This window comes from Protopterus annectens, chromosome 4.part0 (genome assembly GCF_019279795.1).
Source record: "Protopterus annectens isolate FY-2018-M chromosome 4.part0, PAN1.0, whole genome shotgun sequence".
In the NCBI taxonomy this organism is placed as follows: domain Eukaryota; kingdom Metazoa; phylum Chordata; order Ceratodontiformes; family Protopteridae; genus Protopterus; species Protopterus annectens.
This window is the reverse complement of record NC_056733.1, coordinates 1,941,580,349-1,941,652,437: the sequence shown is the minus strand read 5'-3', so window position 1 is coordinate 1,941,652,437 and position 72,089 is coordinate 1,941,580,349. Positions and strand designations below refer to the sequence as shown.

The following is a 72,089-nucleotide window of genomic DNA, read 5'->3' as shown; positions in this document are numbered from 1 at the left end:
TACTGGGTCAGCTGTTAGGGTTGTGTTGTCAGTAAAATAGTTACTAGGGGGCAACCAAATTCCTGAAGGATACTATCATGCTTTTCTTAGCATTTAATTTTAGTTCATGGCACTGACACCACTTATCTGTCTGTGTCAGCTCTTCTTGGAGAACATTACTGTTGGTAGGGAATTCTATAACTCCTCTTAATTCACAGTCATCTGCAAATTTGGTCAGGCAGAGGCCTTTGACATTGTCCTCGACTTTAGAGAAGTAGATATCAAAAAGCAGCAGTCCTATGGGCAATCCTTGTGGAACTCCACTGGTTACTGGCCTATTTGTAGAGGTGGACTACCCAGTTCTAACTTCCTAAGTCCAGTCTGTGAGCCAGCTGGGTATGTGCTGGATTATATAAGGGTTTATTCCTAACCTTTTGAGTTAGTCAACAATTTCAAATGTGGCACTGTGTCGGACACCTTGGACAGGTCAAGGTAGGTATCTGCTGTCAGCTACTGCTTTGCTGACCTTCTCAAAGAAGTCCATCAGATTAAGTAGATGTGATCTTCCCTTGACAAAACCAAATTGTATTCGGTCCAATGTTTGGATGTTTCCTATGTCATTATTTGTTTTAGATTTCCTTTGTCATTATTGATCATTTCCAGGATAATTCTTTCCATGGATTTGCATGTGAAACTAGCAAGGCTTATCTGCCTGTAATATCCAGGGTCAGTAGATAGCCCACCTTTTTGCAGAGGAATGATGGATGCTATTTTCTATTTGTGGAGCATGAAGCCTGTTTGGAGGCTACAGTTAAATAGTGGTTCTAAAGGGCTTGATATGTCATGTCTCATGATATTTAGAAAGCAGCCTGGGTTACTGTCAGGACCTACTGATGCAGTGTTCTTGGCCTTTGAAAAACTATTGAAGACTTGTTCCCCTAGTGATAGTTGGAGGAGTTATTTTTGATGGTATTTCCTGAGGGGAAGCCAGGAGAAGTGGGGGGTAAGTTAGAGCTGAATGTGTTTTCCCATGGGTTTGCTATATGTCTTGGCTCAGTGTAGGTGGCTCCATTAACAATGAGTTCAGCACATAATTGCGCATTTCCTTTGTGGTTGAGGATATAAGTAAATAATGCTTTGTGGTTGTCCTTGGCTTAGGAGTCAAGATTTACCACACATTTGCCTTTATTAGACTTTATTTGTCCTCTGAGTTATTTGCATGGCTTGATGAGAGTGTGTTTGTTCTGCTAGGTGCTACATCTTCTAGTTTTTGCCATTGTCTTCTTCTTTTTGTCATACAACCTACTGATGTTGTGATTCTAAAATGGATGGCTTGTTTTTTTTAAGATAGTTCTGAACTCATTCCTGGTGAGTACAGCTGCTTTTATGCAGCTATTAACATGTTTGCATAGAGCTTTTGTGAACAGTTCCATATAGACAGTAGTGTTCTCTGGGTTTAGGGGTGTTTGAAATTTTTACAGGTTATCTCGTAATAGTATGAAATTAGCCTTAGTGTAGTTCCTGAAAATTCCAGGGTCACCTTGGGTTCTGAGTATTATTTGTTTCTTCAAAGGAGACTGTTTTGAGATCTGACCTTACCAGAGAGGGCATCAGCATGTCCCAGATCCAGTATGCTTGCACTCCTGTTTGAAGAACGGACAGTCTGGTCCAAGGAGTTCATGTTTACAAAGTCCAGAAATTTATATGCTTGCACATTCAGTGATGTATGTGATTCCCAATTAATAGTTAGATAGTTAAAGTTGCCAAGGAATATGTTATTGGGTTTGATGGCAAGCGTCTCCAGTAAGCTTAAATACATGTTTATGGGTTTCCTGAGTTATAGAGGGGTACCTACAGCTTGCAAGGAAGTGTTATGGTGATTTGAACATGGAAACCCTCATGATCATTGCCCTTTTTGACCAGCCTTAAGGCATATTTATTTTTGATATAAATTGAGTCACTTCCAGTTATAGTCACTGCCTGTGTAGTAGCCGGTCTAAATGTGTGGAGGACATTATAGCTTTGGACTTCAGGGGTGTTCTCCACAGCTTTAAAACCATATTTCTGTGAGTGCACAGACAGCAGCATTTTCTAGGGTGAGGAGAGCTTGTAGGGAGTGGAGTTTCTTGTTTAGAGTCCAGACATTGAGTTGTAACATCTTTAGATTTTATTGGGTTTGATTTGCTTTGTCAGAATGATTGTCGGTTTAAAATTGTCTAAAAGGCACTATTGGGAAGGGCAATGTTTTAGCCAATATTCAAAAGCCTAGAGTGGAGAGTTGCAGTCTTGTAGACCATCACTGGCAAAGCAGCATGGTCTCATGACTACTTCCTTCCATGCTGACAAACATTGCACCCCTTAGAATGACACCAGAAACTGAGCCAATAATCAAAGTCAGTCATCTTCTGTTCATATTGTGATGCCATCCTTGGAGAAGGTAGAATGCTGATCAATGGTAGCCTCATACCAGCCTGGGATACATATTCCAAGATCTCCATCATGTCTCTCTTCATATAGTCTAGGGAGGTATGTCTCAGATCATTTATACACACATTGGCTGAGTGTATATATATATATATATATATATATATATATATATATATATATATATATATATATATATATATGTACAGACTGAGTCATAATTGTGCCTGTGGCCTAGTGACAGATCCTGGCCACTGATAAGGAACTCATTGTCACTTTCTCCTTACTGAGCCTGGTGAAAGGGATATCAATTTGTCTCACAATAGAGTCTCCAATGACCAGAATGTTGGATTGTGTGGTGGTTTCCTTTATGGGCTTAGAAGTAGAGGATCCATGAGGTGTGGCAGTATTTGTTGATGGCGTGTTGGTCTGAAAGAATGCATTTGGGGCTGCTGGGGGCATTTGTCAAATTTGCTTTGTGTAGTAAATCTTTGAGATTTAGGAGGGTTGCATTTAAGTGCATTAGCATATGTGGATCTGTGTGCCATATGGCATGTGTTTCATGCTAAGTGTGATGGGTGCAGTGCATGCACTAGTGACTGCCTGACTGACATTAAGAGAGATTATATGTGACAGCTATCTCTCTAGTGAGGTTGTGTAAATACATCTTTTGCATATGTTATCAGTTTGTTTAAGAATTAGCTGGTTGCCAGTGAACATGAGGCAATTTCCACATTGCCTCAGGATACCCATATCAATGAATCTGGCAATGGAAATGGTGGGGAAGTTCATATCCGTGGCAGCCGTTCCCTTTTTAGTGACTAAACAGTTGCTTTGGGCATATAGACTAATATCAAAAGAGTATCAGGTTTGCAACTCTTGGGAGCAATTCTTGTTACTGTGCAAACTAGTTGATAAATTTCAAGGGTACTTTTACTGGGAAAGTGACAACTGAAGGTGGTGTGTCTGTACAGGGCACTACCAAACATTTGAGGGAAATTACTGTTGTATACCCTGAAGATTTATGAATGAAGTATTTAAGGAGATAATCTGAAATTATGTTAAACAGTAGTTAATGTGTGTTAAACTTCTGTTTGTAGCATGATTTCAGAGCTTATCAAGTTAAACAAGAGAGCTGGACACTGCCCTTGACAACATGGTTTGATGATGACTGTGCCCTTCAGTGAAATGACCCAGTCTGTCAAGTAGCAATTATTCTCTCCTTCTTTTGGGACCTATCTGACTTTTTGGGATTGCAGATAAATCTAGCTAGAGCAAACATTTTCCATTAAGGAAGGCTACCATTAGGGTCTTACATACTATAACCAATTTCCCTTTAATTATCAGAATGGGGCACCTACATCTGGATGACAACACCACTGGAAAAGTAAGTGGATTTTTTTTTACTAAACTAGTCCTGGTATTGCTAAAAGAAAAAAATTGTACATTTCAATTCTGTAAAGCTTTTCTGCATAAATATAATCAAGGCAGTCATGAAGTACAAATTGGGTGGCTGCGGTGGTACAGTGGTTAGTGTTGGTGCTTCACAGCAAGAAGTTCTCCAGTTCAGTTCTTGGCTGGGGTGCCTTCTGTGTGGAGTCTGCATGTCCTTCATCCCATTGTGTGGATTTCCTCAGGGTGCTTTTGTTTACTCCCACATCCTAAGGACATGCTGTAGGTGGAGTGGACACTCCAAAATGGCCCTAGGTGTGAGTGCGTGTAGGTGTGACTGTCCCTTCTGTGGAAGGTTGGGTGCTGGGCTGGCAACTGCACACTGTAAAACTCCACTGCCAATGGTTCTGTGGACCATTGTTCCATTGTGGCATCCCCTAACATGTTACCTATATTAAGACACGTCTCGCATGCTTTGTTCTCAGATTGTATAAGAAAATGTCATTTGGCTATTGGTAATTTTATCTGGAATGGTAAATCACCACAGATTTGACCCTGATGCTGGATGGTGCCAAAGCATAAAAGTGGTTTTAGTTTACCTGATCTATTCGCATAAGGGGTAAAAGTCATCAGTTAGCATTATTGTCATCCATGATCATTTGCTCCTCATTTCTGGATGCCTGACAAATCTCCAATCTCTATGTTAGACGTCAAATAGGCCATTTGTCATACATACATAATCTGGGTCCCTAGAGAACTGAAATGTTGGTTTGTAGAAGAATTATGAAGATCCTTTAAACTAAAAAAATATATAGGATCACTGTTTTTCCTATATTTGAAACAATGCATCAATTTTACTTAATCATATACCTGTACTGTGGAGGACTGAGTAGTAGCAGGAATTTCATTGGCACAATATCTATGGGATTGTACTACTAACCAATTTGTTACTGCTAATGATTTATAGCTGTGTTTTCCTAGTCTGTAGGTGCATTGGTGGCAAAATATACAGATCAGATGTAATATCAGTTCAGTGGTCCAACAGACACTAGAAAAGTTTTGGCTGTTTGAGATCTGAAAGAAAAAAAACGTAAATGGTAAATTGCGCTTATGCCATAAAATAAAATTGAAAACAATCTATGATTACATTGATGATATGCTGGGTTTCCACTTTTTCTACTCTAAAAAAATGTGAGACATTTTGTAGCAAAATTTTTAGTACAGAACAATGACACACCTGTTTAGTCTCCATCACTGAGTATAGACTTCCTATGTTATCTAGTTTTATCTAGGGCCAAACTGCTACATTGATTCCTGTACAACTGTATCATGGGGGTGTTATTCAAAATTACTAAATGCTATCATTATGCTAAAGATGCTGTTGATCATGCGAATCCTATTTGGTCTTGTTCTCAAATGCAGTGCTTTTGTTAAGACTTCCTAGTGCGGTCAAATCAGCAATATAGGCTTCCCCCAGATATACACAATGCTGCCTTTTGGCTATTCAGGGTAACAGCTAGATGGCACACTTACCCTCTAATGTTTTTTTTTTTTGGAGGGGGTCCATAATGTTGGTCTTACGTTGATCAGTTTTATTTTTCAACAATGGAAATATATCTTTGATAACTGGCTTAAAAAGATTCCTCGGTTCAGCAATAAGCTGAAGAAATGTACTTGTGCATATGTTTATATGAAGTTGTGAAATAGATTCTCATTGTGGGCCACGAATAATGTTATATAACATGCTAGCTGTGTTTGTCCTTTTGTTTTCTTGCTTCTCTCTCCTTTTTTTAAATGTTACATGGTTATTCAAGCAAAATGCAAAATGTAAAATATCAAAAAAGTCCTACATCTGATTAACCTCTCTCTCTCTCTCTCTCTCTCTTTTCTCACTCTATGTAAATTACTACAATCTTTTCAAAAGTTAACTTCTTGAACCTTTTGAGACCTGAAACTCTCCAACTTCTTGAGATGTGACAAGAGAAAGGCATATTCTTCTCCTTTCTGCTCCTTATTACCTTAGCTAACAGGTAATCTACCCTTTGCTCTTAATTACCATAGTTTATATGCAATCTCTTAAAATAGGCAGGGACCCAAATTACCTTGTTAAACCCTAGCACTTATTACTACATGCCAAACACTAACGAATGAGGGACAAAAACCTTATAGACAAAGTGAGAACATAAAAACTCCACACAAGCAGTGACCAGAGGTCTGGATTGAATCTTTGTTGTCTGGGTAACTGTTGCAGCTCTGAGTCTGTTTATTACAGTTTTCTATTTTTGGAAACTGTACATTCCACAGTCATTGCCTTCTGGGTGGTCCAGTAGTTGCATCAGACACTTTAACTGCTTTAAGATCCATCTGTACAGCTTTTTGCATCTATTTTGTGGTAGACTTGTTATACTTGTTTGTTTACTGTTTGGGGACTTTGCAGCATTCTGTAAGCTTTCTTGTGTAATTCTTTGTGTACTGTGAATGCTGTTGTTTTTCTTTTGGCTTTTCCCAGTTAGGGGTCGCCACAGCAAAACTCCAGTCCGCTAATGATTGGTAGTTGATATTTTTTTATGGTGCCAAGGTGCCAGCCCGATGCCCAACCTTCAACGAAGGCATGCCCATTCACGCATGTCTTTCGAACACCACTCGACCATGGGGATGACATGCAGACTCCACACAGAAGGCACTCCAGCCGAGAATTGAACGGGAGAACCTCTTGCTGTGAGGCGACAACACTACCGCTGCACCACCACGGCTCATATGTCCTTTGTTTATTACTACCAGTGTCTGTTGCACAAGTAAAGTGTGAAAACTGAATTATAAACTGTGAAGTATTTAGCAGTCTTTCATGTGGGGATTTGCTGGTTTCATTCATCTTATTTATATTTTTCAGTTTTACACTTTATCATTCTGAGACATTAGTCTTACAGTTTTTTACTGGGAAAATATATTGGTTTTGTTGATAGGCTATAGTACTATAAAGGTTTTTCAAAATATATTTTGGAATGTGGTATTTTAAACAGTACAGATTTAGCATGATTTCAAATTATGTTAACATTATTTCAAAGGATGTTTCTATGTACAGCAAGTATACATACCTTCTCAAATGACGTAAGTGATTACAGTTAATTGAGGTAGTTCTGATAAGAGTATATAGGCAGACCTTAAGACATTCCTCAGACTTTCACACAGGTCATACTAATACTAACCTAAATACTTACATTCCCTTTGACTTCAAACTCAGTATACAGTACGTACCTTGTTGCTCTCAGATTTTTCTAGATTGCCTGTTGTAGTCTAATAGTACCACATTACTGCATGGGAAAGACTATCTGATCGTATTACATACCATACTTTGATTCAATAACATACAAAATGAAAGTGTAAAACAGGGAACAATTTCACAACTTTACCTAATTATAGCAAGGTTGTCTAGCTCCTAACTCCATAAGTAGCAAAAGTAACAAATAAGTATAATACAAAACAGGAGATTCATATCACTTAAATTCCCCTCACTTGTACCGTTATCATTTAATGATTCCAGTGCAAAACAGGAGAGTGTTGTCATTGGAAATTCTGTGATTTTAGGAATTAAAAATATTTCAAGAATCAACACATTTTTTATCTTTCAGTTTCATGCCGGAGTAGTGCATTTTGTGCAGAGTCTAAATGTTCTCCTATATTCACTTGGTTTTCTCCTGGTGCTCTGCTTACTTCCCATACTATAAAGACAAGTGGAAGGCAAACTAATGACTTCTAATTTGTCTTTTGGTGTGTTAGCTTTTGATAGTGATATGAAAGTAAGGTCACTCGATCTAGTTCTGTTTCCTTCCTTACCTTTTAAACTCTATGAATGATAGTGACTGCTCGCCACAGGAGTCGACTATGACTTATTTGCTGCAGGGGGGTGAGGTGGGGGACAGAGAGCTTTGGTCTTGCTCATATTAACTACCTAAAACTACTTTTTACTTAGAACTTTCTCATGTAAAATACCAGGTAGAAGTATTTGGGGCAGGGATATATGATTATGTTACCACATTTTAAGCAAATGCTTTCTGTAATTTATGACATCTGTATACTGTATTTGCCAAAGATATGAATGATAAAGTAGCATTCAGCAATATTGCTTCTTCTGTTTGCTTTGGTGAATTAATAATCAAGAAAAATTCTGCATTTTATAGATTTTTCACAGAACCCCATTGAAATATTGACACTTGAAATGCCGAGTGCTGACAAGCCAAAAAAGAAAAAAAAAGATCAAAAACACAGGAAGGAAGAGGAGGACAGTGAATTTTGACAATTGCTCTTCTCCCCTAAACTTCACTCCCACATACTCTGAAATTTTATATACCAACTCCAAGATTGATTTGTCTTACCTCAGATAAAATGGAATACTCTGGGAAATGGCATCTCGAACTTGGCACATACAAACCCGTTCTTTCAGCCATTCAGTCTCTGCTTTTCAGGTCACATCATTTCAAATGGTCATGCATAACATTTACTATGTAGGATTTTCTGGCATCAACGTTTGGGAGGGCTTGGACTTCAAACCAAATGCTTTCATAGTGATGGACTGCACTTTAGTCATGCTGGAAATAAGCCATTCAGCAAATACACCATGCAATTAGAGAATCATTTTTGGCTTCTTCAAAGCATCACATAGTATTAATATGAGAAGAGAATGTAAGGAAGTTAAGATCTTCCTTTCCAGCTCATGAGTAAGGTTCACTATTATGTGCAGAATATATAATTATTGATGTCATTACTGATATATGCTTTGGACTGAAAAACACAATCCTTTTCTAAACTCTGTATAATATAATTTCAAATACACTGAATTGGTAGTACAATTTCAGTTTTTGCTTTGGATAATATAAATTTGGATTAAAATTCAATTCCACCAGTGCCAAAATCTTAATGGATAAAAGCAAGTACATAAGAAACCTTTTCCATAGTTAATTTCTATCACAGCAGACTTGCTCACGAGGAGAAGAGTATTTTTAATCTTGATCTGTCAACCTGTTTATCACTCAATTTCCCATTCTAGTTGCTGGTGATTTAAAATATCCAGCTATTGACTGAGATTTGTTGACAACTTCTAAGTCTTCATACAGACAATTTCTGGCTACTGTTCCTCAATTATGCTATTCAAAGGCTGATGACTTTAAAGAAGTTCAATCAATAAACCCATTGCTTCCTCTTGGATTCCTTATTATGACATCTGATTCTGCATTTGCCCATGGTACATAGTGTATTCCATCTAAAATATCTCATATATCCAAGTCATATGAAAAGCTATTCAAAGCAAATTATGATGCCATCAACTCATGTATTAGTAGCTCAAACAAGTATTAAAACTTAATTTTATAGAAGGCCTTCTAGAAAGGTCGAAAGTGCTTAACCTTTGGTGATTAAAGCTGTTTTTTTGCATTTCTTCCTGTGGTACTTCTCTTTTTTGGTGATTTTTGAAGTTTGTTTTTTTTTTGTTTCACCCATTGGAGGCTGGTTTTGCAGTAGTTGTGGATTTGCTTTTATAGATGTATTTAAGATTTAGTCACCTTTCATAATATTGCTGCCAATTATATACATGCTGATTGTCAATCACCATGCCCTTCAATCAATATTAATTTAGTATATCAACAATTTTGTAATATTATGTAGAGTTTAGCCCCAGGCTGTGATTTTATTTTTGTGTTATTAATCTTTAAATACACTTTAAGAACACTAGCACCAGTTCTACAAAATCATTTAAACTGTTTTTGGAAGTAGGTATTTTCTCTCTGTACTGGAAATCTTCTATTGTACTGTCTATTCACAAAGGAGATGATATCTCCATAGTAAATAATTACTCATTTACAAGTCTAACTTCTGTATTTACGAAAGCACTTGAATATATTTTTTTAAACTACCCCTGGTTCTACACTTGCATCAGTTGACCTATTCCAGCATGGATTTTATTAATAGTTGCTCTTGTTTTTGTAATCTGCCTAGCTTTTATATAAACATAATTGACTTGCTGAATCACAGCCTAAACGTTTTTGATAGATACTGCATCAGGGCATCATAGATGAGTTCATATAATTGTAAATATATTCTAGTATTATTATCTTCTGAATTTGTCAGTTGTATCATAGGTTGTTTTGTTGATGCCTTCAAAATGATGGATCCGTGCCTTACAGTATTGTTACTAGTGATCTTCAGGAATCTGTTTTATATAGATGCTTTTCAATATTCTTATCATCATCATCATCATCTTCGTAATCAACCCCCCTTTTCCCATTTTTCTTACATAAGCTTGGGGTACCATGTCAACTGTTGTCATCTCTCTCTCTCTCTCTCTCTCTCTCTCTCTCTCTCTATTCAATGCCACTCTTTTTCCTTTTTTAACACTCATGCCTGACTCTCGCAAGTCTTCTCTCACACAACCCATCCATCTCTTTGCTGGAGATCCTTGTTTCCTCTTGCCTTTCTCCTGTCTGTCCCATATCGTCTTCACTAGATTGTCTTCTGCTTTTCTGCACATGTGCCCAACCCACTATAATCTGTTATCTTTGACTTTTTCTGCAATTGGAGCAACTTTTTCTTCTTTTCTTATGTTCTCATTTCTTTATCTGTCCCACAGTGTACATCCTACCAGCAGTCTCAAGAACTTCATCTCCATCACCTCTATCTTCCTCAACTGCTTTGCCTTTAGTGCCCAGGTTTCCATGCCATGCGGTAGTACTGGTTGCACCACTGTTTTGTATACCTTACTTTTCGGCTTCTTTCACTTTATTCTGTCATATGCTACACCTGACTTTCTGTAGCAATTGGCTGCAGACCCTCTGATTCTAGCTTTGACCTCCACATTCTGACTTCCCTTCTCCTCAGCCACCCATCCCAGATAGTTGCAGCTCAGCTGGACTCTTTCTTCATCTCTAGCTTCCTCTCCACTATCTATCTCTCTGCAAACATTGGATTGGTTGTGCTGTATCCTTATCTGAATCTGAACTGCTCATTGCCCATTTTACTTTCTACTACTTTGCATATTCATTTATCCAGCATTCTCTCCAGAACTTTCATGCAATATGACAGGAGTTTCATACTTCTATACTGCACATAGTTGTGTATGTTCTCTTTTTTCTTGAATACTGATACTAGTATGCTTATTCTCAAGTCATCTGGGATAGGGATATGTCTATCTCTCCACACTGCTATGAGTACCTTCAGGAGCCATTTCTCCCCATCTCAACAGCATCTTTATCATATCTGCTGTGACCTCGTCCAAACCTGCTGCTTTCCCTAACTTTATTTTCCTTGGAGCTGTTCTTATTTCTCCCATTGTGGGTTCCTCCTCTTCTCTCATCATAGGCTGTGTCTGTGGTAGTACAGCTTCTATGGGGTTTTCTTTATTCAGAAGCTGCTGAATGTGTTCCTACCATCTGCCTTTGATGTCCTGTGGATTGGTTAGCAGGCTGTTGTTGGCATCCCTTATGAAGGGTGTTTGACTACCTTCATCTTTCTGTCTTTGTATTGCAACCTGATACAGTTTTTTTTTTGTGCCATCTACTGACTTACTTTCCAGAATCTGGTAGAGTGCCCCTGATGCTTTACTCCTTGCTATTGCAAATCTTTTTGTAGCTTATTTGTTAGCCAACCAATATTCCTTCCTATCCTGTTCCATTTTTTCTATGTCCCTCTTTTCCCTACACTCCTTCTTTCTTTTGATGATTTCCTGGACTTCTGCATTTCACCACTTGCTTTCCTTAAGTAGCTTATTTCCATACCTGTTTCGGTCACATATCTGCTCCATAGTCCTCAGACATGGTGTTTTGAGGCATTGCCATTCTTCTTCAACTCCACCTATTTCATTTCTTCTTGAGGTGCTATTAGAAGACTTCTCCTTAGTACTGTGAATGAAGGAGAATCTGAAAAGCAAAATTCAAAGTATAGTGTTCTTTTTTTTTACTGAAATATTTGTATTGATAAAATAAATGATTTGTAATATGTCAACAATTTTTATTTATTTGTTTAACATTTGTAAATCATGAATGTCCGACTGAGCAAAAGCTCATTTTCTTGAGGGGAAAGTTCCATACAGAAAAATTACAAAGTTACAAAAACTGTTGCAGACAAAGAGTAACAGTGAATACAGAAGAATAATTAATTACATAATATGCAGAAGAATAATTAAATTCATAATATGCAACTTATAAATTAGATTATATACAAAATACAAGTCAGTAGAAATATGAAGTTTAATAAAAGGTAATATGTAAACAAGAAACATAATTTTGCATAAGAATGAGAAAATACATTAACTATTTACATTGTTTACAAAGGCCTGAAAAGAAATTATAAATACTATAAGCTAGTGAAATACATTTATGAAAGAATCATATAATATATCAAAGAGAGGTAAAGTCTATTTAGTAGGTCTTAATAAGAGATGAAACCTTTATCCAAGGGTCATTGATGAAACTCTTCAGACATGTTCTAAGTTCTTTGGTTCTGGTTTCTTAAATTATCAGGTCTTTTAATAAAGACAGGAAATCATCAAAAATTGGAAAGGTAGTAGTGTTCTATTTCCTTGTGATGCATTTTCTAGCTACTGTTAGAATTGTCCATAAGAAGTAAAAGTTGAATTTATTCATAGTATAACCTTCACTGACATTAAAAAAAGATTATTTTTTTGATTAAAGAAAAATTGTCTGTAAATAAAGCTGAAATAAATGCTTCAATTTTTTTTCCAGAAATGTAATAAATTAGAACAGTCATAGAAGATATGGAACCAATCTGTATTATGAGATGTTAGACTGCTCCAACAAGTAATATCAGATTTTTGTTTTAAATTTGGCAATTTTATCAGGGTTGTGAAAGCTCTATGTAAAAACTTCCAGGTAAATACACTCCAGTATTTACCCCAGGAAGTGGATTTTACAGAAGATAATAATTTAACTTTCTTTGCCTGAGAATAATTGAGGGGAAGGCCTCTGGTTATTATACTCTATTGTTTAGTAATTAAGGTGGTTGTATAATTTATTAAAATACTATATCATTTAGAGTTATTGTATAGCATTTCAGATATAAGAAAAATGAGAGAATGTTAATCCGAATTTTTAGTAATTATTCATAGATCTTGAGAGTAAGCAATTATACGTTGTAGTAGTAACCAATCTTATGACAAGTTATGTTCTTAGAAGATTTGTTGAGGGTGTAATGTTTTTAGATCTTTAATAAAATGTTGCTAGCATATACAATTGTTACTCTCCCATTCTTCAAAAAAAAATTAAATGTAGTTTATCTGAACATTTTTTTGTGATTTTGAATGGAACCAATAGGTCAAGCCAGGTTTTAATATCTGCATTACAATTTACTATTTTCCTAAAATTGTTGAAAATGGTATGAGATTTAAATTTGTAGGTTTTGTTACATTATACTCAATGGTATGGCAAAGAAAATACCAAAACTTACTGGAGAGATTACTGAAGAAAATTGTTGATGTTATGGGTTTTTCCTTTAGTATTATAGCTAAATGAAGGGATTTCCAATCAGAACTATAGTTTGGATCAATTCAATTGAAGAAAATCTTAAATAACAATGTTTGATGTAGGTGTCAATGGCAGGACATTTTATGCCACCACAGTCCCATGACCTAATATGATGTATATGAACAATCCTGGTTTTATTAGTATACCATAAAACGTTTATTAAAATTTTATTTTTGAGTCTAATAAAATTGTTTCCAGGATAGGTGTCATGTGCCAAAACAATGTACAGAATCTTAGGTGTAAGGGTCATTTTTAACAATTGTCAAAAGAGCATAGTATCCCATTTGCTTATATGAGTGTTTATAAAAGTATTATATTTTTGTAGTCAGCGCTTTTGTACGGCGCAATGGTGCAGCGGTAGCATTGTCACCTCACAGCAAGAAGTTCTCCTGTATGATTCTCAGCTAGGGTCTCTTCTGTGCAGAGTCTACATGTCCTTTCTGCATTCATGTGGGCTTCCTACGGGTTTCCTCCCATGTTACAAAGACATGCGTCTGAAGCATTTCTTCCCGGACCTCCGCTGAAAATTGACTCATTCCAAGTTGGACATTTCCAGTTAACAAATGTTAAATAAAGAAAAAAATAAATAAAAAATAGCCCATTTCTTTCATCTTTTCCATAGTATTACTCAAGACTATACCTAAATAATTTAGAGAGCTAACCTGTTCTCCAATAATAGTTTGATTAACCGATTGAGTTCTTCATTTATTATTGAGGATGACATGTTTAGATTTTTATTAAAATGGAGACCTGAATTTTTTTGAAAATTGTTTATTATTGTATTTAATTTAAGTAACTCTGTGTCTGATCTAGATTAAGATAAGAAAATGGCATTGGCAAATAGGGCTATTTTAGAGTTATATTGATTATAAATGTTGATACCTTTAATTTTTGGATTATTTCTTATTACTGGCATTAAACTTCTATAGTAAGGGCAAATAATATAGGGTATAGAGGACATCCTTGTTTAGTGTCTTTAGATATGGGTATACATTTTGAAATGAAAGGACCCAATTTGACGTAGGCTAAATTATCTATGCAGATGGCTCTTATCATAGAGATAAAAGACAATGGAAATGATAATGCTTCTAGTACTTCAAAAGATGATCCCAATTGACAGAATCAAAGACCTTTTCTACATCTAAACTGACTAGTAGTGCTTCTTAATTTTCTCTGTCTAGAAATTCAATCAAAGTTAGAATTCTTTGATATTGTCATGAGTACATCTTTTGTACATGAACCCCGTTTGATTATTATGCATCATTTCTGAAAGTGGGGCCTTCATTCTGTCAACAAGTATGGACATAAAAATGCTATAATCATTATTCAAAAGAGAAATTTCCAAATTTGTGGATCCTTGTCAGTTTTAAGAATGGGAGTGATCAAGGAGTATCTCCAGGAAGGTGGAGGCGGAATCATATTTTTAGATTGTACTTTTTTGAGGCTTATTCTGAGATCATCTGGAATAACCTTTAAATTAAGAGAAGCTCATTCTTCATCAATAAGATTTCTGTTTTAGTTGCTAGAATTATAATGTTTATCATAATGATACTTAAAAACCATCTAGAATATCATCTATGTCAGATACTGACATATTAATGCCTTCAAGTGATAGTTTGGGTCTATATCACATTTTCTAACTTTTAAAAGTTTGAACTTCATATGGTCAACACCATATGATTGAACTTCTAAAAGTTCAAACATTTCAACAGAGATCTCTGTACAGTGCAAAATGGGAAGATTTCCCTTTTCTGCACTGTAGTGTGATCTCAGAGTTGGTATCTTTAAACAGCGGGGGGTATGGGGTGCAGGGGGTCTTGCCTCCCCCTGCTTAAACAATTCAGGATGGTTTTTCCTTTGGCTTATTTTTTTTTATTACATTTTCGAACTTTTAAAAATGTGATCATATGGTATTGGCCATATGACGTTCAAACTTTTAAAACTTTGATTATGTAATATAGATGTGATAGTTTTAAGATATTGTTTGATTTGGAATGTAGTTTGGCTCTTACTAATAAATTATGCATATGTTTGGGAGTGAGAGCATAAGAGTTTTATTTCATCCTTTCTGTTGATCGGTTTGTTTTTGTCTAAACATATATATATATATATATATATATATATATATATATATATATGTTTTATTTAGTGCATCTCTTTCCTTTTTGTCATTTAACATTAAATGCATAGATTTGGATTTAAGAGTAGATAGCTGTGATTGTAAGTTCTGTGGTTCTGATTCCCACTCTTTTAGTTTATTGTTGTACCAAGCTACAGTTCTGCCATAAATATAAACCTTTAAAGGATCCCAGGCTATTATGTTAGTTACAGAATTATTATTTACTTCTAAAAAAATTGACTCTGGTAATAGCCAGGGTTGAAAAGTCTTTGAGCTTGGTATTCTAGTTACATGAGTTAATTTGGTAAAGTCCATTTGAATATCTAAGATAAGACAATCAAGATGAGATAAAGAGCAGGGAAGAATAGTAAAAGATTAGAGTTTAAGTTTCAGGTCATTGGAGACAAGTATTCTGTCTGTTCTAGTTTGAGTTTTGAACTTGTCATCAATATGTGAAAAACAAAGTGATTTATTATGCTTAGAGTTAAATGTATCTAAAAGACTAAGGGAGTCTATCCATTTTTAAAATTGTTTTGCAGTGGATGTAAGTCTGAGTGGATGGCTATTCGTGGTATCAAGGCTGTCTAGTATACAATTGATATCATCCCCTAAAATGAGATTTCCCTTCAAGACATTAGTAATAAGGTCACGATGACATTTTGCAGTTGACACCCCCAATCCTGGAAACCAATAAAAATTAGCTAGTGTCCAGACTCTGTTATTACATTTTAGGATGATAATGGCTAATAATCCCTCAGGGACTTCATACTTGTATAAAATTTGTGGGATGTATAACATTATTCCTCCATTAAATCACGACACCCCTACTTTTAGATTTATATGAAGCAGGAGCTAATATTATATAATTGTTAGGATTCCAAACATTTTTCTTTGTGGATTTAAAGTGAGTTTCCTGTAAGAATAAAAATTGTGATTTGTTTGCATTTAAATATCTTAACAGGTTTGACCTTTTCCTTGGATTATTGAGAGCATTAATATTTACAGAAGCTAAGGATAATGACATAGGGAATTATAAGAACAATTTACATAATAATTAGTGGTGACTGATTTCTTAATCATTAAATTCTTCCTACAAACTTGAGACATCTGAACTTTTACAACTTTACAAGTAGGAAAAATACATTTGCAAAAACAATTACTGTAGCTATAATATAAGGAATGATATAATTAGGCATGAATGTGGAAAAAAAGAACAATAGATTAAAAACCATAAATCATAGTTTAACAAAATTTGATGTTTTCCAGAACAAACATGGATTTATTAAAATTCCCAGTCTGAAAGATAAGCTAGAATCACTCAGACTGCTTTCCCTAGCCATCATAACTATATATATTAGCTCTGTTAGGTTCAAAAGATGAGACTTATACTACAAAGGTATAATTAGTATGGACAGTATATGTTTATGAGAGTAGATGATGATCAGTAAGAATAGTAAAATCCCAAACTTATTAAAAGAAATTAAACAATAAAACCATTAATTATAAACCTCAAGTTTTTTACCATATAATAATTAAATAGTGTTTATAAGGCTATGAAAGAATATAAGCATAGATTAATTTTAGGTGAGCTCTATTTTAGGTGAGCTCTATTTTATATAATAGAAAAATAAGCTTAGAGTTATACACAAAGAATACATGCATTGTTAGAGCTAGAATCATAAGAAACAAAAACATATTACTACACAGAAGTAACCTTTGTGAGTCAAGCATATTCTAATAAGAAACAGACAAAAAAAGCTTTAAGAGTACCTTATATATTCAATCTAGTATTTTCAAAGCAAACAAATGTTCACTATTAACAATTTTAAACTGAATGAAGATTTATATTTTAAAGGGCAAATCTAAATGATATAAAGCACATGAAGGAAGGGACTATGTGCTTTTTTTTTTTTTTTTTTTTTTTGGAAAAGTCATTCTTAGTGATGTCATATATACATACAAGCATCTATACAAATAGATAGTGTAGCTACCAGTATGCATATGCACACTGACTTACAAAAGCATTTGTGCATAAGCAATATGCATACTAGCATATATAATCATATTTACACTACATATGTGAATGCATATTATATGAACTGATACCTATAGCTGTATAAGCATAGCAATGCAAAAACCTACATAAGCATGCACATAGATAACTGCAAACATATCTATATATCAGTGTATTTGCTTTTCTATTTACCTATCTATCTACAAATAAGTGAAAATGTTATGTTAGCATGAATGATTACATATATGTCTCTCTATCTGCATCAAACCATCGGTTACCTGCTCAAAATGAGCATTTTAGCATTACTATGAAATGTGTAAAGCATTTGAAGTGATAGCTGACTGCCTAGGTAAAGTAAGTCCATTATTCAGTCCACATTAATTAATTCAGTCCACCTTAATTAATTTTTTAAATCTGGGCCACACGCATCCTCTGTGCACTACCCTGTGTCTAGGCTGCTGCTCTCACCTCCCATCACTCCCCAAGGTGTTTCCCCCTTCTTCACTGCCAGACAGAATATCCGTCCTTTCAAAGAGAAGATGTCTGTGGACACTCTGCTTGATCTATATTAAGTTTACTGAGACTCTATCTCCCTAAGGAGACTCAGTCCACTCCCCAAGGTGTTTCCCCCTTCTTCACTGCCAGACAGAATATCCCTCCTTTCAAAGAGAAGACACCTGTGGACACTCTGCTTCATCTATATTAAGTTTACTGGGACCCTATCTCCCTAAGGAGACTCAGTCCGCTCCCCAAGGTGTTTCCCCCTTTTTCACTGCCAGACAGAATATCCCTCCTTTCAAAGAGAAGACGTTCGTGGACAGTCTGCTTGATCTATGTTAAGTTTACTGGGACTCTATCTCCCTAAGGAGACTCAGTGTATGTAATCTGTCTTACATATGTTTTCTAGCATCTACCTAACTTGAGCAGCATTCTACCTCGGTGCGTGTGAAAGTAGCCTACCACTGGTCATTGCACAGCCCCCCAACCCCAACCTTGGTTTACAGTCTACTCCCCACAATTACCTCTATCTAATCTCTATAAACCTGACTTCTCTGTGGAACCTCTTCTCCTCTGAGCTCACCTCCCTCCTTTTTCCACTAGGTGGCAGCATACTCCTAATAAAAAGACCAGCAATAATTCCCTCTCCCTGCTCCACTAACTTACTCTGCCTAGAAAGTGTCTCTGCCCTTCACTAAGAAATCTGTAATTTTACCTCCCCACACTTATATACTTGCTTCTAGAGAGTTTTCCACTAACTAAACATAAAGTACTAAGTTTTATACTACAAAACAAAGTTTGCAACCATATACCTGCACCCCCGCAGTAGTTCTCCTTCTCCAGCCTCAGGTCACTGATTGTTTTTCGGGCCTGCCCACCTTCTTGGCTCTACCTCCCTCCCCCTTTCTCCTCAACCTTCCTAACTCTCCCCTACTTATCCCCTCCCCCTAGGCTTATTCCCACCCTGAATGTTATTTCACAAAACGATATCTGAGGCGCCATTTTTAAATCTGGGCCACACGCGTCCTCTGTGCACTCGGCCCTGTGTCTAGGCTGCTGCTCTCACCTCCCGGTAAGTGTAGCTCAAGAGGAATTGAAATTAAGTATTAACAGAGTCTAATGTATCTATGCTTATAGCGTATATGCTACTAAAAGCTTCTGAAACTCTCTAATCATATCACTGTTTAACTTTGCTTTATTATACTTGATGTGTACTGGCTGCTATGAACTACTGACACTATATAATGATTTTAATGCCTTTAATATTGCTGTTTAAAGTTCTATAAATACCCTACCTCACCTTGGAATCAGGTTTGGGTCTCTCTCTGCTCAGGTTCAGCAGTGTGCATTTCTGTATTTGTTCCCTTTGCTTAGCGTCTGCATTTTTGTGTCCATATTGACTGGCTTTTGGATAAGGTTTACCAATTCTCTGGTAGAAGCAGCGTGTAATTTAATGTGCTCTGCTCTTTTTGTGCTTAGTGTAAGCTTGTTTGTGCCTGTTAACCTGCATTTGAATCTGCTCACAACGCTAATATATTACCGAGCCTTATTGAGGCGTCTGTTAAGCAGCATTAGACGCTGCACTCAACACTAGTGTCTTGACGTATTTTAATGTTTGTCGTTAACAATATTTCATGATCCTAGTGCTCCCCCATTGCCTGCTCTCTAATTTTTTGCTTAGTGTAAGCTTGTTTGTGTCTGTTAAGCTGCATTGAAGTTGCTCACAATGCTAATATATTAGCGAGCCTTATTGAGGCATCAGTTAAGTAGCATTAGACGCTGCACTCAACGCTAGTGCCCTGGCGTGTTTTAATGATTGTCGTTAACAATAGCTCAGGATCCCAGTGCTTCCCTATTGCCCAGGAACAGAAACTGTTCTCTGTATACTCAGAGATTACTTTTTCTATCTGCTAACTCGGCTCCCAACTCTAGAAATCTCAGCAACCATTGATTTCAATTAGTTAACAGCTTAACAGTGTATTTTTCCTGTAAGACTCGGCTCCTAATATTAAAACCTTAGCGACCATTGATTTTCAACCTGCAGCTGCCTTATTTAACTGCCGACACATCATTCTTAGCTCCAGAATCAAAGTGACCATTTGATTCATCAGTAAACTGCATAAAAGTGTCTTTTTATCTATAGACACGACTTTTTACCTCTAAACACGTTAGCGGCCATTTATTTTTGTAACCTGCAATTGCATAATAGTATCTTTACCTGCAGATATGATTTTTTTATCTTAGAACAGTAACAACCATTGCCTTTAAACTTGCTACTGCATAATCAGTGTCTGTTTTCCACCTAACTGAAGTCAAAATACTATTGTCTGCTGTTTTAGCAACATAGTCTCTGTAGTATTATAGGCATTGCGTTGTTGCTGACTTGTATTTATATATTGCTATTCCCTAAGGCCTGCCTCAACTAATTGTCTTTATGTGTTTAACTGAATGTAATAACTGTTTTGTTTTTCATGTTGTTACTGCTTTGGATTATTCTCCCACCTAGGAATATTTGCTTTAATTATTGCTATTTGAAAAACAAAAACGGTCTCTGATTATCTAAGCACCTGTAATCCTGTTACCTATCTATTGTTTGCATGCTGAATTGTTGTATGAAGTTTATCTTGATATGATTAGAGAGTCCTTTGTACTTTTTCTCTTTACCTTCAGTAGTTTCCCCACTCTCCCTCTACTGTACCTGTGCTATCTGCTAGGTGGCAGTCTCCTCTTCTGCTTTTTCTTAGCTTTGTTTCTCTACCTCTGCTTCTCCTTTTACTATTTCCACACTCACCATCTGCCTTATCCTACCTGACCTACTGCCTATCTCCCTTCATATTGTTCTGTTCTTACCCCTTTACTTGCCTTTTTGTTACTTCTATACTTGGACCTGCTCCTTCTCCATTCTATACTCTCTGCTTATACTCTTATACTGCCTTCCTCTAATCTACTTTCTTTCTCTAGTGTACCTAGTCTGTATTCCTTCAATCTCTCAACTATCTTCCATACTCACCTTCCTTTACTGATTGTCTACTTTCCTATCTCTCCTTCAGTTTTTTCTACCCGCTCCGTTCGCCCTGCGGGCTCACTCCGCTCCCCTCCCTACCCCCAATTCCCACCCACCCCCAGGGGTCCTACATTTAAACCTATCTAGACACTCCCCCTACCTCTACCATCCTATCAGCTTTAATCTTTTTTCCCTCTCTTGTTTTTTAAACCCCACCCCTCACCTCTCCCCCTTTTATCCCAATATCTCTCCCTGACCTTTTACCCTCCCTTATTAGTTCAACCTATTATTTCACTCTACATCTTGCCCACAAGATTCCATAATCCTGTCTTACACACTTCCTACTCTACTTCCTTCGTATTTCACTTTCTGAAACTTGCTACTTACCTATTTAGCCTTATTTGCCTCTACCTTACCTTTCCTCTATAATGCCTACCACCCATTTTACTATACCTATACTCTCACTCTTACTCTTAACTATCCTACTCTCAGCCTAACTTCTTACCTTCTTTGAAAACCAACTTTTTATCCATCCTACCTACACTCAAAAACAAACCTTAACTTACCCTTCTACTAATCTCAACTCATACCCCATCATTTCCTACACCCCAGATACCTTCTATCCAAATACCATAGACTCTCCCATATTAATTATGTCCTAACTACTGACAAAAAATTGAAGCTTCAAATCCACCTAATAAACAACTCATTAACTAAACTTATTTATCTCACCTTACAAGATGGAGACATCCATCCTAACCCAGGACCAAGAAACCCCTTATCCCAAACTTCTAGATCAAAAACTAATAATATTCTCCTAATAGGTCATCTCAACATTCAAAGTTTAAATAACAAAGTATCACACTTCCATGCACTCCTAGACACCCACTCTTTCGATATCCTCTGCCTCTCAGAGACCTGGCTAAAACCTGATACCAAAGATACTGCCATTTTACCACACGGCTACAATATAGCTAGACTTGACCGTTTAAAACGTAAAGGTGGTGGAGTTGCAATCCTCTATAAGAATCATTTAAATATCACCACCCTGCCTGTAGACCCAACTCAGGATAGCAAAGCAGAAATCATTATTACAAAACTACAACTGAACTCTAAGAAAGTGCTTTACATAATTTGTATGTACATATCACCTGGTAACAATATACCCACTTTAGAAGCCTTGCTCAACTGGGTATCCACTACTTACCCCCAAGAAACTGTAATTCTTGGTGACTTTAACATAGACTGGAAAAGTATTAATGCTGAAAATCCTACTTCTCACATTATCCTTCATGGTTTCTCCCAAACCATGACCTCAACCACAAGAATCAATAAGCCTAATAATAAAGACAGCATTCTTGACTGGATACTTATAAACAAAGACAAACAATTTTATTATGTAGGAACCCTGCCAGATGATATCAGTGACCACTGTCTGACTTATATTACAAGAGACAAAATTTAATTTCCAAACCTCCCAAACATTAGAAAAGTTCGCTCAACCAAACATTTTAACATAGATTTATTTCAAGCTGAACTAAATTCATGTAACTGGAACCCCTTAAAAACACTTCCTCTGGAAAATGCAGTATTATACTTTAATACTACCTTCTTATCCATTCTTGATAAACATGCCCCCGAACGTACTGTCAGAATGAAACCGAACATTGCCCCCTGGCTCTCTAAAGAAACTAAAAACTTAATTCTCTCCAGAAACAAAGTATGGGCTTTATGGAGACACCATAGAAATAACCCTGATCTTATCCACTTCCGTCAGCTTAGAAATCTGACTAAAAAAGCAATTATTACTGACAAAAAAAACTTTTACTGTAGACTCCAACAAACAAACCATAACAACCCCAAACAGTTCTGGTCTTCAATCAATAAACTCCTTTCCCCAGGAACAACCAAAACTCCCACCCCTCTTAATGCTGACCCAGACAACCCCCACCAAACTGCTAATACTTTTAACTCTTTCTTTATTGACTCTATCCAAACCCTAGCCAGACAAATGAACATCAACTATGTCTCCCCTCCAAGTAACCCTATGGACCCATCCTATAACTTTACACTACAACCTATCCCCACATCGTTTATCCACAGACTTATTAACAAACTTAAACCTTGTACTCCTTCAGCTGACAAGCTCCCATCTCTCTACCTCCAAAGGGCTGCCAAGGTGATTGCATACCCTATATCCATACTCATAAATAGGACAATCCAAGAAGGAACCATCCCTGAGATCTGGAATGTTTCCCATATTATTCCATTACATAAAGGGGGTAACTCTATCGATTACACCAACTACAGACCAATTGCTCTCCTTTCCCCATTAGCAAAACTTATGGAAAAATGTATTCACCGGCAACTCCTACAACATCTCACTCTGCACAACATAATAGCAAACTGTCAACATGGCTTTAGACCTCATCACAGTACTACCACTGCTCTCTTATCTTTTGTAGAAACCATCAATAAGAATCGTAATAACAACCTTCTCTCTTCTGCTCTCTTTATTGACCTCTCCAAACCATTCGATATGGTCAACCATTCCACCTTAATTAACATACTTGAATCCCTCTCCTTTGACAACCTTACCACTAAATGGTTTAAATCTTACCTTAGCAACAGACAACAAGCAGTTCTATGGGGAAATCAACTCTCTTCTCTCCTACCCATAAACATTGGTGTCCTCAGGACTCCATTCTTGGGCCACTTCTGTTCTCCCTTTTCATTAATGATCTCCACTCTGCTATCCCTCAAGCTACCTGCATCCAATATGCAGATGACTCTACCCTTATCTGCTCTGCTTCTTCTCCTTCTGAACTCTGCTCACTTACTCAAAAGATCTTCAACTTAGTTGAAACATGGTTCTATAAACGTTCCCTCCTACTAAATGCCAAAAAAACTAAACTTCTTCTCTTTACTCCCACCACCCGATCCCCTTCCTTACACTTCACCATTTCCTCTAATAATGCCACAGTTATCACACCCGATCCTACAACAAAACTGTTAGGAATAACCATTGACAATAATTTCTCTTTTGATCAAGATATTAATCACACCATTAAATCAGTCAACAGAAAAATAGGATCCTTATACCAAATTAAACCCTTCCTAACTGTATCTGCTAGAGCCAAGATTGCCCACTCCCATCTATTGTCAACACTTCTCTACGCTTCACCTATATTTACCAACCTTAAGAAAGCCAACCTTAATAAACTGTCTACATGCTACAATAACATCGGCCACTTCGCCACTGGCAACCCCTTCAGAACCCACCACTGTATTAACCTGAAACAACTAGGCTGGCTGGAATTCCAAAACCTTCTGCTCATCCCCCAACTGAACATTGCCCACAAAATACTGCACCAGCCTTCAAACACCCCTATACTCTCAGAACTTTTAATCCCATACAATAATCTCAACTCCCTTCGTTCTTCTAGAAAACTTATGGCTAAATTAACAAAGTCCAATAACTCAGCTGGTGACTCTCTTTTTTCTAGTACAGTAGGAAGAAACTGGAATCTACTACCCAGTGACATAACACTAATCTCATCACTGCCCCTCTTCAAACAAAGAATAAAAGAACACTTGAAAAGTCATTGGCTCTGTTCCTGCACTAAACCTGACTAAATTTCTACCCCTCTCTATCTCATACTTCCCCCACATCTCTCTCCCTCTTCCCTGAACAACTATCTTTTTTTTCACATACCTCTTTTCCTCTTCACTGAAAGTTTGTTTAATCCCTTCTTATCCTTTCTTTTTTACTTTACTCTTACTTTCCTCCCACTTCTCCTCCCTACTCACCTTTCCCTGATTTTTGCTTCTTTGTAGTTTAGTTTGTTTATAGGTAATGATATTAGTTCCTATTTGTAAATTGTTTTTGCATGCTAACTTTTCTTTATTGTCTTTACATTTATCCTGGTGTTTTTGTTGTATTTGACTTCAAATGTTGTATGTTTTTTTTGTATATACTGTGGAGCTTTTCTCCCCGGGCCTCTATTGAAAATGGATATGTATCCAGCTAGACTAGCCCGGTCAACAAATGTAAAATAAATAAAATAAATAAAAAAAATAAAAATTATCATAGCTTGTGGACCTTCTACTGCACAACTGTTTCCACCTTTCATTTATCCTACCTCTCTGCTAGATTATTCTCTCTCCCTCAGACTGCACTTCTGTCCCTTCTCCCTTTCTCTCCTCCTCTCACTCCAGACTGTAAAACACCTTCCTCTACTCTGCATCCACTACTTCCTGCACTCTCCTCTTTCCTATTTTTTCCACCACCCCATTTTTTTAACTGTTTGTTTTAATCACTCTTCTTTTCAGCCGCTCCCCAAGGTGTTTCCTCCTTCTTCACTGCCAGATAGAATATCCCTCCTTTCAAAGAGAAGATGTCTGTGGACACTCTGCTTGATCTATATTAAGTTTACTGGGACCCTATCTCCCTAAGGAGACTCAGTGTATGTAATCTGTCTTACATATGTTTTCTAGCATCTGCCTAACTTGAGCAGCATTCTACCTCAGTGCATGTGAAAGTAGCCTACCACTGGTCATTGCATATGTCCCCCCCCAACCACAACCTTGCTTTACAGTCTACTCCCCACAATTGCCTCTATCTAATCTCTATAAACCTGACTTCTCTGTGGAACCTCTTCTCCTCTGAGTGCACCTCCCTCCTTTTTCCACTATGTGGCAGCATACTCTGAATTCTCCAGCCTCAGGTCACTAATTATTTCTCAGGCCTTCCTGCCTTCTTGGCTCTTCCCGCTCCGTTCGCCTTGTGGACTCCGCTCCCCTACCCTGCCCCCAATTTCCACCCGCCCCCAGTGGTTCTAAATTTCTCCCCTGCCTACTAGTCCCACCCTCTTCACCAACCAATCAGGATACACCTTTCCCCCTCCCCTTCCTCCACCCTTCCTACTTCTCTGCACCACCCCCCCAACACACCTAATATCAAATCTCCCTCTCTTTCTATGTTTTCTGTCTCCAATTACCATGCTAAGCCTTCCTTCCAAAGTCCTACTCTTCTCATCCTTCCCCTTCCTTCTACTATTTCTATAACAAATCATCTCCTATACTGATTTCTATTTACTCTCTCCTCCTTTTACTCCCCAGCTCCACCTTACATCCCACTTCCACAACATCTCAGCTTCTCTAATTCCCTCCCACCCTCTCTTTCTCTTAAAAGTAAAATTTTTCCCTATCTCAAACAATAACTACAAACTTAAACCAAATCACTACCAGCCTCTTCTATCAAAATACAAAACTAATAAACGTAACCCCAATCCCACTTTCCCTCACTTAGCTGGCGATATACACCCTAATCCAGGTACAAACTTCTCTCCTACAAATCACCCATGCACCAACAACATATCCTCTAATAAAAACCTCAAGTTCCTCACTATCAACGCCCAAAGCTTAAAAAATAAATTAATCCTCTTCCATGCCTGGCTCACTCGCAACTCTCCTGACATAGCAGCCATCTCTGAAACCTGGCTAAAACCTCACATTAAAGACTCTGAATTCCTACCTCCAGGATTTCATTCTCTCTGATATGACAGCCCTAATAGAAGAGGTGGTGGAGTTGCTTTAATCTACTCCAACCTCTTGACTATGACCCCATACCCTAACCCCATCCCTTCTTTCAATAATGCTGAACTAGTAATTGGCATACTAAAAATAAACAACCACAATAGCATCTGCATTATTTCTGTCTATGTTCCTCCTGGTAACAATACCAATACACTGGAAGACATCCTCTCATGGTCCTCCTCCAATATTAAGCTAGAAACCTTCATTTTGGGAGATGTAAACATTGACTGGGAAACATCAGTAACCCTAATCCCTCTATAACTATCAACCTATTCAACTTCACTCAATGTACTAACTCCATTACTAGACCTAGCAAAACTAATCCCCCTGGCACCATACTTGACTGGATCCTAGTATCTCATCCTAACAAAGTTATAAAATCTGGTGTCACTCCTGACTCATTAGGAGACCACCTCCCCGCCTTCTCCATTCGAGCCACTCCCACCTCCCCACACTCTCACCACTACATTCAAACTCGTAACCTAACTAACTTTAATCCTACTTCTTTCTCTAACTCCCTTAAGCTAACTAACTGGAACCCCCTAAAAACACTGCCATTAGATGATGCCATTGACTATTTCAATTCTGCATTCATAACTGTCCTTAACTCCCTAGCTCCTATAAGAAGAAAAAGAGTTAAAACAAAAAACACCCCTTGGCTCACCAATGATACAAAAAAGATTATGCTACAAAGGGATAAAACCTGGAAAGCCTACCTTAAACACAAACAGCCTGAAATCTTCCTTAAGTTTAAGCAGTTAAGAATCCTTGCCAAAAAAACTAGTCATTACAGATAAAAAGTCTTATTACATCAAACTACAAGAAAACCATGCAAGAAATCCCAAAAATTCTGGATTCTATTAATTCCGTCCTTAGGCCAGGTACAAAAAACAACCCCTGTCCTGATACCAGCAAATCTGACCCAGAAATTGCCTCACTATTCAATTCCTTCTTCCATTGCTGAGCTAACCAAGACTTTCACCAACAACAACCCTCCTCCCCTCCCTGCTCAATCTTCCCTTCCCTCCCCCGTCCTCTTTTGAACTCAAACCTGTATCCACCAACCTAATAAAGAAACTGCTCCATAAACTAAAGCCTTGCTCCAATGCCCCTGACAGCATTCCATCCACCTTCCTAAAAATAGCTTCTGACGCCATTGCTCTACCTATCAGTATCCTAATTAATAGGTCTCTACTCGAATCCTATGTATCTAAACTATGATGCTCTGCTTTCATTCTTCCTCTCCATAAAGGTGGCAAAAATTGTAATGTCTCCAATTTCCGCCACATAGCCATCCTCTCCCCTATATCCAGAATCCTTGAAAAATGCATCCACCTGCAGCTCTTGCCATTCCTTACCAAACACCAACTACTCTCGCCTACCCAACAAGGCTTCTGCCCAGGACACAGTACTAACACCGCCCTTCTCTCCTTCTCACATTCTGTCAATTCTGCACGTGACTCCGGTAACATAGTATCCTCCATTCTACTAGACTTATCCAAAGCTTTTGACACCATCTCCCACACCCACCTTCTAAATCATCTCTCTAATCTCAACCTTAGCCAAAAAACTCTTTCCTGGTTCTCTAGCTACCTTTCAAACCGGTCCCAATCTGTGAAATGAGGCCAAGCCACCTCTACTTTCCTTCCTACCCCTACCGGAGTACCTCAAGGTTCCATACTTGGCCCATTACTATTCAATGTCTTTATTAACGACTTCCACAAAGCCAATACCAACACCACAATTTTGCAAAATGCTGATGATTCCACTTTGATCTGCTGCTTCTCTAACATAACAGAACTCCAAGCTCTAACACAAAGTGCTTTTTCAACCGCTGAAAACTGGATGCTCCAAAATCACCTCTCCCTAAATGCAAACAAAACTAAGATCCTCCTTTTCTTCCCCTCTAAATCCTCATCTCTTGATAAAAACTCATTTCAAATTACCAGCCTTAACAACTCCACTATCGAGATCGTAACCTCCATCAAACTTCTTGGTGTTACAATTGATGACCAACTAAAATTTAATACTCATATCCAGCTAAACATAAAAAAACACACATAAAACTCGGCTTACTGTATAGAAACAACCACTTTCTCTCTCCTCCCACCAGGCTAACCCTTGCCTCTACCTACCTCTTTCCCTCTCTACGATATGGTGCTCCTCTGCTCACTAATTTATCATCCACACTTACCTCCAAATTGGAACAATGTTACAACAAAATCTCCAAATTTGCCACAAATGCCAAATCCTCCTCTCATCACTGCACCTCCCTTCACTCTCTAAACTGACTTGAACTCCCCAATCAACTTGACTTTCTCCAAATCACCACAGCCCACAAATTATTGTTCCATCCTACTAACTGCCCTGCTCTTTCCAATATTTTACAACCTTATACCCCCCTTAGATCTTCTCACCAAAACCTGATCACAGTACAAAATCCCAAGCACCCAGCAGGTCAGCTTCTCTTATCCTTTACCCTAGCTAAAAAATGGAATGCCCTGCCCACCTCACTAAGAACCTGCAACAACCTAAATAACTTCAAAATCCAACTTCATTCTTACCTCTATCAAAATAGGATGTGCAACTGTGCTCTTCAGCCCACACCTCTCTAGCTATCTTCCCCCTTCTCTCCAGGCTAACCTCTTTACCTTCCTAACCTTTTTTAAAATATTGATTGCACAGGTAACTAAACAGTAAATTCTTGTTTTTATACTATATGCTTTTTTTTTTCTTTCCTCCTGAACATAATAGAAATTGTTAGTATTTTTTGCTATTTGTAGCAATCTGTTATTTGTAATTGCAAACTGTGTTTGAATTTTTCATGTAATTAAAATTGTTGTTTCCTGTGGAGCTTTTCTCCCCGGACCTCCACTGAAAATGGGCCCCCAAGCCCAGTGGACTTCCCTGGTAATCAAACTGAAATACATAAATAATTAAAAGGATAAGAAATATTAAGCATTTATAAAATTGATATTTAATCTATTAAAATAGTTGTAAAGCCATTTTAAACAAAAAGAGAAACTAACCTTATTAAAGCCACTTTAAACAAAAAGAGAAAGTAACCTTATTACACAACACAATTCCAGACGCTTTTGGATATAAACAGAATGTTTAGAGCAGGGGGTGCATGTCTAATACAGTTATCGTTGTTTTCTGTGAGTTACAACAAAAAGGACTAGACTGGAAGCTTCTGAGCATACTGAGAAGAATCAGCATGGTTTAAAATGGCTTGTGAGTCTTCTTGAGTTAAGAAAAGCTTCTCCTTGAACTAAAAAAAAATGTTATAACAGAAACTACTATTTAACAAAGTGAAAATGAAAAAATACTGTTAAAAATGGTGCCACAAATACTTGTGGTAATTTTCCAAGTATTTTCAGTTGAACTTTCAGTTCTGTCATTGATTTAACATCAACCAGACTGTTTTGAATTGAAATAAGTTAACAATACTGTTGTTTAAGTACTTTAAGCATTTAAATTATGTTTTACATATGAATTAATAAAGAAGACCTGTGGTGGTGGTGCTGTGGTAGCGTTGTCACCTCACAATAAGATGTTGTCCTGTTCGATTCTCAGCTAAAGCGTCTTCTGTGTGGAGACATTCGTGAATGGGCATACCTTCGTTGAAGGTTGTGCATCAGGGCTGGCAACTCGGCACGTAAAAATCTACTGCCAATCATTAGCAGACTGGAGTTCCACTGTGGCGACCCCTAACCGGGAAAAGCCGAAAGACACAACAACACAACAATATGAATTAATAAAGAAGCATAAAATTACATATTGAAGTAATTTGTCATGCAGAGAGAAAAAACCCTCTTCAATTTTTTAAAGACTTTTAAATATATTTGGTTCATTTATTAAGAAATAAAAGCAAATTGTTTACCTGAAGTAAGCAAAAGATTTTCAACCATATTCATTCAGATTTTCTTGATAAAGCATCATAAATTAGCATTCTATGGTTTATATTGGTTAATGCTTCAGAATTATATTCAAGTGCAAATGTAAATACAATGTATCCAGACTGAGAGTCTATTTACTAGTAATGTCTTTCGGCTTTTCCTGGTTAGGGGTCGCCACAGCAGAACTCCGGTCCACTAATGATTGGTAGTGGATTTTTTCGGTGCCGAGTTGCCAGCCCGACACCCATCCTTCAAAGAAGGCACATCCATTCACGCACACACCTACCTGCATGTCTTTATATGTCACTCGACCATGGGGAGGACATGCAGACTCCACACAGAAGGCGTTCCAGACGAAAATCGAATGAAAGAACCTCTTGCTGTGAGGTGGCAACGCTAACCACTGTACCACCGCAGCCTCCTGCTTCAAAGAAAGGGGAAATGGTAAAGAAATTTGTTATTTAGTAGTAGATGCTTTGATAGATTTACTTGCTGTAGCAGTTGAAGTATCAGTCTTTTTTTTTTTTTTTTTTTTTTTCTTTTTAGCATCTGTCCATGAGTTTTTCTCTGAAGTTCTCTTTAAGGAAGCTAAAGAGCAGTCCATGTCTTCAGAAATACTGATTCAATTGATGTTTGTTATGAAGGTAGGTGCTTCATCTAAATTGTTAAAGGTTCTTATTCCACTAGAGAGTTGCATTTTGATTTTTGCAGGATACATTATCTGTGCTTTGATGTTATTTTGTTTTAAAAGTTTAACCAGTGGCCAGCATTTTTTCTCATATCTAAAACTTTAGTTGAATAGATATTATCAAACTTGATATGACTTTGACTGAATTTTAAAGGGGCTTTCCTCCAAGCAGTTTTGAACACCAGTTCCTTGTCTAAGTAAGAAAGGAATTTTATAACAATAGATCTTGGTGCAGCTTAAGAAGAAGTAGGTACTGGTTTACCAATAGCTCTATGAGCTCTCTGTATTCCATAGGAGAAGCCTTCCTGTAAATCTAATATTTTAGGGATCCAATGAGTTCAAAAAATAAATAATGTCCTCACCTTTGGTTTTCTCTGGCAACCCAAACATTTGTGTATTACACCTCCTCTCCCAGTTCTCTAGATCATCAGTCTTATTCAGTAACCAGTTATTTTGCTTAAGAATAAAATCAGTGTGTAATTCATCCTCCTTAAGTCTCCCATCTATATCAGTTAATGCTGTTTCCATGCCCATTATTTTGTTCTGATGCTGTTGGAAAAGTTCCTTGAAGACTTCAATTTGTTATGAACTGTTCTCCCTTAAGTTCTCCAGTTTTTGTTGTAAACCATCTATTATTAAGGATAGTGTCTGTAAAGTGGAGGGCACCAGTTGTAGTTCTTTCCTCAATGCTAAATCAGTTTGAGAAAACTTGGAGCTGTTCATAATTCTTCAGAGTAAGTCTCAGATAATTAGACAGGTAATGTTTAAAATAACTTTACCAAAATTTGTAGAGTTGAAGTAAAGACTAGTATTAATAAGATTTATAAAAAATACCAATAACTTGTAGACTAATTTCTGTCTAAATAGTTCGTTTTACAGAGCTTAAAATAAGTGCGGCACTCAGATGGCCATCTTGGCTCTGCTCCCCAGTGGATAGTGTTCTGAAGGAGCAACTATTCATTTCAAGGAAAATGTTTCTTAAAAGTCCACATGTGGATGTAGATATAGGCAGGCCAAAAAAAAGGGAATGATGAGACTCAGGAAGTCAAGAGATTCACTTATGGAAATGGCAGAATTAATAAAAGAAAATATATAAATAAGAAGGCTTAGTAAGTATAGATTTTCAAGAAATGTATCCCCATAGATGTGATACCTAGAAAAGGAGGCAGTTACGGATATAAAGAGAGGAAATTAATAGTAATTAGGATGATTATTCTGAAAGTCAGGGGAGGAGGTTTTATTGCTATTATGAACAGAGACTAGTTTTGCTGAACATATCAATGAAAAAAAGAGTTAGCCCCCTGCTCTTTGTGTTCATTTGTAAAGAAAATGTGTGATGATGTTGTATAAATATCAAATCATTTGAAAGTGTAGTTTTGATACTGTTATAATACATAAATATATGTTATGGAGCAAAAGCCCGAGCTTGTCTTTTTTCTTTATATTGGTTGTTGTATTCAATTTTCAACAAAAAAGTGGTGTTTATGAAAAAAATCTACATTTGCAGCTCATTTCCCCCTACACACAAATGCATTGTCCTAGCAGCCCCAGGCCCTTATCACTTTTTCACTTTTGCAGCCATTTGTTATACCTCCTAATTCTCTCATTTTTAGCTTGCTGTTGGCTGTACAGGTAGCACATCTGAGAATGCTCATGCAGTTTTATTTTAAGGCTTCTATGCTATTCTACCCATTTTACCTTTTGACCTTCTGATATGGATGACCGCTTTTTACTTCTGTCTTCCATTCTGCTTGTCTTGTGGTGTTGGTTCTTAAATGGCCAGCTCTGAGTTTGCCTACAATGCATCCCTTATCACTGCTGCCTGCTACTGTCCCTTAACCTTGGCTTCATTCTTCTAGTCACCCTCTCTTTCATTGTTGCCTCCACCATTTTTAATTCCTTTCCTTCACTATTACCCCACTTACCTGTATTCCATATACAGTCTTTGGCAGTACCTTTTTGTCCGCTACTTTTCCTGCCTACATTTCCCCATCCCAGCCTGTCTCTTGGACTCCTTTTGTCTCCTTCTTTCCAGTTCCTCCCTGTTCTATCTTATTTAACCAGTTAGTCTACTACTACTACTACTACTACTACTACTACTACTACTACTGCTGCTACTACTACTACTGCTACTACTACTACTGCTTCTACTACTGCTACTACTACTACTGCTACTACTACTACTACTAATACTATAACTACTGCTACTACAACTACTACTACTGCTGCACCTGCTGCACACCTGCTGCTACTACTGCACTACCACTGCTACCACTGCTGCTGCTACTGCTGCTACCACTACTACTGCTACTGCACCTACACACTACTGCTGCCACCACTGCTGCTACACTACCACTGCTGCTGCTACTACTGCCACTGCTACTGCTACTGCTGCTACTGCTACCACTGCTACTGCTGCTACCACTACACTGCCACTGCTACTACTACTGCTGCTACTACTACTACTACTACTACTACTGCTACTACTGCTACTACTGCTACTACTACTACTGCTACTACTACTACTACTACTACTGCTACTGCTACTACTGCTACTACTGCTACTACTACTACTACTACTACTGCTACTACTGGTACTACTACTACTACTGCTACTACTATCTCTAATTTCAATTCACCCATTGTCGTGAAGTCCTCCATCTTCTGTCATGTTCATTATTTTATGCCAGACTGCTACTGTATATTATAATCATATCAACCATCTCCTTCCCACTCTTATTGTCCAGCATGTCCCGTTTCTGCCATGGTACCACATTCTTGGATCTCTCGGTTTGTTTCTTTTTGTTATTATTGTTTTTGATTGCATGGCATATCCCTCTTAGGTAAATAACTATGCCAGCCTACCTTAAATGTTATTCCTGTCCTGCTAAGAAAATATTTTCAGCATACAGTTTTAATCAGTTTAGACATTTTTATCTTTCATGTGAATGGCTTAGCCAAAGGACAGATAGATAGATAGATAGATAGATAGATAGATAGATAGATAGATAGATAGACAGATAAACAAATAAATAACTAAATTGGAGCCTTTAGCTCTTTACAATAATGTTTAATTATTACATCACATAGATGAATACCATAAAATGATAAAAAAAAGCTACTAGCCAACCATACCATATACTTCCAGTACTGGAATAACCCAAAGTGTTGCTTAAAACACTTCATCCTTATCCAATTATTAAATTTTAAATTCTTATAAAAAGAATCATCATACTCCAATATACTAACCAAAAACATTACATTGAAATATTTCAAATCATTTGTTCCCACTTGTATAATTGTCAACACAAACCACTGGGATGTTAACGTAGTTTAATTGCAAAAATAATATTACAAGTTCTAGTATTTGAAAGAAAAAAAAACAACATTCAATCTACTTTTGCTATAAATCAGTTTAAATTTTTAACAAGCACAGACTAGTAAAATTTCCTTCCTCTTGCAATTGTTTTTCTTCTTCTTCTTCTCCTACTTAGGATTATTATTATTATTTTTTGTAACGACAGACAGTCATGGATGACTGAAGTATTTTTGTCTCAAAGCCCCATGTCTCATAATAAGGCTAACATCCAGTCCCAGAAATGTATTTATATATTTATTTGTTGGTTGGTTGGTTGGTTGGTTTATTTTTGGTGACTGGGCACGTCTAACAGGACACTACACTTTGAAGTGGAGTCCAGGACAGAAAACAAAATCATGCCAAAACATAATAAGTAAAACTTTCACAGTACAATTTAAAGATAGGTACTGTACAGACATTTTATGCAAAGAGATCAAGGGAGAAAGAGTAATGCTCTCTTCATCTTGGGTTCCATTAACTTGAGACAAAAGTATGCAGCCAAAACAGGTATTAATTGAATGAATTGTATTCTGTGGTTTTTACAGTAATAGTATTCCCATTTAACATGTACTGGTATAAAAATATGTAAAAGATAAAGGTCCATTTACTAGAGAGCACAATGATGACATCCTAAGTAAGGAATGTGAAAACAAATATTAATATTTTTCTCAACAGTTTAAGAATTGCAAACCTGAGGTATAGACCTGTTAAGACTGGTGAAAGTAACAATTGACTCTATGCACCAATATCATATAGAAAATGGGGAAATGTGAATTTATGGTGACATTGGAAGTAATCTTGTGAACATAAAGACCTTGTTGCTTTATGTTGCGTCTCCGTTATACTGTATATCAAATGATGTTTGCAAACATGTAAAATAAAATTATATATTTTCTTGCTTATTCAGGAAAAATATGTGTTTTGATGCATACAGCACAGCTTTCTGTTGGCAATTGAATTAATATGATCTGAAGGTTAAATCATTCATTTGCAAACCAGTTTCTGCTTGTTCTCTTTTGCACAGCACAGCTTTTCGATCAGCTATACCATGTTATCTCTTCTTTTCTTTTGAGTGAAAAAGAATACCAGATTCTATGTTTTTATTATTATATGGATTAGTAATCATTAAAACAAATATTTTGGCTTTAAATGTACCAGTTTTGACATTGTAGCATATCAAATTATTTACCTTCAACATGAGAAATACTTTAAGTAACTTTTTAGAGTTAAAGCTAATTTTAGAGGTGAGCCTTGCACTACGTTATTACAGTCCAAGAGAGAATAATACTTTACAATATCGACGTACGCATCAAACCACATCTTGGACAAATTTCAATGTAAAAAAAGGTTAAATGGAAACCATGTTACTTATGAAATATGTTTTGTATAAAATGATGACAAGAACTATGTGATATATTCCCAAACATGACAATCCTGTACATAACATGTTGATTCCTCTGCCCCTCTGTGCACACGAGTACACACACACACACACACACACACACACACACACACACACACACACATACACATGCATGTGTGCACAGTTAGTTTACTAAGAATTAATAAATTAAAGGGGGGTTGACTGCTGAATGTGCCCACCTTCTTAAAGGAACCCTGCAAAATTTATGTATGTATGTACTTGTGAGTCTTCAACCAAAGTGAAGAGGTATGAGACAGTTTCCCTTTAGTACAGACTGGTCCATGTTTACTTAGAATTATTTTTCTGCAAAATTGCATGTGCCCCAAGAGCACTGTATTTATATATTATTAATATATTATTATTATTTTAGCACAAAAAATAGGCAACTCTAACATTTTCTAAATCAAATGCATTGCATAGCCAAGTCCATAACATTTACAACTGCTCTGATAAACAATGAATATTAAACAATGAAAGCACATTGAAACTTATTTGTAAGCAACTAGTTCAATTTCAATGCAGTAAAAATTAATTTTGCCCAAAAGCCCCCAGATACCTTGTTTCACTGAGTTTATTCCAACAGCATATGTAAATAGCAAAGAGAAATGGAAAAAAAAAATATCACACAGTCACGTCTCAAAGTATAGCCAACTTTCTTTAAAGTACATTGAGTCAAAAGTGTGTTTAACATTATACACGTTATTACATGTATATTAAATGAATGATGTCTAAGTAAAAAAGTACAACTGGGCAAAGTCAACTTACTCTTACCACTTGTTGATTTACAGTTATTACATGATGTTTCTGTGCAGAATTTCAGAATGGTGTTTTCACCTGCAGGACATTTGACCATGGCACTTTCTCAAGTCATCATAGCAAGGATAATACTGTTTCGCAGAATAGCCAATATCAGCATCATTGCTCCACCTTTGTGCCATCTCATAGTAATTATCAGCCTTATACATAGTTCTATTATAGCAGCCTAGCAGTAATTAGAAACATCTTTGCTGAAAAACAGTAAAATCCTGGTTTTCTAGTCACATCATGCAGAAGCCCTGTGCTTAGCACTCCTGAAAGCAGCCATAAATACTCTGTAGGTCCACCTAAAGAGTAAATGTGTAGCTCTATACAAATTGATTCATGTTTATGAATTATGCCACACAACACTATATGTATATGCATGCCTCTTACTATATGGTACATGCATGGGCTTACTCCAGTATGTATGGATAGCAGATCATGCATAGGAACTATTTCAAAGACATTTGCTCGATTTAGCTTCATATACATAACCTACATAACCACCTTGCAAACTGCCTGCTATTAGCATGATATAAAGTTTTTTATTTCTTTTTTTGCAGGAATTGTGGCTCCCTCATTAACCCAGGTGCTTTACTCATTTTTCAGGTCTACTAAGTATGATTAGCCTCCGCCAGCCTAACTCTGAGACTTGCTTATGGCTGGTGGGGCAACATATGCATACTTGACCAATGTCATACTGTTTCTAAGGGGGAGTTACTCTTAAGGACCAACCACCTGCATGCACTCATCTTGCCTGAAGGAAGACATCTTATGGGTTTGTTAATGCATCACCCCACCTCTGTGGTGACTCAGTTATATTTTTGTTTTCCTGTGAACAATGCACCCACATGTCCCTGGCCTCTGCTGGAGATTAATCATGATACTGCATCTGAGAACGTGCATCCATCCCCTGGATCGGCACACCCTTTCTCCTTGTATGTGCTGCTTGCACTATTCAAAAACTGGGTTGCCTGATCTGTAGTCAGAACATTATCCCTGTTTTCCATTGGGGCAGGCTAGCATGATAAAACGTGCTTGCTGGAAACTGCTTACAGCCATATGAATGAGGTATGAGGAATCTGAATAAAAGCTGTTTGGATGTGGAACATTACAGAGTTAAGGAAAGAGTTCTAGCCAGTAAAGCACCTAATATACAACTGTAAACCCTGTGATGGTCACCAAGGACAGTGAGGCACATGTCTCACTGCATGTTTAACTGGGATTGGGATCCCATCACACTTGCATGGAACATTAGTGTGCAAGTTGTGAACATAAGATAGTATGGTAATACAAGCCACACGGGGTGGTCCAGGGATGAAAGTACAGGCATGAGCATTGCACCATATGAGGATGCTGAGGTTGTAAATCCCAGCAACTGACTATTTAGGTCCATATGGCTCCTTTTTGTCAAAATATGGATGTTTTTGTTGCTTCTGTCCATGCCAGATTGCACACAAAATTATCTATCACTGTTCCTGACTCACTGGTTTCTTTCTTACTTTCTTTCTTTCATTCTCTCTTTTTTTCAGTCTATCTATCAAGTTATCTATCTACCTAACAAGCACACATATAAACGCAAACAAGCGCATGTATAAACATAAATACAAAATGCCTAACAGGTTGGAAGTGTTTAACTGGCCCTTAAAGTTTAGTTTTAAGAGGAACTCCATCTTGAAAGAAATCTTTGAAAATGGGCAAGGAGATGGGGAAACAGAGATGGAGTTAGGAATGGAACATTTAAGTATGGTAGATGTTCACAATGTACATTTATAGATAACAAAGAAGAATTATGGTTACCTGTACCCCCAATTAGATATCAAGGAACAGGTTACTATAATTGTTCAATCGAGGGAGTTGCGTACATTGCTTAATGTATATTCTGTTGGGCATCTTATGCAGGTAAGACGGAACATAGTTTGCGACAAAGAATATACGTGCATATGTACGAAATAGGTAGGAAGAAAGAGACCAAGGCAATGCCTTTTTCCGACATGTTGTAAAATGTGTAAAAGCAAACTTCAAATTTGGGGTTTTAAAACTGGTTAAACCACAAGAATGGGGTGGAGACTGGAAATCTAGGCTGGAATTTCGGGAATTAATATGGCAATTACGCCTGGATGCCTGTGTCCACCCAGGACTGAATGATCATATTTCACTGACCCCAGCCCTAAAGCCAAGGGCTAATAAGTTATAAGATGTATTTGTTATATTATTAATGGAAAATTAGATATTTTTAATGTTTTAAGTGTTTTAGGTTATAGATAGAAATCTTTAACAATACTTTGGGTGAGTTGGGGGGATAGATGTAATAAAGGCATTTAACCAATGGAAAATTAAATACAGCTTTATATTTTGGGCAGGATGTTGTGTTATTTGATTCTGACAGTTTTCTGTTTGGAGATGAAAGCACTACATCCCTCTCGTGTTGGCTTGTAAATAAACTTTTTATACATCTTTTGAGCCACATCCTTGTTATTTGTAATCTGTTATTTTGGGCATTGGATTTGGGAGTGCCTTTATTGGTGCCAACGTGTTACCAGCTGGAGGTGTTGTGGTTCTTACATGTATAAACACACCCAAACACATACACACAGGTCAACACTGGGGGTGGAGCTGCAAACATAATCATGTGCATGCCATAGCAAAATGCATACAATAACTGAATGATAGTGTCTTTGTTTCCCTCAGGAATACAGACACCTGCTTAGTCACACACTGAAGGGAATGTCAAGAAAAGTTCACTAGGCAGGAGTATGAACTGCTACTCCAGGCTTTGTGCTCATATGGTAGGCACCTGGTGGGAAAAGGTGGTGTACACAGGCACTACTGAGACCAGAACTGGCAGATAATACTGTAGGATGTAAATGCTATAGGTAGCCATGATATGTTCATACAACAGGCATGATGGATGGCTTAAGATTTGATACTACATGCAAAGGAAAAGACACAGTACAATTTAGAAGACAAGTTGACCACAAAAGTAGGACCACCAACATAAAAGTGGCTGACTGAAATTGAGCAGTTTTTTGTCATTTACTGGGCAGGAGGATCAGGCACTTGTGTATTGGGCTGGATGAAGAGCAGGCCTGGTACCAACAAGCTGTGTCAGTTGAGGAAGCACAAAGTTAATAATGTCAATTATAGCAGTCTGCATTGCATGATAGATAGGAATGTTTAAAAGGCACCAGAATATCTGTCCTTCCAAACACTCTGTTCTGCAGGGGAGGCATCCTGCACAGCATGATTCATCTTACAGTGTATTATATAGTACTGTTTCTATATGAATCAGTAAGATGCCACAGTGGAATATAGAGGCATGTTTATGGGCAGCCAGTGTTGCTAGAGTTTCTTGTGTTTTCATGCATTCAAAGGATCTAATGGTGGAGGGTCCAACACAACAAAGTACCACAGGGTAGATGTCATTAGGGCACCTGTGACTTGCAGTAATAGTAACATGTAAAGCCATTATCCGATGACATAGTTGCACTGCTTGTAAAACTACAGGTAGAGGGTTCAACTTCATCCTCCTTTACAGAGACCATTGCAGAGGTGTAGTGACTGACCAAACAGGTTCACCAGATAATGACAGACATCCTGTATATGAATACATCACTTTGGATCCACTTTGTCTCCAGCCTACATAGCATGTGACATGCACACCACTTCTGAGGGATCATACTCACCATAGGAGAGAAATTGGGGGGGGGGAGGGTGCAGTGTCCTTGTAACTCCACTACTGCTCCTGATATGTGTGCCATACTCACAATAAGCCAGAAGATGTGCATAACCAAACACAATCAAGTATGGCTGCTAGACATAACAATGTGGAATGGTGTTTGTGTATATTCTGTGGCTTATTTAAGATATGCACCACCTCCTCAGTTACCTGGAATACAGGCACAGGGAAATACCCATACGGCAGAGGTCATCTTTGGCAAGTGTTCCATCCATATGTGCATCAGTAAGCCACATTACAAATGCCACCCAGTCTGCCTCCCAAATATGCGATAGTCAGGCACAAACTATTCCATGTCATACTGTTCATATTGATGGTGAGGCAACACCAGTGATGTCTACAAGCACAGAGTGTATCACCCATGGTCGTGGTTATTGTCCAAGTTGATTGCAACATCACATATTAGGCTTAAGATGTATGACACTACCTCAGGGTATACCCATGCTATTTTGTAGTTTATCCCTTCCTTGAAGTGAGAACAGATTTAGCTGTGATATGTCAAAACCATCACAGTGGACTCTGACAATAATCATATCATGGCAGTGCAATCCCAGGAATTGAGGATGTGATTCCTGACTCTCCACAATGCCCGGCTGCTGCATTCTGTCTCCAATGTCTATACCCTACATTGTAGTGTTGCAGTCATCTGTCATTGTGCCCCCCCCCCAAATTAATACATGAAGATAATTGTGTCCTGTCCACTCCCTAACATCTGAGAATATGGTGATGTCTGATACATAGCATGGCCAGTACACACATTGCCCTGCATAACCTGGGTATAAAACTGAATGCATAATTGTATTCTGTGTTAACCGTGTCATGGCCCATGGCTGTAGACCAGTCAATTCCTTGTTTCTAGAGCTGCAATCTATTTTAGCCCATTGTCCATTGGTTGATGGTTGATCATTCCTCCCTCGACTCTCCAGCCTGTCCATCTATTCCTATTACAACTTGTGTAGCAGATCCCACTAAAATGTTCATCTGCTGACCAATCTGTGTGTGCAGTATCATGCTGTGGAGTGAGCAATATACACAATGTATCTTGCTCTGTATGCTCAGATTGTGTTTTAGAGCCAATTCTGAGGTGTCTAAGCACTGCAGATGTCCCCTCAGTGGCCTGAATATCTACTCCTCTATGTTTTTATTTCAATGCAGGGTCTTTTTTTGGAAAGCCAAATCTGTTTTTTTCTCATCATTGAAGACTTAGACATTTACTTGAATATATCAGTTCTAAATTCTACTGCGGTGGTGGTGCTGCGGTAGCATTGTTGCCTCACAGTAAGATGTTGTCCTGTTCAATTCTCAGCTAGAGTGTCTTCTGTGTGGAGACATGCATGAATGGGCGTACCTTCGTTGAAGGTTGTGCGTCAGGGCTGTCAACTCGGCACGTAAAAATCTACTGCCAATCATTAGCGGACCGGAGTTCCGCTATGGCGACCCTTAACCGGGAAAAGCTGAAAGACACAACAACAACATATCAGTTCTAAATTCTGATCTTTCTAGTTCAGTCCAGCAGTGAATTACTGTCCCATTTTCTGATTTCTAGCTACTGATGAATTTGGGCACTAAATTTTATTTGTTATTGGAGTAGCAAAGATCATAACAGAAAGTGATATCCTGACTTCTTCCCATTGGCAAAACCTGTGCTCTTCAAGACAGATAAGAGACAAAATACCTTAGTAATCAAGACGTTGACATTCTTAAATCATGTCCGTTGCTTATCTTTAAATTTGAAAAAAGAAAGCTGTATTCCTATACATAAATTATGTCAGTTTGTGCAGAAATGGTTCACAAAATCCAGTTTGTTGAATCTTTTGGTAACTAAAAGCTGACTTAATAGACAGGTGGTTCCTGTAGCTATATTGCAGTCAGTTCTGAGGATATAATAACTCAGTGTAGGTTGTTTATCCCAAGAGAAACATTCTATGACTAAAGGATCTGATGAAAAATAATCTATGAATTTATTTTCGGTCCAATGCAGTTTTGTTTTTAATTATGTCCTAAATCAAAGCTGGCCTACCAGAACACACAGCTACCATATACCTTTGTGACAGTCAGTTATAACTGTTGAATATTGTATAGAGAGGTGGTGACACTTGGCATAATACCCCAACCCCATGCTGAAAATGTGAAAAAGATGGCTATTGCTGATGATGAATCAAATCTGGCCTATACAGAGCATCTCGCGAATTAATGTTTGTGCATTATACAATTACAGTTGCTACGCGTGTCACAACATAATCACCTGTCTGCTCATCTTAAGTCTGAGCTGGAAGTTACTGGAAATGTTTGTGAATCCTGTCTCGCAACAGCACTACATTTAGACACATGCTTTATGCAAAAGCATAGAGTTCACATGCCACATACTATTATGTAAATACATGGCTCACTCCAATGCATATGGGTAGCACATTATGCCCGTGGTTACCAAATAAATGGAAAAGAACTTTTAACTGGTGTAAGTGCTTCACCGATATACACAGAGAGACAGATTTAATTATTGGTTGCTTACCATGTATAGGTATAGATACACACACACACACACACACACACACACACGCGCACACACGCGCACACACACACACACACACACACACACACACACACACACACACACACACACACACACACACACACACACAGTAAAACTGACTTTATGTTACAAAAGATGTTGAGAACTACTGCTTCTTTGCCAAAAAGGCACACTAGCTATCGAAGAGAGGAAGGCAGGAAAGCAGACTCAACCCAGGCTGTTCATCTAATGCTGCACTGTTGGCAACAGATACAAGCTTTACAGGCAGGAAACAGGAAGTCACAAGAAGGTTAATCCAGCTGTATTCTAGGTCTGAGCTCAGTAGGCTTGATGTATGTATATTTATCTCAAACAGAAGAAGGATTGCAGAGGAGTCAAAAAAATCATTAAATGAGATAAGTGATCTTTTGCTGAGTGAAGCTGTTATACGTTAAGGAAAGTCAAACAAAAACTTTTTTATGTGTAGAGTTTGCCCTTTTTGTGTCGGAAGCTGTTGTGTTTTACTTGCTTGTGGAACAGTATTGTGAAGGTACTAAATGGAAGTACTTGTGAGACGTTGACATTGCCCATATGGACTGTCTTACAGTAGAATGAAACAATGCAGAATTGTTATTTCCCACAAAGCTATAAATATTATTTTAAGAACCACATTTAATGTAAGATTCTTTTTGTGCCTACTTGGTTGGCAAAGAAGAGCACAGTTTTCTCTCTCTTGTATAAAACCTCATGCTGATTCTTGAAAATCTGAGGGTGTTTCTTGTTACTGCTGTTGAACTAAAATACATTTGGTGGAGAAATGCAAGGGACAGTTTTAATGCATACATAACTTTCTAGAATGCACTACAATTCAGTTGTTGAAAAAAATGAACAGTGATTACTATGTGCTTTGAAATAGAAAGGAGGGATCTTTGTACTTCCCAGTCACTAAAAAAGAGTTTCAAGTGTATTTTTACAGTGTCAAATAGCAAAAGTATGCATTTGAGTCTTCGAGAACTGTAATCCTGTCCAACTTTAAAGAGATACCACTGTGCAGGGCCAGTTGTACCTGTCTTTTTTTGTTATTGTTGCTGTATTTGGTCCTGAAGTAAAGGAGGTTAAAGCCTTAACAAAAGTTGCATAGATACTGTGGAATGACAAAGGCAAATGGCTAAATGGACCAGACAGCAGTCACTTAATGTAAGCACTAGGTAGCCTATCTACCACAGGAGGATTGGTTCCTGGCCCAGAAATTGTAGTTTATTGGCCATTTGGACAGTTTTTCCATCTCTCTCAACTTTCCTGTTTAAAAGCCCATGTTTGCGCATGTTTCCCGCATTTTCTATAACTAGTCTAGTACAGATACAGACTTGCTGTATCTAGGACTGTTTGTAAGCTTCTGAGCAGTGCCAGAGACTGTTCTTCAATTTTTCCCTTAGATCTACTAGTTCTTTTCTCTCCTGCACTTATACTAGCTTATTAGTGTAGCACTTTATCAGACTTCTTGTAGCAATTATTGTAGCATGCAAAAGTGCTACCAGCGCTAAATGTTCTACAAGGAAACAGATCCAGTACTTATTATCAATACCCACCCCTCCAGGCATGTCTAAAGGTCAATTCCCTGTGCTTTCTCCTATTAACCTGGTGAACTTGGGCATCCTGAGGCAATGTAGCAACTGCCTCATGTACACTGAAAACCCTCTCCTCTTACCTTCCAACACTCAGACTTGTGAGAGATGTATTTATATATCCAAATTAGAAGCCATGGTGTCTCCAGCCAAGACCAGAATAGCTGGTCAGTAGGAGAGGGTCAACACTTGCACCACACCACATGGATCACATAGCCCTACAGAACACACACCCGCACTGCATTCACATAAAAACACAAACCACACACCCACCTTGGCGAAGGCTCTCAATAAAATCTACCCAAGCAGCAGAGACCTCCAAGGCAGAAACGCACTCGACCACCACAACACAACACTTATCATGAGACACATAACTCTCCTAAACAGTGTGCCACTAAACCAAAGCCCCTAAGGCAAAACAGCATGCCCAACACACTTGTCATAGGTCATTTGATAATGATGCACACTGATGTCCCACTCACTAGGTTGAATAAGGAGAACGCATTCCATAAAATGGAGAACATCGACATTTGTGCTGTAACAGAGGCCTGGTTCAAGGCAGCAGAAAGCACCCCTGCTCTACCAGGCTATAACTCATTCCACACCTTTCGGCCCCAGAACTTGGACCAAAGCTCCAAAGGTGGTGGTGTTTCCATATTCATAAAGGATGCGCACACCTCCAGTCTGGTAGCTCAAAATAATGCATCAGAGATACTTCAGGTGTAGCTAACATTGGTTAAGACAGCAATTCAGGTTGTAGCCTGCTATAGGTCCCCAACCATGTCCCAAGACTTGCACTCCACGTTCCTAAGTACCCTGGAGAATATTAGGGTCCAACCTAACACTCTCTTACTAGGTGACTTCAACTACCCCTCCATTAACTTGGTAAACTACTTATGTACCAACACACTTGCCCAACGTTTCTGGAGTTCATTAATTCCAATGCCCTGGACCAGCTCGTTCTTACCCCCACTAGAGGTAGCAGCATCCTTGACCTGATCATTACTAACATGGGTGACTGTTGCTCTACACCAATAGTTTGCTCCTCCCTTGTTAGATCCAACTACAAACTAATCCCCTTGAAAATTCACAGCCCTCCCACCCCCACCCCCCCAAAGGAAACCACAATGAAAAACTTCTCCAAAGCTAACTTTGGGCTCCTAAAAACAGAGGTGGCTAACGTCACAGCATCCATTCAAATGGAGAATAGTTGCATGACCGCAGAATCATACACCAGTACACTGTACGAACACGTACACAAATGCATGGATCTCACCATACCCAATAAAACCAAGACACTCTCCTCCAAAAAAAGGAAGCCAATATGGTGGTTCTCTGCCATAAACAAACTCTACAACAGAAGGAGGAAACTGATGCGGAATAAGGTGAAGTCCCAAGACTGGAAAAACTCCCTTATCAGCCTCAACAAAAAGTTGAGATCCCTCACTAAATCCTCTAAAGCTAGCTATGAAAACAGAATTGCAGCAGATAGTAAAGACAACCACAAGGCCTTTTGTAGTTATGTAAAGAATCTCCACAGCAATTCCCAGATTTGCTCTAACTGCACAATGGTACCTCTTATACTGAGCCAACAGATATTGCCAGTATACTGGCTGACAGATTCAGTGCCAACTTTACTCCTCTCTCCCCCAATGACCAATCACAATACCAGTAGATTGCCAGGCAACTAGTATTACTGCTGCACAGGTTAAAACAGCACTGTCCAAGGCCAAGAATACAGCTTCTATGGGACCTGACGATATCCATGGTTGTGTTTTACATGAACTACAGAGTGAACTGGCACCTTATCTGTGTGCCCTGTTCAGTCCCAGCCTCACCTAAGGCTTTGTCCCTACTGAATGGTGCATTGCTACAGACATCCCTCTCCACAAAGGAAGAGCGACTACAGACTCTGGGAACTATCACCCCATTAGCCTGACGAGTCTGATATGCAAAGCTATGGAATGCATCATCATGGACCTAATAAACAAGGATATAGGGAATCTCCAAACTCTGGATCCCACACAGCTTAGTTTTGTGAAGGGTAGATCATGCCTGCTCAACCTGGTCAACTTCTTTGAGTCAGTCACCAGAGCTGTGGATGAAGGAAAGGTGGTTCATACACCCTACCTTGATCTGGCCAAGGCATTTGATACCATTCCCCACTCAGGAATCATAGAAAAACTCACTAAGCTTGGCATCAACCAGTATATCACTAGGTGGATTGCAAACTGGCTCACAGATAGAACCCACAGTGTGAAAGTAGCTGACTCCAAGTCAGACTGCCAACTAGTCACGAGTGGAGCCCCACAGGGTTTGGTCCTGGGTCCTCTCCTGTTTGTATCTACTTCTCTGAAGTCCAGGCCAACAGGAAGGGACTTTGGCTGAAAAGTTTGCACACTATTGCAAGTTGGGAGCTATTATTAACTCCCCAAGGGATGTTGACATCCTACAGAATGGCATCACTGAGACCAGCGACTGTTGTCAGAACCATGGCCTTAAACTCAATGCCAAAAAATGTGTCGTCATCCCCTTTGGGAAAAGCCTGGTTCCCATGAATTACCACATTGATGGTAGTCCACTGTACACAGAAGGTATTATAAGAGATTTGGGAACACAGATGCACAGCAACCTCTCTTATGATCATCACATTGCCACAGTGGTCAGGAAGTCCGTCTGTGTGGCACATCTCATTACTAAGGATTTTGCATCCAGGAAGAAAGAGGTCATTGTCTCTCTCTACTTTTCCCTCATTAAGCCAATCATTAAGTACAATACCCCATTTGGCATGTACCTCACTAGACACCTGCAACAACTGGAAAGGCCGCAAAAGTACCTCACAAAGAGGATCCTAAGCCTAAAACACTTGTCCTATATGGACAGACTCAAAAAACTCCAACTATTCTCTGTCTCATGTTGCCTACTTAGAGGCAATCTCTGCTTGACTTACAAAGCCATGTCTGACCCAGCTCTGTTAGAAATGCTACATTTAAAGAAATCCCAATCCCGCCACACCACACACTCCAGAGATCTCAATCTCATTACCACAATTAACAGAACATGCTGGAGGGACCGGTTCATAACCCAGAGACTGTCCATGCAATGGAACAGACTTCCCATAAATGTCATCTTGATGAGTGGATGGGAAACAGAAAATTCACCTCGGGGATAAATCCAGTGGCTCTACTCAACAGAGGCACTGGGAACTAAGGTCAGGTGACACTATGCCAGGGTAATTCTATGGCTAGGCTTGTAAAGGCCCTAGGGCCATTAGCCTAATACACACCTATGAACCTATGAAGTGACAGTAGTTGTGCAACCACTGAGCAACATTTGGTTAACATACGACACTATGAAGTGAAACACAAAAACAGATAACTATTATAATTAGTTAACCAGGCAGTCCTCTGCTGTCAAAATAACTAAGACTGCCACTGAAGAAAATGAGAGCAGATTCTCTAGCTGATTATGTGTATGACACTCATGATTTTAAGGTCTTCATCATGATATTTGTAAGGGTTACACCAAGAGAGAACTGGTCCTCAACTGAGTGGGAAGAAATTTTGTCTGCACATCTTACAGAGGAATATCTGAAAGCCAACGGAATGAGCATAACAAATGAAAAAGGGGGCTTTTATCTATAGCAAGTGCTTAAAAAGGGAAACAAGCATATTTAATCATTTGAAATTTACAGTAGATAAATTGTTAAGGTCTGAAATGGCTGATATGAAACATATATTGAGGAAATGATTGGCACCTGAAATAAAATGCATATGAATAATTTTAGACATCATAACATTGGACCGGCACTACCTAACATTTTTTTAAAAATGTGTAGTTAAAAAAGAAGTGAAAACTTCTAAACATCTATTAGCCTTACTAAGAACTCTGGACAAAGCCAAAAATACCAAGGAGACAAATGTCTAAAATCAGGAAATAATTTTTAAATATTATTATAATTCACATAAAAAGTGGAGTGAAACCATGGCAGGGCTAGACGTCCACTGATGTGATCATTGGCTGTAGACAACTGTCACTGTTGAAGTAGCATCCTGACCCTGAGTGCAAAAATAGGAAAAAGGTGCTGTGGATGAATGGATGGATGGATAGATGGATGGATGGATGGATGGATGGATGGATGGATGGATGGATGGATGGACGGATGGATGGATGGATGGACGGATGTATGGATGGATTTCAATTCATTTAAAACGTTAATAGAATAACTAGTTTAGCAACAATGTACATTTTGTGACCAATAGTAGGTATGAAACATTAATATCTGCCATTATCAGTTGACTGTAATCCCAAGTGATTTACTAAGAAATCAACACTTTTATGAGGGATGATACAAAACATATGAGGCAAAATCAAGGACAGTCAAAATAATTCTGGACAACTGAAAAGTATGGTGGTAGTGGAATATCTGGTACTGTTTTAAAGTGCAAATTTTAGGGCAGACCTGTATGCAGCTATTAAGCCCTTACATAAATATGTGTCAATGCCTGTAAGACAAAGTATGAGTCTATGCCTGTGTGTAAACAAAAATGCATTATCTGAATTAATTAGTTTTAAATGTTTTAAGAAGAGATACTTAGTGAAATATTGTACAGCATATAACAATACCATTCCACCAATAAAATCGACGGAAGTCAAAACAGTTGTCTTTTTTTCGGACTGCTGTTGAACTGAAATGCGCACATATGCATATGTTTATGCATGTTGTGTGTGTGTGTGTGTGTGTGTGTGTGTGTGTGTGTGTGTGTGTGTGTGTGTGTGTGTGTGTGTGTGTGTGTTATATGCTTGATAGCCAGGCAGATAAAATTATAGATAGATATACAGATATATAGATAGAAAAGAAAGCAAGAAATGAACAGGTCAGGAACAGTGATGGCTAATTTTATGGTTGAAATGACATGGTTCGAAGCAATGAAAATATTCACAAGTGAGAACAGACTTTAGAGTACAAACTATTTAAAGCAGCAACTAAGGTTAAGTTGTAAAAAATTCAGTATATACAAATACATGTTATAAGGTGATCTGGAATTACTGCATTGTGCACATGTAGGTTGCAGAAATCAAACAGAATATATAATTTAATATTCCAGCTTCTTTTCAGTTGTATTAATATACTCACATTATAGAATTAAGGAATCTTTAATAGCATATTCACAAATTACTATTTAGGCCCATTTACTATTTTTATAATATTCTGCAGTAATACAGGAAAGTATATATAATAATCAGGATTCGTTGGAAATATAGTAGCTCTTTTTTCCACAATTTGTTAGCAGGCATGTTTGTAGCTGATGTGATATTAACATAAAACAAGGAGTAATATACAAAATGTGGAAGCCAGACTTTCTCTCACAATGTGTAGGCTAGTAAGCTTTCTCTTTGGTTAATTAGCATTTTTAATGCATGACATTTCTTCTTCTTAGCAGCAGGCAGAAATATCACGAGCTTTAACATCTTCAATCATTACAAATAATCTAAATATTCCATTGCCAAAACAATCATACTATGTTAGATGGAAATTAAATCCTTGTTTACTGACATTCTAATAAATTACATGGCAGTCTCTGAGATATGCTGTTGTGGCCTCACTATCACACCAGGCTCCTCAGCTGTAAGAGATGGAGGGAAAATAACATTTATAATTCTACATTAGCAATATTTATTTCCTAAGACTTCTAGTTTAATACCAACTATGCTACTTTGCTATCAAAATAGTTAAGGGCAGCACTTGTAGTTACATTGTTATTTAAAGTACACATGATAAGGACAACAGAGGATCTCTGAAACCCTTTAGAAGAGAGCAGATACAGCAAAAATCAGTCTGTAAGAATCTCCAACCACCAGCACAGGTACACACACACACACACACACACACACACACACACACACACACACACACACACACACACACACACACACATCACATCACATCACAAAAATTTAGCATGCTGTTATTTAAAGCTACTGAGGAAATCTATGAAATGCCAAAGTGCGTCTGTCAGAGTGTGAAGTATTAGAGTGGAATAAGGTAGAATACGCATATCTCCTGATTTTGACATTCAGCATCCACACATTTTGTGCTGAAATCCTTTGCACAATTTTGTACAGAGTACTTATCTACCCTGTTTGTTATTGTATCTTTTTACTCAATAGGCAAAGTGAAAATAATAGTTCTAGATATTATATGGGGAGGATGCAGGTTAATATTCAACGTACTGGTACAAAAAAAGTTTTATATTAAGCCACAAGCCATACACTGTTCAATAAGTAGCTGAAAGTGCCTTACTGCCCTCTAGTGGTAAATATTGTTAGTGATCTCAGTAGGGTAATTTATTAACTGTCTCTACATTTATTTTAGACTGTTTTACTTTGCTGTTCTGTTAATATGATTACGAGCTGGATAATGGCAAACTGCATTCTTTGTGTACAGAAAATATTTCAAGTGCAATATGTAAGAAAGAGACATAAGTTAAAGGTACAGTTCCAATTCTAAATCCAAAGCTGTGTAGTACTGAATAAACATTGTGCTGTACCATGCTCTTTAAAATACACCTGTTAGGAGAAAAAACACACACACCTAATTATCAATTACTCCAATTGATGGAAAATACTTTGCATTATCTGCCATACACAAATTATTAATACTAATCATTTCATAGATTGCATTGTCATAAAAGGTAATAAAATGGAAACACCAATCAAAAGTGTTATTTCTCCCATTCCCATGCTGGTGGATTCCCTTCCTTGTACTATCACTACTCAGTAATTATACTTGTCTAGTTCACCATTGTCTAGCTCCAGTCAATGGCCATTATGGTGAAGGTCTGCTCATTTTGCCTGTAATCTAGAACATTAAAGAAACAATCATCTTCTCCGGTAAAAGTAAAGTGAGATTTGTTATAAGACTGTTTCAGTGAGGTTTCTGACAATGTCACCATAATACTAAAATGTGAATATAACAGGTCTTGCATACTTGCAATCAATTATAGAAATTGCACAAGATTTTCTTCTGAACTATTGATTTCTTACTAGAAATGTTCATTCAGCACAAGAATTCTTAGTTGATTAATATGATGAAATTACTTCTGAAATCTTAAAAAAAATTTTAAAAAATGAAAAAAAAGACAACACTGAAGTCCTTAGGTGTCATCATTTAGGAAGCAGTTTGTGGTAGTTTATTTTCAGACAGAAACAGCTATCTAAGTATGAATCAGAAAGAACAGCACACAAACCTATTCAGAGGGCTGAACCATAGCCTCCCACACTGACAGATGGACAACTGAGGAAGTTTGGACAGCAAACATTTATGATGCAGAAAAAAAAAAGAAACCAGCTGACACTGGACAGCAGAAGAAATGGAAACAGTACCCAGAAGTGCTGAACCTATCATTAATGCCTTAAAAAGAGACCCAGGTACAAAAAGTAAAAGTCTTCTGCCTACACACTGTCAAAAACATAAGAATATAACATTGCACTCATACATTTTATTGGACCAACAAGTTTTAAAATAGAGTCAGTACAAACTTTCAAATTTGATGAGTCTTTATGAGTCTTCTGTTTATAGCTAGTAAGTTGTTAATGCATGCACCTAGAAAGGAAATACAAAAGACAGCACTGATAACCAGAGGATTTGTTTCTAAAAATAGTAATTCTTTTTCATAGTTATCAAATATGAGATTCTGGAGATGAAAAATAATGGTCTGAGTGTTGGATAAAACATGCCAAAGAGAAGAAAGGTAAAATACGCTGTTCTACTGACCCAAACAGTGACTGGAGTGAACAACCACTTCTAAACAAAAAAATTGAGTTTGACATTAAAGCAATATTTCCAGTCTTGATAATGAGACTTGTCTCATATTATGTCAGTCACCTGATAGTAAGAGTTTTGGTAGTAATTATACAGGTTCTCCATAAAGTGCACAGAATTTTTCTCTTAAACACTTATGTGAATTGTCAGTCAACTGTGAAAATGTTGGACCCAGCAGCAAATGGCAAAAGGTTAAACTGACTCCATGGCATATAGGATTGTTGTACTGACAAGGCCACAGCTGACCAGGGTTTGAGTAATAGTCCAGAATATGTAGTAGACAAGAGGTGAGGAAAAACTGAAAATGCTTTTTTAGGGACAGGTTAATTTCCATGTTTGAGACATATTTTACTAATGAATTTCTGGTGGATAGCAAAGACTTAGAAGAAGCAGTACATTTAAAGATGGGGCCAGATTGCCTAAGGGGCTTTGTCACTTACTGAAGTGTATGATGGCCTGCATCTGTATTGCATGCCCCTCTTCCCAGCACTTTCCTGACATGCAAAAGGGGATGTCAGGCATAAAAGAAAGTAAATCCTTAATGGTGCTTGCATTACTAGCTATGTTGTGATCTGCTCTCATCTGATAGGGACAAATTAAGTAGACTTGCAGCAATCAGTGAGAAAGTCAGCATACAAGGAGGAGGTGGGGCAGAAAATGGCAGAATGTATTTCATGTCATATAATTAAAAGTTTGCATACGTGGACAGTGAAAATAAAACTGTATACTGTTTTTTTTTTCTTTTTGTGATGTATGTTACATTGTAAGCAAGGTAAGTGAACTTCTTTGTCACTAGCAACTGAGTAACTATTAATGTAGAGAAGCTCAAACTCATTTATCTTCATTTGATTACTGTATAATCACTTTTTTTATCTCTATAACAATGCCTTCACATTTTGTACAATTCCTACATTGGAATATCCTTTTATGTTTACTATATGGTGTGTTTGCTAACTCACATTTACAGCTTGTAGATGCTGTATTACCCGATGAGCAGGATTCCACAATTGAGCATTGCTTTGTTACTGCACATATGGAAGACAGTTATTTTCTCTCCTGAACTTTATCCATTGTGTTGCCCAGCTGTAAAGCTACTTCTTTCTTTCATGCAGTTCATTTGCAGGGAGTTTAAGTTAAATCACCAATACTTCAGTTTATTACTTGTTTTTCTGCTATTGTATCTTCATGTGTCTCATTACCTTAGACGAATAGTAGTTCATCTTTTACCGCACATTTTTGAGGTTTGAAACCATGACTATCATCTGTAGTTTTGCTTCCCTGTTTTGTGAACCCCTGGTTTCCTGTATCCCGGAAACAATCTGCTGTGTAAATATATGCATCAAGCCTACTACTTACCACTCCCTGGCATCTCTCCCTCACATTCTGACCAATATGAATGGACAATTTCCTACAGTTTCTCCTGACAGCCTAGTTGATATGGGCATCCTGAGACAGTGTAGCAACTGCCTCATGTACATGGACAACCATCTACTACTACCACCTAGGAACACAATTTGTGAGAGATGCACTTACATAAACAACGTAGAGTCTATGCTCTCTCCCTCACAAGCCAGTATATCTGGCACTGAGAAGGTTGTCAGCACAATCATTACACCTCAAACACCACAAACAACTATGCAACACACACTCACATGTGGAGGTTCTCAACAAAAACAAACCCAAACAAAGGAGACCTCAGACACAAAAACACACATAAACTCCATAACCTTCCACACCACATACCACACTTAGTCCACACACCTGTGTCTAACAATCACTAAGGCCTAACCATAAACTCAACATGTTAGTCATAGGAGACTCCATTGTGAGACATACAGATGTGCCACTCACCAGGCTGGATAAGGAGAAAGTCATGGTTAGTTGTTTATCAAGTGTCAGAATCCACCATATCACACACGCATTCAAGTTTCTCAACAACAGGTACTGTTATGACTCTGTCGTAGTCCATGTTGGTGTGAATGACTTGAGATGTACCTCCCTGGATTATATGAAGAGAGACATGATTAAGCTAGCTGAATATGTGTCCCAGGCAGGTATGTCCCTAGCCTTAAGCAGCATTATATCGTCACCCAGAATGATGCCTCAATGCAAACAGAAAATGATTGACTTTAACATTTGGCTTAGTTTGTGGTGTCATTCCATGGGGATCCAGTACCTGACAGCTTGGGAAGATATGATCAACAGACTATGATGCTTTGCTGGAGATGGCCTGCATCTGTCTCACTTGGGCTTCAGGCTTCTGGCAAAGCCCCTTGCCTCCCCCATAGCGTCTTTTTTAGGAAAAGTCATGAGGTCGATACTACCAACATAAACATTTCAAAAAATGCAAATTAAGGGTCATGCTGCTAAACGCTAAGAGTCTAAACATGAAATTGCACTCATTGCAAGCATTCTTAACCCTGGAAGATGCTGACATTTTGCAGCCACAGAAACCTGGTTCAAAGTTGCAAAGAGTACTTCTGCCTTACCTGGTTACTCATCCTATCATACATTCAGACCCCAGACTGTGGGCAGCAAAGCCAAAGGAGGTGGAGTTTCAATATATATTAAAGACACACACACCTCCAGGCTGATCAAACATTATGATGCACAAGAGACACTCCAGGTGCAGTTAACCGTTGACAAGACACCTATTCAAGTCATAGCTACTACAGGCCCCCAAATTTGACTCAAGTTGCCCAGTCCACCTGTCTGGACCTCTTTATATCTATCAATATTCAACCCTTTACCCTGATTCTGGGTGACGTTAACTACCTAACCATAGATTGGAAAACTACACATGCCAGAACACAAATGCATAGAGATTTCCTCAATTTTATCAATGCAAATGCCTTGGAACAGCTAGTCAATACCCCCACAAGAGGTGATAATATCTTAGACTTGGTATTAACTAACATGAGTAACCACTGCAGCACTCCTACTGGATTATCCTCCCTGTTAAGATCCAACCATAAAGCGGTCACTTTCTAAGTCACTATCTCCCCTGAACCCCCTCTAGCTGGGGTTAAACAAAAAAAAACTCTCCAAAGCTGATTACAACCTCCTGAGGGATGGTATAAACAGCTTCACAACCCCTGCCCCTCTGTAGGAACTGACACCAGTGTCCAAACCTACACCAAAGTATTATATGAGCATTTATATAGATGCATGGAATCAGGAATACCTGACAGGACAAAATCATCCTCCCCAAGGAAAGTAAGTCTGTCTGGTGGACATCCGCAACAAATAAACTATATGACAAAAGGAAAAAAAATTGTTGTCCATGAGCAAAAAGGAGAAGATGCCCAGTTGGAAGCAATCTCTCCTTAGCCTGAACAAGCAAATAAGAGCACTAGTGAAATCCTCAAAAGCCAACTTTTAGTCCAAAGTGGCCACATCTGCTAGAGACAATCATAAGGCCTTCCTCACATATGTCTGCAATCTCAAAGAAAGCACCCAGATCTGTTCAGAACCAATGATCAAGGACACCACATACACAAATGCTGTAGATAATAGCCAATCTACTGGCTGACAGATTCAGTGAAAACTTCACCCCTCTTTTCCCCCAGCAGTAAATCAGGGCATCCCCATTACCTTCCCCCACCCCTTATCTCTAGGGAACAGGTCATCACTGCCCTCTCAAAGGCAAAAAATACAGCCTCCATGGGACCTGATAACATCCCAGGCTGCATCCTACATGAACTCAGGCATGAACTTGCAGCACAATTAGGCACCCTATTCAACCAAAGCCTGAGTACAGGCTTTGTCCCACCTGAGTGGAGAACAGCCACTTGCCATCCCTTTACACAAAGGTGGAGCGTCCACTGATCTGGGAAATTATAGACCCATCAACCTAACTAGCCTGATCTGCAAGGCCATGAAGTGGATTATCATGGACTTCATTGACAGAGACATTTGCAATCTCCAGCCACTCAACCCCAGAGAGTTTGGCTTTGTCAAGGGGAGGTTGTGTCTGTTAAATCTAGTCAACTTCTTTGAAACAGTCACCAAAGCCAAGAATGAGGGGAAGACGGTGCACACCACCTACCTTGACCTGGCCAAAGCCTTCAACACTATGTCCCACTCGGGCATAATAGATAAACTCTCTCAACTAGGCATCAATCCATATGTTACAAGATGAGTAGCAAACTGGCTCACTGATAGAACCCACCTAATTAAAACAGGGGAAGCCACCTCAAGCAGTAGACCTGCAATGAGCGGCGTACCCCAAAGATCAGATCTGGGCCCTCTGTTATTTGAAATATACTTCTCTGTGGTGCAGAGCAAAACCAGTGGGCTATGGCTGATCAAGTTTGCAGATGACTGCAAGCTGGATGCGGTCATCAATTGCCCAAGTGATGTGGACGTCCTCCAAGAGGGTTTCACCCAAACAAATGACTTGTGCCAGAAACATGGCCTCAAGCTGAATGCCAAAAAATGCATCATCATCCCCTTTGAGGAGAGTGATGTCCCCACATATTCACATTAATAACAATTTCGTAACCATCTAATCAGTAGTGAGGGATTTGGGAACCCAGGTTGATAGCAACCTGAGTATTGACCACCATGCTGTTTCCGTTGTATGGAAAGCTTTTTATATAGCTGACATCATAAGTAAGGATATCTCATCCAGAGACAAAGTGGTCATAGCATCCCTGTATTCTTCCTTTATAAGGCCAATTATAGAGCACAATGCCCCCTTTGGCATGTACCTCGCAAAGCACATGCAACAGCTGGAGAGACCACAGAGGTTCCTCACCAGGAGAATCCAGGGCCTCAAACATCTACCCTACACAAATGGGCTTAAAGCCCTGTCCCTCTACTCAGTTTCATACAGACTCCTCAGAGGCGACCTCTGTCTCTCATACAAAGCAATCTCAGACCCAGCCTTGATGAGACTGCTGCATATCCGTAAGTCAAGCTCCACTCAAGTAACCCATATGTGTGACCTCAACCTGGTCTGTGACATCAAAAGAACTTGTTGGAGGTACAAATTTGTGTCTCAGAGACTCCCCTATCTTTGGATTTGTGGAACAGACTGCCTCTCCATGTCAAGCAGAGTACCTCATTATCCCTTTTTAAGTGCAACATGGATAACTGGATGAGAAAAAGTAAATACACCCCTGGGATTCCACCTGTGTGCCTGCTGGACAGGAGCTTTGGGTGCAGACTTGTCTAAACATGGGCTAAACTCTTGGCTAGGCTTATAAGGGCCTCAGGGCCAATAGCGAAGTAAACACCTATGATCTTAGGAATAGCTTCTTCAGAGGTAGCTTGTTAGATGGCATTGCTGTTTTACTTACTTTTCTTGACAAGATATCCCACAGTGTTCTTCTCAGTAGATGCATATACATCTGAGCAAAAGTGACATATGCATATGCAAATTGGATTTGCTATGACCTGCTGAGATTGCTCCTGCTTTGCAAATGTCCTTTCTCCATTCCCCAGCCACCCCACAGTTTGTTAGCTTAAAAGCAAAGTTAACCTGCCTTTTGTGTATCATGGCCCACCTTCATCTGCCTCAGCAGTATACAACCATCCTCCATATTGCAACCCAACACACCCTAACAAACCACTTTAGGTTTACACATATTCTGTGAGCTTATCAAAATAGTTGTTCTTCACCACCACAAAAGCCCATTACATTATCATTCCCTAAGAACCTCTCTGACTAATTTTATCTATAGACCCCACCTAGACAATGACCATATATGCTTCTCTAACATAACAGCCCCTTATTATAAGCAAATCTAAGTGCATACAGATTCTCATGTCTATCCACCCTCTAAAAAACTCATGTCTACAGAACTCTCCATAGAGCTTCCACCCAGTCTCTAAAAACATCTATACCACTTACCTCTCCACCACCAAATATGGCAAGATAAAATGGATTAATCCACTCACTACAAAAAAAGTAATATTCCATGCCACAAGGAATAAGACAACTCATCAACTTTCTTCAAAAAAAGAAAAAAAAAAATACAACCGTAAAATAGTAAATACATTTGTTCCTTGTATAATGATATGAGGTAGTGCCATTTATGCCAGGGAGAGTAGGGCAGTGCATGTATAACATATACCAGAATAGCTAGTTGGAGTTTTGTAAAGAATTTTATGTCATTTGACTATCACACTGATTTGTATGGGTGCTTGTGTTAAAGATGTATTTGTAAAATTGCTTGTGTTAAAAATGCATCAACGGGTGGTCCTGATGGACAGAAAAAAGATATACATGTATGTCATACAGTATTATTATAACTGATTAAATGTATATGTTTTAACAGAGAATTCTGGAAGGGAAGAGGTTAAACTCAGTCCAGCTAATTTTGAAAAATGGGTTGAAAATTAAATGGGTTGGTTTAGGCTGTAAAAAATTTATCTTACAGGTCTGACTGCAGCCAGAGACAAAAATGTCTGGGACTAGAAATCTTACTGTATTATCTTTAGGGGTGAGCTAATTGCTACATTTGAAGGGTGGGAGTTTTTGAAATTGTTTTATGGCTTTCAGATGCTGCAATAGATCTCAGCAAAGCTCTCTGTGTGTATTGTTCCAGAGTCAGGTGATCAGATGTGATGTCATTCTATAACCAGCACTGAAAGGATTTTTTTTTAGATATTAGTGAGAAATATTCCAGAACTCTCACAATAGCACTTTGTTTTTCAGAACCTGACAGGAGAGATCTCTCACAGATGTCTCACACATCCACATACCTCATCTTTCCTTGCTGGAGTAAGCAACTCAACACACTTCATCTTGCCTTGTTTTAGTAAGTAACCAGGGAACAGTAGTTATTTTGTTAGTCTGGAAAATATAGTGTGATTGTTAAGTATTGTTTTTCTGGATCTGTGTGAAGCTATCCAATTGTGTTGTTTTTATATCTCCTATGATTGAAACTCTGGTGTTTATTGTAACTAGATATTCAGTATTCTCATATTTTCTATTTTATTATTTATTATTAAATATTTCTATACCTTTTATTTTGGCTGGTCTTTTACAGAATACATTTAACATCTTAAAAGTAGTTATGCTTATTTTACTGACACTGTGGCCACTCCTGAAAGCCTTGCTATGTTGGTCAAACTCTACTATTTATATTAGTATTAGTTTTACTCATTATATTTGGTTACCCTTGGAAGAGCATTAGAGTAGCTGATTGGTGGCAGTGTAATTACCTTATACTCTGGGAAAAGGGGGCACAGCTGGTAAATCTGTGCTAGCCTTTCCCAGATGTGTATGTGTGTGTGAAAATCAAATATCCAAGTGTGTGTGCATATGTGTGTGTGTGTTTGTGTGTGTTTGTGTTTCAGCTACTTAGAACAGGGACACAGAGCTCCAAAGTGGTTAATGTGGAGTCTTGCTTGGGGCCTGGAGAAAGAAAGAGAGTCCAGACCCAGGTCTAGTGTGTGCTCTTAAGGGAAATTATGCTTAGCGCAGAGTGTGACAAACCGAAATGCTGCCAGCCCAACTAGCTGGAATTTTACAAATAATTCTATATCATTTGTGAATATTAATATGATTTTTATAGAAATGTAACAGAAGGAAACACTGCCAGTCCAGCTATCTGGAATTTCGTAAATAATCATATGTCATTTGTGAATATCAACATGATTCATATGATTGTCTTACAAATGTAAGAGTACTATATGTTATGTGTATATTAAACTACTGGTACAGAACTGTATGATTTGTACTGTGCTTCAAGAATGTAACCACAGCATATCCTGCTGGAACATAGAAGATTAACTTGCAAAGCTGAGCCATAAACAAAATATTTATCTCTCAGTTTCAGTTCAATAGCTGATACAATGTCTAGAGCTAGACATTTTTCTATTGTCTTGAAAGACAAGTAATTACTAGGTTTAAAATGTAAAGTGTTTTATTGTTTTATGACTTCCAAGATCTGTCAAAAATCTGAGAAATATGTATTTTTAGCACACAGATGTCAAAATTCTCTTAAGTTTCTGTTTAGACTGGGCACTGAAGTCAGGTGACAAAGAGTGATGTTACCCAAACTAACCCAGCAGTAAAATGGGATATTAATTTAAGAACTCTCTCAGAGAAAGACAGTGCATTTTGTATTTTGTCTTGGAACTAGCATGAACATCCATTCATCATCACCATCTGCACTTGCCTTGCTCTGTAAGTAAGTTCTTAGGGCATAATAACCCTTTTTAGACTCAGATAGGAATAGTAAAGATTAGTTTAGATGCTTTCTTTATTTATTGAAACTATCCTGTAATGTTATTTTAAATACTTCCTGTGATTTTGAACTCTGAAGTTACTGTGTTGATTTATTGAGTACTGCCTTGTCCATTTATTATTTATTATTAAATATATTTAAATCTATCTTTATGGCTGATATATGTGAGACATATTTAAGCTCTGAGAGCACTTGCAAATGTATTTGATGACACTGTACAGGCCACTCCTAAATAGCCTTTCTCTTGGTCAGACTCCCATTTGGATTAATAGTAACATTGCACAGTAAGATTGGACACCCTTTGTAGGGCCTTATAGTAGCTGATAAGGGTGGCTGGTGGCAGCTGGAACTACCTTACTGTCTGAGCAAAAGGAGGGCATAGCTAGTAAACCTGTGCCAGCCTTTCCCAGGTGTGTGTGTATGTGTGTGTGTGTGTGTGTGTGTGTGTGTGTGTGTGTGTGTGTGTGTGTGTGTGTGTGTGTGTGTGTGTCTTTGTATATCAATCAAATCTCAAAGTGTGTGTGTGTCAGCTACTTGGGCAGGGATATGGAGCACTGGTTGGACAAATAAGGTGCCTGAGGTCTTAGCTTGGCCACTCGGCTGAGATCTCAACCCTGCAGCTGTGCCAGTGGGGATTCTTATTGGGGATCTGGAGAAAGAGGGAGAAACCAGTCCCAGACTAGCTGTGGTCTCTGTGTGCTCTTAAGGGAAATTGCCCTTTACTGTGTGTGTACTTGCCATCCTGCCATTGTGTACATCCCGCACTGTTGGCAGTGGTGAGGATTGAAGTTCCATGATTACTGGTCCAGTACAGGAGTATCACACAGAGAGCTGCATCTGAAAATACTGTGTGTATCCATTTTTGTTCCTAGTGGCCATCCCTCACCAGTGTCAGTGGTGAGGATTGAGACTCCTTGATTACTGGCTCAGAGTAAGGACTGTCACATCTTATAACACATGGAACATCATCAAATTACTGTTATTGTGCAATGAGCTCAACAAACAACGATAATTAATCTCATGATGTGAAGTCTTTTTTTATATAATATATGCCATTACATAAATACATTAAAATAATGTTGATCAATGTTTCAATATCCTCATTTTTAATTTACATTTATAATTTATTGCTTCAAGTCCTGAACGTTTAGTTGTTTCTAATAACTTTACCAGTGATGCTCCTGCAACTTTGGGGGCATGTGTTATAGGCAAAAGTACCCTTGGCTTCTTACAGTATTCATTATATCATTTTCATTTTGCTTCCTTTAAAGTATCACCCACATTGGCTCTTTTATTATAACAATAGTTTAAGTCTAAAAATGCTTACTGTTGCATCCTACCCAGCAAAACTAGTCAATTTCTTCTTTATTATATTTTTTACTCTTGAGCATTTCCAGTGTTAATTGTAGCTGTTTGTCCATTTTTTCCAGCATTACCATAGTAGCCTGTAAAGTATTAAATATTCTCATTACCATTAAAAAGTGACATAGCTTCAAAGATCTTCATCATCCTTTGTAGAAAATATATTCTTATTAAAGATGAACCTCAACTGCTTTTTGAAGCATCACTTTGGTCATTCTTCCCTCATTACCCAAAATCTTAACGCATTGCCTCTTGTGTAGCACTAGCACCCCTTATGATAATCTTCATTTGTATAAAGTTTGTCTTAACCATTCAAACAATTCCCAACTTATACCACCAAAAGTACTTTTTGCAGTCCACTGACAAGATTACTCTTTTCTTTCGCACTTCCTTCTAAACACACCATTCCCTTAGTTTAGCATTATCTGCTACCCTATAATAATCCCCACCATATTTATGTTTGTATTCTTATATTTGCCTTACTTTAAATGACACTTTTGCATGAGCACTGCTCATTAATGATGCCTATACATTACCATTCTTGACACTTCTGCCTTGGATGGAGTGGCATCTAGAACTCTGTCACATTTGCACCATCCCCACACCTCTTGGTTGAATCCTTTGTGTCCAAGACCTCTTTCACACCTATTTATTTCCTGGCAGATTTGGAACCCCCCACCCATCTCACAGGCTACTTCCTTGATGGGTGTGGCAAATTAAACATTATAATAGCCCACAAGCTCCCCTCTAGCCAGATAACTTACCCTGTGTTCTAACCCTGCTTGCTCCATTGTCCGTTTCTTGTAATAATGTTCCTTTTCTGATCTGACAATGCATGTGATACACTCCTTTACCTCCTTCCCATTGTAATTTCTGAATAGCATTTACCCACTTTCCTCCATGTCCCCATGCTACTGAGCACAATGTCCACATTTTTCTGTAGTGTCATCTCTTGTAAACACCCCATGTTCATACCTAGATGCTCCCATTGAATTCATAATGCTGCTGAACCATGTTCTGAGTCACCTAGGCTTGTTCTCCTGTTGTGTTCTTTGTCCATGTTTTTCTTTTGCCTGCAGTTTGAATACTTTTCTCCATCTTTGGATTCATTATCCCTCATCAATCTACAGGTAATAGAACAGCCTTTAAAACATACATTTCCAGCCCAGCACCATTATCCATTTTGGGCTATACACATGCATAAACTTAAGTTGCTCTGCTAGCTTTAATTACATATTTCTCATCAGTTTCAAGCCTTACTCTCATCCACTGCCACAACCAGTCACTGCACTCCACAACACTCTCCTTTCATACTGTGCTGCCTGCAGGCACAGGTAACACTGCTGAGAATGCAGCACCCTATCTCTATCATGGAATCTGTCTTCCATCTCTATAACTCTACCTGATACCACTTCATCCTTCTCCACTGCTCTGTTGCTATTGCCTGTGTGAAGCACATATGTCCCTCCCTCATGCTGACAATTTTGTCAGCTCATTCCTTACTGCAAAGTGTTCCCTGCTACACCATTTGGCAAAACTCCAAATCCCACTGGTGAATGAGACACCAACAGAGAGAGCCACCTTCACTGTCTCCACACTGAATCTGATTTCCTTCATTTTCTGCCCGGCTTTAATACCCATACTGTCTGCAAAAATTCTCCACTAGATATACCACTCCCATCCTGCTTCACCTGATTGCCTACCTCCCTGGGCTGCATCTTGTTAGATACATGGATGCAGTGTTTTAATGCTTAATGAGCTACCTGTATTAATTACCATGTAATATGGTACAGCATTACTTTCAGAAAGTTTAGCTGAAATATTGACCTCCTTGAGGTTAAATCCATCTCATGTATATCTCTGTTCTAGGAATTCCTGACTTAATGTGCTGTTAGAAAGTGATCACATATCTGTCAGAACCAAATAAATATGTTTGAAAAAGTGAAGAAATCCATTTGGAGCTACAAAATTATAGTTCTCAGTGAAAATATTGCTTGAATGGAAGCATCACAATTTTTCTTTAATTATAGAGAAGTTTGGTTAAAAAAAAATGGAAGCTTTGGATCCAGAAATGTGATTTATTCCACAATAGAAGTAATTTAGCTGAAAAGACTGCAAAAGAAAGTATGCTGCAACTCTGTGTATTGCTGAGAAAGAATCTTAACATACAGTGGTGCTCATAGTCATTAGCATGTAAAGGTGATCTGTATTGTTTGCAAATGAGCTCAGCAAAGCCATGATTCATACAGGCAACTAACGCTAACATGCGATGTCTCCAAATAAGCATTAACAAATTAAGTCACAATGAGATGCAAATGAGAAATGGTGTAAAACTGCATATTCTAATGAAAGGTTCACCAGTTAATAGTAATTGTCATGTGTTTAATTTAATCATTCCATGTCACTAGTCAATTCTCTATATAAATATATGCTACTGTTTCTAAACCAACTTTCCTGAGCAAGAGTGTGTTTCAGCTGCAAACCTAGGTAATAGCCAGTGTCCACACACCACATCTGATTATTGCAGTGTTATCATCTGTGTCACAGTCATACCCATGATTGAAGAGAAGGAAGTCTTTATCTGGTGTGAAAGGGATAAGTGTGGGAGGACCTCCCAGTACTAGTACAGGCAATTTAATTCTGCCTCACCTTGGCTGTAACACATCCTACCATATAACGTCTCCTCTTACTGCACTGTTTTAATGTGTTTCCTTCCACTGAATGCAGTGAAACTATGCCACAATCATACACAAAATCTTTAGATGTAATCTTCAAACAACACAACAATGAAAGGATGCCCGCAATCCTCAAAAAAAAAAAAAAGAAAAAGAAAAAGAAAGAAAAAGAGTAGGTGACGCAATCCCCATAATTTTGTGCACGTAGAATCTCAGTCCAGGTAAGTAAAGTTGCACTGAAGTAATGTTTGCACTATGACGAATACATTCACAATAGTAAGGCATGCAGTTTATTAACAGATGCAACCTTCCCTTAGCCCCTACCACTTTCATGAATTCATAGTATTGTTTTAAATTCAGCAGTGATGTTCAGACATCTTCCAGTAAAGACGCCTGTTGAGCCAACAGAACATCCTTGCCACTTAAGTAGTACACCATAAAGTCATTACATTTGTACCATTTAAGCAACACCACTAAATGGCGTCAAAGTAAATGATTTGGTGAATGTACAGAAGCGTAGGCCTGACCAGCTGGCTGAGTGGGTTGACCAGGTAGTGCCAGACCAGAATTCTATAGTAAATATAACTTTTGCTTTTTTTTTTAAATTTTTGGTCATATTAAACATAGGTTTAAAAAATAAATTATAAGAAGTTTGCATAGCTGAAGGTATTTGTTGGAATAAATATTTATAATGAATGCTTTCAGTACAATATTGCAACCAGCTGCATATCAGGAAGAAATATGAAATGTATTACCATTTCTTATGTTACTGTAGACAAGTGCAAATGTAAACCCCACCAAGACTTGATAGCAATACACTCATTCTTTCCACAATTCTTCACATGTATGCATAGGCACTTCTCATGTCATTGCTCCAATGTGTGCATAAGCACTTTTCATACCATTGTTCCCATGTGTGCATAGGCACTTCTCATATCATTGTTCTGATGTATGCATAGGTACTTCTCATACCATTGTTCCCATATATGTATAGGCACTTTTTGTGCCATTGTTTCCATGTATGCATAAGCACTTCCCGTACATTTTATTTTAATTAAATATATATGTAATAAAATGAAAAATTATTGATAATAATATATTGGACACTATCTAACATTATGTGTGAATTTATTGTGTGTAGTTGTCTTTGTCTCCCCCTTCTCTTTTTTCTTATTTTAATTATGCATTCTTTTGTCATTTATTTTCTTTCTCTCCCATTTCTGTTCATTTTCTAAAAAGCAAAATTCCTCAGGAGCAGCCCAGCCAGTAATCTCCCAATTTAAGGAATGTTCATTATCTGCTTGTCCATGAACATCCTCATAGGATCAGGGTTGTGGCATCAGTACTATAGGCAAGCTGGCAAGTGGCACCCTGGCAATCATAAGTGCATGAGGTCTTTGGGAATTTTTTGAGGATGTGGTGGAACAGATCGCGGAAAGACAGTGTCAGTCAGTTGAGGTTTCTCTTCATTGGGTGAAAGACTGCCACTCCAGTTGGTGCTGACCACTGTCCACCAGAGGTTCCTGCACCCTCAACATCTCGTTCTTCCACTGCCACCCCATCTGGCAGTGGAAACCTTTGAAGCCTTACGGACTGAAGAAAATAGTTGAATACCACTCCCCTTTACAACCTTTTACCCCTTATCTTCTGAAATAGGTTCATAGGTGCTTAGGTTCATAGGTAGGTACTAGGCTATCTGCCCGAGAGCATTTATAAGCCTAGCTGGAATGTGTTGGCTTTCGCCATCCCCTTAGATTAGTTCACTGTGCCTCTGTCCAGTAAAGCCATTGAAGTGATCCCTGGGTAAACTTTCTGTTTCCCATCCACTCTTCAAGGTTTCTCTTGAAGTGTGTTAGCAAGGAGCTCTGCCTAATGTAGATTGGAATCTTGTTCCAGAGCATGGAAAGTCTCTGGGACAGGAATCTATCCCTGCAGTATGTCCTATTTATTGTTGTGGTGAGGTTTAGATCCCTAGAGTGTGTGGCACGAGAGGATATGGTTTTCTTTAGGTGGAGCATGTCCATCAATTCTGGGTTGGACATGGCCTTGTATGTCAGGCATAGATCACCTCTGAGTAAGCTGTATGCAACCGAGTACAGCTGGAGTTTCTTCAGTCGAGCTGCATAGGGCATCTGTTTGAGGCCAATGATCCTCTTGGTGAGGTACTTATGTGGTCTGTCCAGCTGTTGCAGATGTCTTGTAAGGTACATCCCAAATGGGGCATTGTACTCTATGATGGGTTTGATGAGTGATGCGTAGAGGAGCACAATGACCTCTTTTGATTTTGATGTAAACCCTTTTGTGATTAAGTGGGCCACATAGAAGGATTTTTTAACCACTTTGGCAATGTGATTATCAAAGGAGAGATTACTATCTACTTGGGTCCCCAGATCCCTTATTACGCCTTCTGTGTTTGGGGGGGCTACCACCTATGTGGTAGTTTGTGGGTACTTTGTTTTTTCCAAAGGGGATGACTATGCATTTTTGGCATTTAGCTTGAGGCCATGGTTTTGACACCAGGTATCTGTCTCAGTGAGACCCTTTTGGAGGATGTCTGTGTCAACTGATGAGTCAATTATAGCCCTAGTTTGCAGTCATCTGCGAACTTGGTCAGCCATAGACCTCCTGAGCTTGTCTTTGAGAAGTATATGTCGAACAGGAGGGGTACTAGGACTGAGCCCTGTGGAACGCCACTTGTAACTGCTTTAGAGTCAGACCAAGCTCCTGCAACTCTTACCATGTGGGTTCTGTCCATGAGTCAGTTGACAACTCATCTCATGACATAGAGGTTTATGCTCAGGCTGGTGAGCTTGTCTATAATACCCGAATGGGGAATGGTGTTGAAGGCCTTTGCGAGGTCTAGGTAGGCTGTGTGGACCACCTTTCCCTCATCTATAGCCTTGGTAACTGTCTCAAAGAAGTCCACCAGGTTTAGGAGGCATGATTTGCCTTTAACAAAAGCCAAACTGGGTAGGGATCAGTGTTTGGAGGTTCACAATGTCTCTGTTAATGAGATCCATGATGATGCCCTCCACAGCCTTGCAGACCAAGCTAGTCAGGCTTATAGGGCAATAGTTCCCAGGGTCTGTTGTGGCTGCACCTTTATGGAGTGGAATAACCGTTGCTGTGTGCCACTCTATGGGCACGTAGCCTATGGAGAGGCTAAGTTTGAACACTGTGTTTAGGTGAGGGGGTTAGTTCATCTTTGAGCTCATGTAGAGACACCGTCCAGTCCCATTGATGCTGTCTTTTTGGCTTTGGAGAGGGCTGTGTTAACCTGAGTGTCTGTGATACAGCTTCTTATCTACTCCCTACCCACACTACCCTCATATATAAGAAAAGTTTGAAAAACTAGGGGTCGTCCATGCTTTGTATGCTGAGAGTTGGTAAAATGGTTAAGGTTTATTCCTCCCATGCACCAAGTACAAGGTTTAACTCTTACCTCTTGCCAGTTTCTGTATGGATTTTGCATGTTCTCCTGTTTCTTTGTGGGGTTCCTCCCTCCTCCGGAAAAAATGTGTGTTTCCACTTCAAACTCCCACAAAAAATGAAATTTTGGGCAGCAGCACAAACTGTAGATGGTACCTATAAGGGAGGAGTTGTACAGACCAAACTCTTTGTGCATCAGTTGTAGAGTGCATTATCCTTAAGATAGGAGAACATGGATCACAGAGTGTATGAGGTGAGAGGGCTAGTCATTTGACGATGTAAAAATTGTCTATAGGTGATTTGCTTGTGTTAAATAATGTTGCCAAATGGGCATGGGTAGTTACTGATGATAAGTTGCTTGAGGACTGGGCCTACTCCTACATATGCCAGTGACCCATGCTGATGGTAGGAGGGGTGCATGTACCCCTAATAGCCATTATGTGCTCACTATAAGGCACAGTAGCCCAGGGCCAATAAGCTATTGATTGGACAGTGTCCGGTTACCCTATTTGGGTTACCTGGGATAGCTTTGTTGACTGAAAGCTGGATGTTAATCCAATCAACCTGACAAATATGAACTAAGAAATGCTACACTGAATGCCAGCTCACTGACAGGTTGCAGGTGAAAAATAGATGATATGATGGTAAGGAGGAGGCTGGACATCTTCTGTATCCAGGAGACCGTAATCTTGAGATCCAGAGTCCACTACACAGAGGACAGACTAGAAATGGTGTAGGAATTGTGGTGAGGGAGAGGTTTCAAAAGACAGTAAGGGATGTCATTAAAATTAGGATAGACTTATGGCAATCAGACTCTTGTACAAGGATAGGGCTCTGTTCATAATCTCAACATATGGAGGGGAATCAAGATAGCTGCTGTCCTATAGACAGTGTTAGACCTTAGCTCAGCATCATTTAATCAAATATTAACCTTGTTTTATGGGAGGGAGAATTAACTTTTATGGTTAATAACCTTACCTTGGTATAGAGCAGGGGTGTCCAACCTTTTCACTTGCAAGGGCCGCATTGAGTCAACAGAAATGGTCTGGGGGCAAATGGCAAGTGAGGACCAAAAAAAAAAAAAAAAAAAAAAAAAACCAGCTTTAGACTCCATCCAGGTTTATGCGGACTAATGTGGCTGTTTTGTAGGTGAATTTGAACAATAAATAAATTAATAAATGCATAATATTTGCCCTAAATTCAATATCTCATTCTAATTATTTAAAAAACAGTTAAATCTAACATCTTAGTTTATTTGTAAAAAAAATTAGCAGGTGCAGTAGTACCTTCCTTATCTCATCCATATTTGCCAAAAGCAGTTTGGGCAGGATTACACACCTTAGCATCTATGGGTCACTATCCTTGGCTGAGATAGATAAACACACTTGTTCAGGATGTTTTTTTTCACACAAAAGAGAAATGAAGATAGCATGGGCTGTTGTTTCTTTTGCTGAGCATCCCACTGATATTCTTAATGTGGGGAGAAGACATACAGGCACTGTAGATGTATTGTTAGCTTCCATGAGTTGGAAACATCTAAGAAGCATAATATGCCATACATAAATAACGTGTTAAAACCCATCAGCCTAGCAGCATAATGTTGCTAGTGTATTCGCCTTATTTCTTAAGATAACTATGCAAACCTTCATTAAAGCACAAGGCATGAAACTGCGAAACAGTGTCTCATAATTAAAAACTAACAGTATTTCTATTTATACATACAGTAGTATCACCTTTGCCGACTCATATCTAGAGTCGCTAACTAAACGCATACTTAGATTCTTGGTATGTGTATTCCATAGATAAACAAACCCCATATGCTGTCTTCACATCAAACGCATCTAAGGTAACTACCACGCACATAATGATGTGAATCATACAAAAGACAGTACGTAGCAGTCCAAAGATAAAAACTGCGACCTGTTCATGTTATATAAAAAACGAAACTTGCATTCGTTAATGCTACAAAAACATAAACAGTGACATCATGATAGCACAGTGTATTTTGGTACTAACCTTAATCATAGCTGTATATATACTCTGATCTTGCCTCAAGTCATATAAACAACAGTCATGTATACAGCGATCACTAATAACAAAACATCCCTCATCACTATCCAGGCAAACAAACTGTAAAGATATAACAAGACGAAGAAAATCAGTCCAGGGACAAAAAACGTCCTACTCACAACAACCACTAGCAGGCACCTAAAACGCAGTCAATCAAACGACTGCTAGCGTAATGGAAAAACAATTGTGCTATGATTATCCTGTCTAGAATCAAACTCATCAAACATCAATGATTAACAAACCTATGCTGACAGCTTCAGATCAAAGACTGAACTGAAAAATGTAAATCGTATATATATCTCACAAGGCAGCTGTCCAATCGCTGACAGCTATCCACTCACCTCTGCTTATTGCAGGCACTAAGATGTTCCAAGTAAGTGCCACTATGGAAATTAAACAACTTCTGTAATAAAGAAGTCAACAGATATAAAGTCTGACAAAAACTGACAACCAGGCAGATACTCAGATATACACATAGCCTACCTATGGCTTCTACAAAATAAGAAAAAATGAGAAAAAATATAAATACTAATGAAAAGTACGTATGTAATAATCAGGTACTAAACTAAAATGAGGCGATATACTAACGCCTGTAGGACAACATAATGCATGAGGGAAATAAGGGGCTCAACTGTAAAAACATTGCAGACTACCGGCCTCAGCCTGAAAGTGTACACATGCTGAGCACCAGGTTGCCAATTATACAGCGGAGCTTAACTTTAACTTTAACTTAGCTTAACTAGTGTCAAAAAATACTTAGCTTTACTTACCTTTTGCTATGTTGTAGTGTAGTGTAGTCGGTGTGTACTCCGAAATAAAATAAATCCTCTCTCCATGATCTCGCCTTCCTTCAGCTTTAAAAAATGACCGAACGGTGTTTTCGCGCATGCGCATACCAGCGGAAAGACGCTGGTATGAAAAAAGCGTGAAAAAAAGAAAGTTGGCGCATGCGCAGAACAGCAAAAGTACGCGGACGTGTAAACACACGGAAAAAAAGTTAAATTAAAATTAAATTTAAATTTAAGGGTCGCGGGCCGCATGGAAGAGCTCTGAGGGCCGCATGCGGCCCGCGGGCCGCGGGTTGGACACTCCTGGTATAGAGGAACTTTCTTGTTACCAAATACTGAACCACGAACTAGGAAGTGGAGCGACTGATTAGTGGATTGCAGTAGACTTTTGCTTACCTTCGCTGCCCATGAGGTCTGGGGCTCTTTGGCCTACACTCTCCTAAACAAGTAAAAGAGGAAATACAACTATGTTACAGGACTCTGAACTTATGGAGGCACAAACCACAAAAGCAAAATACTCTTCAATCTCATCTCCGGAGAAAGAAACATTACCTAAAAGGGCAAGAACTGGTACACAACAGGAATCTGCAAAACCACCCGCCAAAATAAAATCTGACCCAAATAACATGGAAGAACTGAAAATGGCATTGCAGCTGATTCAAACTGCAATACAAAGCTTATCTACCCAACTACAAAACTTTGGGGACTCTAGACAGAATACTTAGAAGAATTGACAAAACTGAAGCAAAGGTTTTTGATAATGAGATAAAAATAGAGCAGTTACAAAAAGAACAAAAATCAAATGCCACAACCATACTGGATATGCAACAGAAACATTTGGACCTTGAAGCCAGATCCAGGCGCAGCAATATTATATTAAGAGGTATTCCGGAACGTATAGATTATAACACTCTACCTGAAACCATCTCTACTATTTTTGCCCTATTCCTAGACAGTGCACCTTTGACAGATCAAATAATAATAGAAAGAGCTCACAGAACCCTCAGACCATGCTCTGACCTAAAAAATCCATGAATTGTTTATGCAAAAATACTAAATTTCCAACATTTAAACAAACTCTTGTATGCAGCTAGAACTAAAAAATATATTCCCTGGAATGGATCCAAAATCTACCTATCATC

The 72,089-nt window shown here is 38.3% G+C and overlaps 1 long non-coding RNA gene across 1 annotated transcript; it reads left to right on the top strand.

Annotated features, from left to right (window-relative positions):
* The first annotated feature begins 18,932 nt into the window (after positions 1–18,932).
* On the top strand, positions 18,933–59,185 carry LOC122800206. Its single transcript, XR_006364559.1, has 3 exons — positions 18,933–19,025; positions 31,001–31,098; positions 59,087–59,185. It is a non-coding gene; the product is annotated as an uncharacterized LOC122800206 (long non-coding RNA).
* The last annotated feature ends 12,904 nt before the right edge of the window (positions 59,186–72,089 follow it).